At 44.2% G+C, this 63,434-nt stretch overlaps 2 protein-coding genes across 3 annotated transcripts; both read right to left on the minus strand.

Annotated features, from left to right (window-relative positions):
• Nucleotides 1-12,192: 12,192 nt before the first annotated feature.
• On the minus strand, nucleotides 12,193-14,424 carry INS (insulin). Its single transcript, XM_073350616.1, has 2 exons — nucleotides 14,238-14,424; nucleotides 12,193-12,329 (listed from the first exon to the last, which is right to left on the minus strand). Exons 1-2 carry the CDS (start codon nucleotides 14,422-14,424, stop codon nucleotides 12,193-12,195), a joined length of 324 nt encoding a protein of 107 aa, XP_073206717.1.
• A 13,670-nt stretch (nucleotides 14,425-28,094) lies between these two features.
• Nucleotides 28,095-60,268, minus strand: TH (tyrosine hydroxylase). 2 transcript variants are annotated; one of them, XM_073347255.1, is made up of 13 exons: nucleotides 60,179-60,268; nucleotides 52,554-52,763; nucleotides 46,501-46,675; nucleotides 44,941-45,029; nucleotides 43,789-43,856; nucleotides 40,495-40,545; nucleotides 39,101-39,246; nucleotides 37,556-37,691; nucleotides 37,353-37,422; nucleotides 35,810-35,866; nucleotides 34,473-34,568; nucleotides 34,155-34,288; nucleotides 28,095-30,242 (listed from the first exon to the last, which is right to left on the minus strand). In XM_073347255.1, exons 1-13 carry the CDS (start codon nucleotides 60,266-60,268, stop codon nucleotides 30,083-30,085), a joined length of 1,482 nt encoding a protein of 493 aa, XP_073203356.1. In that variant the 3' UTR covers nucleotides 28,095-30,082. The 2 variants fall into 2 exon arrangements, with proteins under 2 accessions (XP_073203356.1, XP_073203357.1); XM_073347256.1 differs by lacking the exon at nucleotides 52,554-52,763.
• Between the last annotated feature and the right edge of the window lie 3,166 nt (nucleotides 60,269-63,434).

The raw sequence follows: 63,434 nt of genomic DNA on the forward strand, positions 1-63,434 counted from the left end.
CGCACCAGCAAAACTGGTAACCGCATGCACAAATAGACACACACGCACCTGCAATTACTCATCCTGAACTTGGAAATGCCAGTCAGAGCAGACAAATATGGAGTATACACACAAAATGGGCGCCTGCAAAAATTTTGGAAGTGCAACTTAGGTGCCAAGTTTTGAAAATTTGGTCCTAAAAGTGCCCCCCAAACATCTTCAGGGGTGAATCAACATTACAATGGCTGAAGGAGCCCCTCAGAGGTGAAAACATTTTTATCTGCTTTCCCATGAACAGCCTGACACTGAAAATGGAACTGCATTGAAATAACTTCTGCAAATTAATTGTACAGCACCTAGCACAATGGGACTGGGACCTTTAGGCACTCCCACAATCCAATTAATTATTATAATAATTCTAGTAAAAACGGTATTTGTCTAGAATCTGGACACACAGTTCTCTCTTGTCGATGTGCACTCATAGCACTGTACATAGGGTAACTAATTATGGCTCCTAAAATCCTTGTGAAGTAAGGAAGAACGTTATCCTCTTATTACAGACAAAGGAAACAGAGGCATGTAGAAATGAACTGATTTGCTCAAGGCCACATGGGGAATCAACAGCAGACTGGGATAAGGACTCAGGCATTCCTAGCTCCCAGTTCTCTGCTTGATTCATTTGACCATAGTCTCTCTCAAGTTAACCCTGTCCATAATGGAATTCGTCCTAGCTGAAGGGAAGCCACATTCCTCAGATCTGAGGATTGGCTCAGTAAAAGGAACTTTTTCTCCCACCTCCTCACAATTCTTAGCCTATCTCCATGTTGTTTTTGTCTTTGACAGTAATGCTCTGACATTGAAACAGCAAGCTATGGCAGATAATCCAGGCAGCAAGGAGAGCAGAAGTAAAGCATCTGCTCTTTAGAAAGGGGCCTTGAGTTTGATGCAGCAGCGATTTTATTTGGATGCTGCACAGAGTATAAACAGGAATGGAAGTTCTAATGAGCACGGTGTCGCTGGCTAGTTGCTTTGCTTACACTTCTATTCAGCGCAACCAGCGCCCTGCACAACGGGGTCCTGGTCCATGACGAGGGCTACTAAGTGCTATAGTCAGACAAATCATTTTCATAATGCGGTCTCAGGCATCTAAAGTAGACCCCTTTCTTAAAATGTGTTAGTTACAAGGATTCATTTCTAGTGTGTTGCTTCCTTTTCAAGCAAGCCATCAAACCAACTGAAAGAGAAACCCCCACCTTTGTCCCACTTTGTCACCTCACTTAGGAAGCAGAAATGAAGCATTGTCCAAAGCCCTGGGGAACAGGACCTCCTCCGTCCTGCTTCAGTTTGGTTATAATTGAGTCCCACCACCTTCCCAGCTTACCTAGCACCTTGACAAGCAGGAGAGAGCGAGAGCGATCTCAATCTCCCTCTCATTGCCTACTTTTCCCTTTTTCACTTCCATCCTGTGCCTATTTGTGGGCTCTGGCTAATGGCTTCATTAGCCTTTCTGCCCTGCCCCACCCACAAATTAGGCACAGGTCTGCCTCATCAGCTCCCATCTGCTACGCCTGACTGGAGCTGCTGTGAACAGAGTTGCCGACTCAGCATTTCACACCTAGCACTCTGTCCTTTTGAGCACTGGGATGCAGGCTAGCAGTAGCTCGCCCACTGCTAAAAGCTCCTCCCCCAGCCTAGGGAGGAGCTACTGAACCCAGAACCCAACCAAGTTCGGGGGACAACAAAGGCTATAAGGGGAACCGGCATGAGGGTCAAAGGGCCAGAACTAGGGAACCAGAAGGGGACACTGAGCAGAGAACCCCAGACAGTGCTCATTGCTCCTCGAAGGCATCAAGGGAGCCGGTGGACGCTGCCCAGAGGAACTCTGCCAGGATATGTGAGTGGATAAAAGAACAAAAGACAGCCCCACAGTCACATGGCCCCCCCCTCTGCCAACCACCTCTCCCTGATATTACAGATGGCCACCTTGGCTATACCTAGGAGGAGGTTGACGAGGCAGTCCTGCAACGTTGTGGGGCCTCAAATCGGGTGTGTGTAAATAAATAAGTGTGGGGAAGAGTGCAGCCAGAACTTCAATAAGAGGTTCTGGAGGAGCCAGAAGAGGGGCTGCAGCCTGGCGCCAGGGTCTCCCTCACGCCACAAAAGGGACAAGTTTTGGGGGCAGAGGCGAACCACGCCAAGTACATGCCCGTGCTCACGGGTCCATGAAGAAGCCGCCAGCTGATATCCCCGGCAGGCCGTGGGACTAAGATGGACTATAAACTGGCCCACCGGGGTTCCCCACCCTCCATTGCTGGTAAAAGTTCCAGCCATTTGGTATCTGGGTGGCACATGAGGGTGGGGAAATGGAGCGTGTGCAGTACGAGCGCATATAGATGGTCTCTTGGCAAGGTTTGAAAATGAACCGGCTGCAAGACACACAGCCTGCTCAGGGTATGAGGAGGGGGAGACCGGGAAGGCTCACGGGTCAGAGGGCTGATGGAAAGATCCGGAGGGCCTGGAGTGAGAGGCAGGTGGGGCGCGCCCTCTTGCAGGACCCACTAGAGGAAAACCCAAGTCGCGGGGGAAGGGCTGCCTCCACCTCCTGAAGTACGCACCGGGGGGTTTTAAGAGTGGAGAGCCCCAGGCGCTGACTGAGCGCCAGGGGATCCACCCAACCCCCCAGGTCGTTATCCAGGAGGTCTCCGATCTTGGTGAGTCCCTCCAGGACCAACCTCCAGAACCCCAAGGGGGACTCCGCCACCTGCGCATGGAGCCGAGGATTGTGTAGCAGGGGCTCCACGAGGAGATCTCCCCCTCGGTGGCCGCCACGGACCTGGTTGCTGAAACTAGCCTCCGGGTCTGGAGGAGGTCCTGGTAGAAGACTGGCAGGTCAGAGAGGTCTCGCGGAAGACCTCTCGGATGGAGAAAAAAGAGCTGCTGGTCATATTGGAGCCCTCGCAGGCAGCGGAGGAAGGCATGCACCAATATACTCCACGCCGAGCCACCTGCACTATAAAGGAGCCTCTGCAGGGCCTGGAGGTGGAAGACATGGACCTGCGTGTTCATGCATGTCAGGCCCTGTCCTCCCTCCTCCAGGGGAAGATGGAGAATCCCTGCAGGTGTAGCACTCTGTCACATGCTGCTTTGAAAGTTTGTGGAGTTTTGAATTGTAGTATCCAGAAGTAATCAGAGTTTCTAAAATTCAGAGGCTTTTAGTCCTTCCTGGGTTCTAGCACATGGAGGTGATTTCCCTGGGATGTAACAGAAAACCCATCCACTATGTCCGAACACAACAGTTTGATTTAGCTCCTGGTAAAATGGAATAAGGACTGTTGGTTGACTACTAGCCATGAGCCATAGTGACATTCAGTCTTGACACTGGAAAGCCTTGTAAAATAAACGGATTCCCACAACTGTTACTACAGTTGAATTACAAATTGTAACAGTTTTAACTAGTTCAATTCGATTTTCATGTCAGCAACTACTAACCTTAATTCTTGAGTTGTGCAAAGTAAATATTGGACCGACCATTGGGAGTATTCCCAGGAACAATAACCCAGATAATTTATTTGAATATAAGTCACTCAGCTCTGAAAATCAAGACTCACCATCACTCCCTGGTTGCTCCAAGAGTAATCGCTGCATTTCTTTTGGGTTCCTTGTATACTGATTTTTGATGCTTACCATTTTGTATTTTCTTTGTCACCTTAGAAAAAACTATTTCTGGAGAGAGAAGGAAAGGGGTCCATTTTTTATTATCACAGGAGGGAAACAATCATTCCCCTTGAACAATTATTTCAAGTTTCCTTCTCCTCCTATCTACATGATAAAATATTAAAGAACACAACTTACTTTCGCATGTTTTCCCCCACCCCTTCCTGCCTTCTGAGACCAAGGTAGCATGGAAAAGCTTGGGTATGTGACATGAGATAATCTTGGTCTTCCTCTGATTTTACCTACCATTTCCATGTCAGCAACCCATTTCAGACCTGAATGAATGTAAAGTGCTGGGAATTTTCCCTTCACAACCCTGAGCAGGATTTTGGAATAACTAAAGTCCGTTAATAAATCCATCTCAGGATTTACACAAGACTTGTCACAGGATGGGATAGGAGGTTTAGTTCTGTGCAGCCTGAAAAAGCTGCTCGTTATTTACATTAATACAAAGCGGGTGTATTAATTAAAAGCTCTCAGAAATATGAGCCCTGGCTCTGATTTTATTAACACGGTGGATGTAGAGTCCATGTTTGGTTCAGAATAGGGAAATATTCAGACTCTTCTGTGAAACTAAGATTTTGTTCAGGTCTATCTGGGAAATTAACAAATTCAGGAGTGGCATGGCATGGCCCACCCTAGTGATGTCTATGCTAGTAGTCCATCCTAGTGACGTCTTTCTTTATGCTGATAACTTAGTTTTGGCTCGTAGGCAAGGTCTGATGAGACGCCTGTGATTCTTCAAAACTACGGCTTGCCTTTCATTTTTCCTGTGTCGTTTACTTTCTTCTTTCGTTTCCCCTTTGTCCCCTTCTCCCTTTCCTGCCCCACTTCCCCGATGTGGTGTCCTTCATTCGAATACATTTCAAACATAAGATAGACCCTCCGCTATCTTCCGACCCTCACTCTCCCCAAGCAGCAGAGGAAAGTATAGGTACTGGGAAAGGTTACAGTATGTGCAAAAAGAAAAGGAGGACTTGTGGCACCTTAGAGACTAACCAATTTATTTATAGTCTCTCAGGTGCCACAAGTCCTCCTTTTCTTTTTGCGGATACAGACTAACACGGCTGCTACTCTGTTAGAGTATGTGTGACTCATAGATCCAATTCCTAGAAAAAACAGTCAAGTGCTTTGTAGACAACTGAGGGCACTTTTGACTTTTTCTGAGCAATTGCTTACATCCCTTTCAGAAAAAGCTGAGGCAATATAGGCAGCTAACTTGCCCTTTCCCCCCATCCTCCGTCTGTGCCCTCCATGCAGCAGAGCTGAAATGAATAGGCCGCACTAGGCGATTTCAATCTGGACAATGTTCAGACACTGTCAAAAGTGACGAAAGGTTATTGATGTTATATGAGCTGAACCAGAGAAAATAGACTTTGGTCCTTGCCCGCTCTCATCCCTCTGGTTACCAGAAATGCTAGCTCTGCATTCTCCCTCCTCCTCCTCCACCCCCACCCCAGCCTCTAGGCAGGTTTGCAAAGCTACGTTATTAATTCTCCCTGAGAATCCAGCAGGATAAACTTTCTCAGTGATGACTCTCCCATGTCTTATCCCACTGACAGTCTCTTGTTTATGTTAATATTGAGGGGGAGGGGGAAACACTCTCTCCCTAATAGGGGAAGCACCTGTTATGCCTCAGGAACTCTCCAGTTGCCTGAGATTAAGATAACAAGGTTGGTTTGTAGCTCTGATGCCAAGCAAGACCTCCATCTTTGCTCTCTTTGAAGCCTGGGGATCAACTGTTCAGTTCAGTTCCCCTAGGCAGACTGGAGTCTGCCATAACATGTCCATAGAGAGCTTTAGAGGTGACCTGCAAAGAAACAAAAATTGCATTTGTGTCGCCCTCTTCACTGTTTTATAAGGTGTGAAGAAGGCCTGAAAATGTTGTTGTTTCTGCTTGGGATTTTTTTTTTCTATTCGAAATATCAGGTCTGAACCACCCTGTTTGTGCTGGAGAATTCCATGGAGGACTGGAGATCTACGGATACTAAGACATTACAAGAGCTGTGCAATCGGGGTGTTCAATCCATAGAAGCCCTGAGAGGATTAACCTGGGCCAGAAGGGGCCCATTAACATTATATGAGGCACCTGGAGGGGAACCAGGGCTTGATAGGGCCTAATGGCAGATGAAACCCACCTGGGGGAGGCACTGGCATAGGAGTATAAAGCCAGGAAGGGGCTGTAGGTGGGAGGTTGGTAGTCATTCTACAGAAGAAAGGGGAGTTGGCTAGGGACAAGAAGGAGACCCAAGGAGAGAGCATTGGGATCCTGCTCTGGACTAGAGAGTCTTACAAGAGACCTAGAGGGGTGAAGTAGCTATGGGGAGTGAAGAAAGCTCTGGTAGCAAATTCACAGATAGGCAAAGAGCTGGGGGAGGAGCCTAGGGAAATAGCAATGGGGACTGGTGCTGAGCAAATCTAGAGGGCTAGTTGTAGGGTTCCTGGGCTGGAACAGGGAATAGTGGTTTCCCTACTATCCCCTTGTAAAGTGGCACCTGGAGCTGGAACAGAGGACTGCCTGAGAAGGCATATGAACAGCTTGTCCAGTGGGACTTTGTTACCCCAGAGTGGGTCACGATCTAGTGACCTGGCCGGAGAGCTGAGTTACAAAGGGGAAGCACCCTGAGTCAGAGAGAGAAAGGGGGGAGCCGCAGCACAAGCAATTGGCAGAAGGGGGTGCCATCTGGGGTGAAAGCTAATTTCAAACCCTGCCAGAAGCGAGGAGACTGAAACTTAAGCAAATGAGACAGGAACTGATATTTTTAGTTGAATTGTCTAAGAGCTTATCAAGTGAAACTCCTAATAAACCGTCAGGAGAAAATCTGAGTTGATTAGTCCTCTAGTAAGAACAGGGAAGACAAGTGTTGATGGGCTTCAGTCAAAATGGGATGTAACTGCACTCACCTTGACATAGTTACATCAGTAAAACCAGAGTACCTATCATCAGTGGTGAATGAAAGTGAGAATTCCTCAATTAAGAAAAAAAAATACCAAAAACCTTTCAGGCCTTTTTTAATATAGCATGAGAAGAACAAAAGGGCTCTGATTTATTTTCCCCAGTTGTGGGTCACCTTTAAACATACAGTTTCTCAGTGTATGAGACCCTTCAAAATACCAACTTTTCCCCCTCTCCCTAGGAGAGGTGGGAGAGCCAGGCCTTTGATAGTCTGAGGCAGACAGATCTGGCTACACCCAATGAGAACGTTCAGTGGATATTGCTCACTGAGGGGAGGGGGACTGAGGCTAAGCCCTTTCTTTAGTGGGGAGTGCCCACTGCTACCAAGCAGAAGAGACACAGCAGAGAGGAAGAGTGTTCTTGTGGTTAAGGTGCTGAACCAGAATTTGAGCAATACACGTTCGGTTCCTGGCTCTGACCCACACTTCCTCTGCTCCCCTGAACTAGTCACTTAATCTGCTGGTGCTTCAATTTCCCCCTCTGTAAAACTAGGATGATGATGATGACTTCCTCTCTCCCAACCTCTGTCTGATTAGACTGTGCGCTCTTTTGGGCAGAGACACTCTTGATGCACATCTGGACACTGCCTAGCACAGAGGGGTCCTGAACTCAGCTGGGGCTTCTAGGTGCTACTGTCATACAAATAGTTAATGATAATGAAGACACTTCTCCTCTAGTTTTGATAAGCACCTGTACAATGGCAGTGATGCAACATACGAAGCTTCCCCTCTGACCCTAACACCTGTCTAGGCGGCCTACATGAGATATATAGCACCCCAGGAATGTTCAGGGATATAAATGTGTGCAGCTGCCTTGATTGTTTTTTCTGGGCAGTCACTGTTCATCTCTGACAGCATGTAAAAATATTGTAAAACCACCTTCTCTCCAGGCACTGATTTCACACTCATTGCTGTGGTATCTGAGTGCTTTAAATACATAGGAATGTAATCCCAGGTGCCTGAGCACTGCTGAGTTTGACTAGGACCTGCCTTTCTCATCCCCTCTCCTCCTCTATATGCAGGCAGACTGTCCAAGGGAAAGGGGAGTGAGGAGGAAAGAGGGCAGTGGAAGCAGGTGAGGAAACCTTTTCTTGGTGCCCATGTGCAAGCACAAGTACGTAAGGGTTGGGAATCTCTTCTGGGAGAAGGAGCAGAGGAGGAAGGAGGAATTCTGGTATCTCTTGGCTCAGGCTCTATGAAGAGGACCAAGAGGGGTGGGGAAGTGCTTTTGTTGGGTGAGCACCCAGGTTGAGCATTCTCATCCACAGGCTGATGTAGGTAAATCTGGGGCTCCCTTCACCTGCAAAGCCCACAAAAGAGTGAGTAACTTTCCTCACCCACTCCGAACTGAGCTTATGCCAGCTGTGGGTGAGGGAGGAGGAAGGAGGTAGAATTTCAGCCCCACAATGGGGTGGGCTCTGGCCAGAGAAGTGGTGTATGTGCTTGGCCAGGAGGAGTTAGGGGGACCTTGCTGAGCAGGAGGAGAAAGAATCTGCATTGTATTCCATCATTGCGGGCCAAGATAAATTGGGAGACATCCTGCTTGCCTGTGGGTGCTGGAGACATCCCCCTTCACCCCCCGAGCTTTATCTCGCGAAGCAGCACTGGAACAAGAGCAGTAAATAATGGTAGAATCTACCTGTATTAGTGGGCCTCACGATCCCAGGGAATCCATTGCTGCAAGTCTGGCAACATTGTCTGACTCTGCCTGTGCTAAGGAGAGTGAATGACCAACTGCACAGCTTTAGGCCTCGTACAAGAGACGGTACATTCAGCAGCAGAGTGACACACGAGGGCACTGGCTCAGTTCTGATTCCAAGGGAAGAGTGCCACCTGCTGAATTACCAATGCCACTTTCTGGAGCAAGTGGGCGTTGCATGAGCGCTTCCCTCTAAAGCACCGCAGATCCTAGAGGTTCACGGTGAAAAGTGACACTGTGTTGTGCTCCAGGTCACAACAGACTGACCTCGGAGAAGACTCACTTAAGCAGGCCTCTTCCTCTGCTATTTCTAAGGGGACCCCAATTTGTGTTTCTCTCCAAGGAAAGAACTACTCTGGCACCTCTAAATCCAGTCACTGAGGAGCGGAACCACAGAGGGATTCATGAGGCTTTCCTCCTTTGCGAGTGGAGTCAGCATCAGAATCCCTCTTCTGTCTCTGTGAATCCCTCTGTGGTTCCATGTAACTCTGCTCCTCTGGCATGATGGAGAGTGTGCGATTGCTGGAACTTAAGCTTAATGCCTGAATTTAATTAAATAACAGCCTTATCATTAGTAATTGCTCTTGGTATTTTTATTGCAATAATCTGAATCCTGGTGATCTCACTCGGCATTAGCGTAGCGATGATAAGTGCTTCTCCGGAGTCTTCCCTAGAAACAAATGAAGTGATACTCACCCTGGCTTGGAGCTAGTTACACTGAAAGCAGCAGCAACAGCCATGCAAACGTCTCGTCCTGTCTTCCCAGCCTGGGGCTTGTGGCCTGAGTCTCCCAAGCACACCCACAAGCACCAGAGCTCTATAGAATAGAGGCCAACGAGATGTGCTTCTAGTCCAGGATGGTGGCAGTTGTAGGAGTGAGATGCTGAGATGAGAATGGTTCTGGGGTTAAGGCACTGGACTAACCCCCCTTCCTACATGGCCTTCGGCAAATCATCGAATGTCTTTGGGTGAAATCCTGTCCTTGTGAAGTCAGTGGGGATTTTCATTAGAACTGGGCTTGAATCCTTTGTGGCTCAGTTCCCCATCTGTAGAATGGGGATAACAACATTGCTTTACCTCCCAGGGCATGGTGAGGATAAATGAATCAATGTCTGAGGCTGTCAGATATAACAGCGATAAGGACCATATAAGTACCTAGCTAGGAAGAGGTCAACTGGACAGCAAGTCTCATGCTGTTTGATTTTTCATTTTGTGCAGGTGTGCTTCCTGCCTGCACTTCTGCCAAGGTGACCCACAAAAGCCCACAGTATTCCAGTCCTTGAACTTGTCACCAGTTTTGCCAGATTGTGTCCTTGGTGGAACAAGGAGCTGTACTCTAGGAACACATTAAAAGATGGCACCTGGGCTACTGTGATCCCTTGGTGGGAGACAGTAGTTCTGGCATCTTTTGGGCCAGGTTCTATGAAGAGGACTTGGGGGCAGGGTGGGGATAGGGCATCTGAATCTCTGTGATGCATGTTCAGGTAAAACCCAAGTAGTGCAAGTTATGCCTGTGAGCCTACAGACCAATGAGGATGCTCTCTAAAACATCTGCTTATCAACAATTTAAAAGTGACCATTGACGGTTTTGTTTCAGGGAAGAGGGGACGTATATGTTCATACTAATACGTCTCAGTAGCTTCCCTCATCTACTGAGCTCCAAGTGAAATTATCAAAATTTGCCTCCAAAAGGAAAGAATTGGGTTTCTTTTCCTGCAAACAAACAAAAGTTCAGTGGAGATACAGGAAGGAATAAAATGGATGCAGCCACCTTGAGGTGCTTGTTTTTCATTCAGTGGACTTAAAAGTCCTTCATAAAGCGTGTCTCTCTCACCAACAGAAGTTGGTCTAATAAAAGAAATTACCTCGCCCACTTGTTTCTCTTGATAAGAGGGTAGTCCCATAACTAGTTTCAGTGATGGAGCAGGGTGTTTAGCACGGAGTACAGGGGGGAATGCAGTGTTGCCCCATGAAAAGGGAAGATAAAGTTAAACACCCTGGGTGCAAAAATAAGATGAGAATGGTCTCCCAAGCATACAACATTTGAATCTCTGTAGGCTTGTTTGTTTTATTGAACCGAGGCAGTTTGGTGTAGGTGCCTTTCAGGGCTGCAGCTGAGATCAGATTAATCAAAAAATGAAATTCATGTTGTGAAGCAACAACTTGTTTTGAGTGGAAGGGGCAGTATGTTAGAAGGGTCAGGGAAATCCCAGCAAGGAACAGAAACAATGCCATGTTCCATATGGAGCACAGCTCAAACTGCAAATTTTGAACACTGAGTAGTCACGACAAATGGCTTGGGAGAAACTCCTTTCACTGAAATTAGCTTTCTATCAACTATTTGTTAAAGACTGTTGAGAAACAAACATTTTTAATAACCATGAACTATTTGTGGGCAAATAGAAAGAGGGCTGGATTCACTTAATCGGTTGTTCATAATGATTAATTTAACCAGTTATAGTTAAAAGATGACTCCACTCTTTGCTTATATCAGCCTGAGCCCTGCTGTCTTCTGCTATCTGAAGGAGTTCCATTTTCCCAGCAATCCTTCTATATTTGGACCACGGACCTACAGAAAGTTGGTCAGTATCAAGTTTTGATGGAGATGGTATGAGAATAAGTTGCTGGCAAGACATGCTTCATCTTAAACCCCCTTTTACCACCCATCATTAAAGTCATCAGTGGTAGTTTCTACTACTAACCCTGACGTGCCCAGTTCAGCATTGCATTCTCTGCTTGTAGGGCTTTTTAGATTCCCAAGAAGTCTTCCGAGTTGGGTAAAGGCATTAGTACATGATGGGTGACTCCACTCCTTTCTGATCCCTTTGATACAGGACTATCAGACTGCAAAGGACCTTTCAGACTCTGGATTCCTGAAACAAACTCAGAGTAGGCTCCTGTCATAAATATAAAGGGAAGGGTAACCACCTTTAAAATCCCTCCTGGCCAGAGTACAAATCCTTTCACCTGTAAAGGGTTAAGAAGCTAAAGGTAACCTCGCTGGCACCTGACCAAAATGACCAATGAGGAGACAAGATACTTTCAAAAGCTGGGAGGAGGGAGAAAAACAAAGGGTCTGTGTCTGTCTGCGTGATGCTTTTGCCAGGGACAGAACAGGAATGGAGTCTTAGAACTTAGTAAGTAATCTAGCTAGGAATGTGTTAAATTATGATTTCTTTAAATGGCTGAGAAAATAGCTATGCTGAATAGAATGAATATTCCTGTCTGTGTGTCTTTTTTGTAACTTAAGGTTTTGCCTAGAGGGATTCTTTATGTTTTGAATCTAATTACCCTGTAGGGTATTTACCATCCTGATTTTACAGAGGTGATTCTTTTTACTGTTTCTTCTATTAAAATGTTTCTTTTCAAGAATGCTTTTTTCATCTAAGATCCAAGGGTTTGGGTCTGTGGTCACCTATGCAAATTGGTGAGGATTTTTACCAAACCTTCCCCAGGAAGTAGGGTGAAAGGGTTGGGAGGATTTCTGGGGGGAAAGACGTTTCCAAACGACGCTTTCCTAATAAAAATAAACCCAGATAAATGTTTGGTGATGGCAGTGGAAGTCCAAGAGCAAAGGGTAAAATAGTTTGTACCTTGGGAAAGTTTTAACCTAAGCTGGTAAAAGTAAGCTTAGGAGGTTTTCATGCAGGTCCCCACATCTGTACCCTAGAGGTCAGGGTGGAGAAGGAACCTTGACAGCTCCAGAGGCAAACACATAATGAATTCCACAGCTCCTGGAGTAGATTCACAGCGTTTTTATTCAATTGCTTTAAAGGTGCAATACCAAAAGTGCCTCTCTCTCACTCACACACACACACACACACTCCCCTCCATCTTTGTCTCTTCTAATTGCAGTAGTTTTCCAGCTGGTACAGGGAGCAGGTGCTATGGCAACATTGCTCAACAATTCCCCTCTTCTCTTGCTGGTATTCCTGTTGTTGGAATGGCAGTTCTTCCACCGCATTCTGCAGATGGCCATTAGCTGCCAGGAAAAAGAAGAAAACCTTGTGGAATTACATACAGAATTACCTTTGGCTGTTTTATCTCCGCTGGGATATCTCTTTATAGTGGTCAGTATTTCCTGTATAGAGCTGGTTGGAAAATAGGGGGAAAACTGAATTTATTTTCCCTTTATTAATATTGTAGCATATAGAGGCCCTGTATTTAGGGTGATCAGATGTCCCAATATTATTAGGACTGTCCCGATATTAGGGGCTTTTTCTTATATACGCAGCTATACCCTGCTCCCCGGAAAAAAATGAAGCATCCCCATTTTTCACACTTGCAATCTGGTCATGCTTCCTGTATTTCATGTTCCAACCAGGTTCTGTAATTCATTAGAGGGGCCACGCTGGATGGGTATTGGTAATACTAAAAGGAAGAGGGTGTAGAATTATTATGGGGGACTTGTAGAGATGGAGAAAGATCTTCTGAGCTAAATGAGGTGTCTGGCTGGTAATAGACTATTGTAAAACATGCTGCTCTGTTACATGGAGGTGAGTTAGGCTGGAATTGCAAATGTCTCAGGGTCCCCATCTTGTGAGTCTGCACTACCCAAGGGATTGTGGGCAAGCGTTAGTTGTGAGGTTGGATGTGCTGCCTCTTGGATCTTGAATAGCCTTTTCCTCTTCAGTGGTTGCATGTAGCCTAAGGATGACTGAAACATGGTACCTGTTTATGTTTGGTGAAAAGTTTGGGGGGGAAATGGAGGACTTTTACAAAAATTTTCAACACATTTTTGATGAACTGAAAATTTCTCAAACTAAATCTTTGGCTTTTCAATGAAAAACATGGAAAACTTCAAATGAAATGAATTTTTTTGCTTGGAAGGGGAAAAAAAAGCAATTGTACAACTACAAAAGTTTAGATGGAAAAATTGTGACCGTTTCCATTATTGCATCACTTTCCCCTGGCTCTTTTGTTTGTCTTTGGTTACAAGTTCTCGGGGGCTCCCTGTTTTATGTTTGAAAAGCTCCTAGCACAAAGGGGCTTCCTGTTCAACTGAAATTTTCCAGCCAGTCCTTTTACTGTCAAACAGAACAGCTTGGATACAAGTCCATTCACTCTGCACCTCAGTCAAGCAGATGATACAGTGTCACTGGCGCCCAAGTGAGCTCCTGATTTCATGACATTTTTACATGGAGAAGCCCCTCTTTCCCTTGGAATGCACCTGAAATCTTGGACTACCATGTAGACAAGCCTTGTCCTTCCTTCAAACGTCCTGTGCTCAGCCAACTGGCTGAGAAGAGCCGTGGTGCCTGTCAATATCACTTCCATGGCAGCCATTTGGCAGCATGAAGTACTTTGTGAGCCCATCAGGGGCTGGGAACGGCACCGTTCCCAGCCCCTGCTTTCCAAGGGAGGAGACAAGTGTGAGCCTTCAGTGATCATTCCTACAGCATGGCAGCATGTTACTTTACTGCAGGACCAGCCAGCCAGCCTTTGCGTTTAAAAAAAGACTTCATTTGAAACATGATTTTTCCAGTGTTTGTACAATGGGGTCCAGGTCCATGACTGGGATTGCTAGGCTTTACCACAGAACAAATTAATAATAGTTAGCATCATTTCTTTGCTTCATACATTGTCTCCCCATTGAAGAGAAGAGGGCTGCTAACATTTCAACAGCTTGCCCTGAAGGACAGATGGCACAATCAAGACATGCTGTGCCCTAGTTTTCTTCCTGCCAACTCTTGCCATACAGACTTCACCTTTCCTCACCGGCCACCCTGTGATGGAGAAGCATCTTCTCGCTATGATTCAGCAATAGACTTCCTACCCATCTATACAGGGCCTGCGAGTTGCTGCGTAAAGAGAAGTGGTTTCCAACAGGGAAGAAGCAGATGTGAGCTGCAGGGGAGGCCAGTGGGATGGCTGGAAAGAACTGACTTACCTAGGGGCTGCTCGAGGTCCCGTCGGGCTTTGGGAGAGTAGAAGAAGCCCCGTTCTCCGCACACCAGATAGAGGGCCTCCACTAGGTGTGAGCCACAGAGGTGCTGGTTGGCAGCAGCATGGCTGATCGTGAGGCCGGAAAGAGCAAGGAGGACCAGGAGAGGCAGTGATTGGATCCAGAGAGCCATGATGAGAGGGGTGAGACCTAGGAAAGCTACAAGAGGGAGGGAGGTGGAGAACAAGGCAGAGACAGGGAGGATGGGTAGGAGAGAGTTTAATAGGAGACTTACATCGTCGTGCATCTTAAACCCTTTAATTCCTTTGGCAAGAGAGTCAATGCAAGATGATGGAAGGGCCCCCTCTAACAATCCCACAGAATCATGGGTGAGAGGGTGCTTTATGAATCCCGGTCTCAGAGAAACTTTGGTACCTCCCATGTGATATTACGTTAATAATAATAAAAATAATACTTGTTAAAAAACAGCTCGTAGCCAGTCCATATGGAACCCAGTCAAGTAGAAAATGGCTCATGTCTAACTTATCGCCCCCTGGCCTCTTCCCCCAAAGAACGTGACTGGACCATAAGTGCCTGAGTATGAAATAACAGAGAACTGCTCTTCACTCCTGCACATCAGCCGCAGCTCGGAACCTCAGGGGGAAGAATGCAAAGGTAGCCTATGATCTCCCCAAATCCTGGGGCAGCAAAGCAGACAGGGCCCAGTGGGACACATGGAAACCCCAGTCATGTTCCCTACACCAGCGCTGGTGGGGAGAGGGGTTGTGCTGTAAGAGCCACAAAAGCATCTCTGCAGCAGCAGAGGACCCTCCTACAGCAGGACGACCCTTCTATGGCCAGTTATGTTAGTCATGTGGTGCTAGTTAGGGGATGGCTACACCACACACCAGGACCTGGGCTATAGTCTTTTGAATGGAATGCTGCAGTCATCTGCCATGTTAATCCCAAGGTGCACACAAAGGGGTGAAACAGACCTGATCAGGCAGCTTCTGCTTGTGCCATAGCAGTGCCAGCTTCCTTACCCATCCTACCAATGCATTTCAGCCATGGCCCGGTAAGGAGGCAGCGCTCAATGCCCAATTATAAGGAGCTGGACTTTTTAAATGTTAGCCTGTGGGTTTCTCCCCCTTCTAGCAGGCTGCTCCTGGCCATAAATATTTTGTGGGGAAAACACTCAAGATGGACGTTCGCTGTTGAGCCTCAGCCATCACCTCTTCCCGCTTGCGGTGCCCACCTGTGCTATGAACATCACAAAACCACCATCGCTGCGGGAACTGACTAGCACCCTTGTCTGCTGTCCTTGCAGAGAGAGCACAAAGACTGACTGGCTGTGGATAGGTAACCCATTCATGCCAAGTCCGAAGCTCTTGGGCAGGGCAGTGTGGGAAATTTTGATTCCCCATGCTGTGCCAAAGCTGCAGATAGCTGACATCATTTGCCAGAGCTGTCAAGCCAGCACCTTTCACTGGTACCACATTCTCCTAAGGAAAGGGATTGAAAAACAAACACAGATAGAGAGGAAAATGGACTTACCTAACTAGGTGGCAGCAGGAGAAGAAGTGAGGTCTGCTTGGAGGGGCAAGAGTTGCTTTCTAGTGACTCCCCCATCCTCCTTTCGCTGTATTTATATCCTTTGATTTGTCCGAACGATACAGGAGTTAATCAGAGCTCCACCTTCTCAGCAACGCCCTGGCCAAAATTTTTGCAGCCTAGGCACATTCAGTCCTCTCTGCACAGTGTCAACAGGTCTTTAGGAGGGTTAAGATAGAAGCAACACTTTGTAGTTTCCATCTCATTTCACCTGTAGCCTGTTTTCACTTGGCAGAAGCTCTGCCTTGAGTTGTGGTGACCCTTTTAGCAGGAGATAATGCTGCCATTAAAACGCTAATGATTACACTAATGCTGGGCAATAGGCACTGCCGGGATTGAGGGGGCCAAGTGGCTGCCAGTCTCAACAGCTGTTTCTGAAGTGTAAAATTAGAGAAAAGCAAACACGTTAATATGTTAGGTTAATTTCAGCCCACCGAGTAACTGACGATAGGCCAAGCTGTTGATGAGACTGTGCTATAGCCAGGTGTTAAAGAGGAAAAAAACACTTCATTAGAGGGAAGGATATCTGTATCTCTCACTCACACATATACATATATATACTAGAAATTGTATCTTGGACCTGGAACACGTTCCTGATGAAAATTTCCTTGAAACTGACATGTTTCCGTGAAACATTTTAGCTTCAATTAAACAGCATTTTCAATGGAGAAAAGATCTGTCAAAAAAAAAAAAATAACATGCAACAAGCTCTATCCTACAGATGGACAAGGAAGGATGGCTTCACGCTCTCACCTCTAGGTCAGAAGGCTGTGGGTTCTAGAACGGCCCTAGGCTTGTATGTGACCTTTACAATGCAGGACTACATAGGGGGTATAGCTGAGACTTTTCTCCTCATTAGAGCTTCATCTTTAAGTCTAGCTTAATTGTTCCCATTAACTCACTCCCCCATCCAGACACAAACCCCCTCAACTGTGTGCTGCTTGTTACAGTAGTCCAGACAACTACCATGCTTGATGGCCTAGAGCGGACTGTTATTTTGCAGTGAGGTCACATTTTCTCATGCTAGCCCAAAGATCTCAAGATCACTATCTGATTTTTTTTTTCTTTTTTAAATGTAAGACTGAGAGGCAGAATGAAATTCCAAGGCCCTTGGTGGATGGTGAACAAGCAGGGCTGTTTAATGAGTCGTGGGGATGGTGGGAATAAACAGAAATGTAAACTGCAGCAGAGTTGAGCAAGGAACTGCCTCTGGCTACAAAAGCATGAGAATAGTCTTAATCTCTCAAATTTTCCTTGCTTATAAGCTCTTTTGTTTGTGAATCATGGTTGAGCTAAGTTTGTAATGTAGACATATCCTTCAAGGTAATTATCTGTGGTGGGCTACTGAAATTCAGGCTCCTGCCATGTGCAGGGGTAGGGGTGGGGTGAAACAGAAAACAGGATATCATTTATTATCCGAGTCCTCACTAATACTGCCCATCCACCTGTCTGAATGAAACAAGTTTTAACCTTCATGGGGTTTGTATACTCCATGATTCTGCTGCCATGTGATTTTCTGCAGAATTCTACTCCATTGCTGGCAATTTTTTAAATCAGGATTGGATGTTTTTCTAAAAGATGCTCTGGGAATTATTTCAGGGAAATTCTATGGCCTGTGTTTTACAGGAGGTTAAACCAGATTATCCCAATTGTCTTTTCTGGTGTTGGAATCTTTTACAAATTAGGTTCCTTGCCCTCAGGGTTCCAATGGAAAGCTTAAAACTGTGACCCGACTGTAAACTGATGCCCTGATGTCTGCAGACAACCAGAAGGAATAGCTTGGAGAGGTGGGCGCTACCCCCATTTATATTATTAGTGTGTTAATTCTGGATCCTAATAATATTTAGCATATTATAATGTGAGGAGAGAGTAAAATAAATAGAATTAAATATCAGAATGAATAACGGAGGGGCTACTGTACTGACTAAATTATTCATAGTCATAAAACCAAAAAAATTAAATTCACCATAAGATGCCACAGAATTTCTACTGGAATGCTTCAGAATGTGGGGAGCTAGCTGCAGAATTCTGTCTCTCTCTCCTCAGAATACATGGGAGGTTGCTGTCATTCCAGTTTTTTAGGAGTTCATATTGAATGCTGAGTGCATAATGCCTGCTACGTTTGCCTGTCCAGATGCTATGTTACTCTGGAAAGCACTTGTAGCATAAAAAGATGCTATATAAAACTACACACTGCAGACAGGGTGTGGGGGTTTTTTTATTATTATTATTTTGCACTTCCGTACTGGTATCCAAATGATACAAAATCAATAGGGGAAATAAAACAGGTGCACATCTCCGCTCCTCTTAAGAGGTTTATTACCTTTGTGTCTCTATTGCACAGCAATAAAGGGAATTATGGAAGATAAAAAGCATGAGGAGTAGTTGTTTGGTTCATGGTAGAATGCAGGCTGGGTGAGAATGAGCAAAAGAGAGACTGAAAGAACATCCTAGGGAAATCTATATGATCCCAGATGGAGTTGTAGGTTCAAGTGCAACCAGCTCACATGCAGGAAAGCAACCAGACATGACCAGAAACTCCCTATGTATTTCCAAAACCACAACTTGGATCATATCTTACTTTTGTCTTCAGTAGCTTCTTCTTCCTCTGGCCCTCCTGAAACTCATCTGACTCCCCTCCACTCGATACAGAATTATGTTGCTAAAATCACCCTTCTTTCTAACTATCTGATCATAGAATCCTAGAATATCAAGGCTGGAAGAGACCTCAGAAGGTCATCTAGTCCAACCTCCTGCTCAAAGCAGGACCAATCCCCAACTAAATCATTCATGATCACAACACGCTCCTTGTCACTGACCACTTTATTGATTTACTCTTGCCCATTGTTTCCCAAAGTGTGGGGTGTGGGTGGAACTCCCTATTGTTCTCCAGTCTCTAGCTGGTATGGTTGAGAAGAAAACCTTCAGAACACGAAGTCAGTGTAACCGCTGTAGAGATGTTTGCACCTGAGTTTGCAGAGAGCCTGAAACAATAACTCTGAGGTGTGAGATGCTCTGTTCATGTCAATGGGTGCTAGCCAGACGCCAACAACGATACTTTAAATGTCAACACATTTAATTATTTCACTGCTCATCAAAGAGAGAAAAGAAAGCACCATATTAAGTAGGTCTACACTGCTGTAATCTATCACACCAGGTTGCAGCTTCTTGACTCCATCTACTGTACATCTCTGAGCTCATTTCCTCCTGCTCCCCTGCCTGCTGCTGCCAATCCACTTGTACCACCCTCTTCAAAACACACTTTTTCTGCAAAGACCCACAGCAAAAGAAATGCATTTAAAAATCTGGACTCCTGGGATTGGACCATCTTCTGGTATCCTGTTCACTGGAGTTACAGGCACTCGGCACCTCTGAAATTCAGGACCTTATATCTCTTAACTCTCTTGCCGGTTTAATCTAGAAATTAAGGGCCCAATTGTCCTCTTATACCTGTATAAATCAGAATTCCTTTGAAATGAGTAGAGTCAGACCAATGTAAAAAATGATGAGAGCTGAATCGGTCTAAATTAATGACCTAAAGTCCTTAGGTAAGGGACCATGTCTTCCTCTGCTATCAGTGCTCCCTAAGTAATAACTCCTGTTTGGCATCTTCATGTTTTTAGGGCATATAGTATCATGTGTTTGCTAAATGACTCTGTGAGCAGAAAGTCTTGTGAAAAGTGGCAAACCTCTGATACATGGATGGAGAGGGGATTTATTTACCCACATAGACCTAAGATAAGGTTATCAGCCATGTCCTCTGCTATATATGCTCTCTCTCTCGCTCTCTTTCTCATGCTAATATATCTAAGCCATGACATTCAAACAAGTTAATAGGATCTCTGCACAATATGTAACATTATCCCCACCAACACCCCTCCCCCAGCCATTACCCCAAAAAAACCTTTTGGTGCACTACTGAGTCTCCTGGCAGCATATTCAGGCATAGGGGCTCAGGTGCCAAGAAGATCTGAGTACAGTGAATTCGATTAATCAGGCCTGCTTTCCACTGGGCTGTGACAGGGCATTACCTGCTTCCTAGAGTAAGTGCTGCCTAAATCACAAAACTGAGATACAATGTTCAGGAGATTTTCAAAGCCGCAAATAGAAACCGGGTGCCTACCACATCTCTGTGTTGTTGGCAATCTTCCCCAATGTACTGATCCAAAGTAATGAATCCCACAGCCTGTTAAGCTTCTGACATTATGGGTGGCATTGGCAAAAACACATACATGACTTAGGAGCACAAGTCCATTACAAGTTACATGTTTTTAGTTCCCCCTCCTGCAATGTGGCTAGGTGTACCCTATCAATATACTGCACATCTTAGGCTCTTGAAGAACAATAGTTTACTAAACTGATTGCCTCAATAATATCCTACAGCAATGAGTTCCACAGGTTAATGACAAGAGCTGCTAAATAGGAAACACGTTTCTAAAATATCTGTTGCCTTAGTGCTCCCTTTTTCTTGTATGACTGGGAATAGGAGTATTCAATGAGTCTCTGCTATGCCATTAAATATTTGTTTAGACTTCTGTTTATATCTCCTATTCCTCTTCTCTTTTCCACACCTTAGAACAGTGTGCCTTGAGCAAAGGCACCCTGAAAGGATGTCTGCTCTCAACCCTGCTCTTTGTCAGTTTAATCACGAGTGACAGCTATTAAGCATCAAAAGCATTATGGTAGAAAGGCCGGACCATAAACTCTCTGGGTGCCCGTGATAGATTGCTGCAGAGAAGAGACCCGGATCTCTTTGTTTAAAGCCTCCATCCTCACATCTATCGCAAACTCTGGAGGTTTTAAAATGAGCTTTGATAAGCAGGACCCTTTCAGCATCCTGAAAAGTCTGAATGCAAGCCCCATTACCTAGGAATCAGTATGTCCCAGCAACTATCCTCGCTCCTATTCACTTATGTGAAGCAACCTTTGCAGCCACTTGAATCATGCATGTCTGCCTATGCAGGGGGCTGCTGCTGCCTGCTGGCTATGCTTTAGAGCTGGAGGGCAGCAAATTTGCCTAACCTAGCAGGCCAAGTGCTATTGGGGCTGCTTCCAAGAGAAGCCTGCTCTAGATCAAGGGCTTGTGACACTTTGTACATTTTGGGAAGCATCCTCAGCTGTTGTAAACTGACATGGCTCCAGGAAAGTCAATACAGCTCTTCTGATTTACACCAGCCAAGGATGTGGCCCATATGACATTGATTCACCTGCTACTCCAGCTGTCCTAGTCTTATCCTTTCATTTATGGGCCTTGCTTAGATGTCTGAAGCACTGCTTCCAATGGCACCCAAAACCAATTTTGTTTTGTGATTAAATGGACTTTGGCCATAGGCCTATCCCTCCCTGTATAGTTCCCATTAATTCTGGATATCCAAATCCCTTAGGCAGGTTTGAAAATCTCATCTGTTTCTGTAGCATGCACGCAGGAGGTCTATTATGGCGTTGATCTTTTCAGGAAAAAAAATAGCAGCTAGCTGTGGAAAAGGAGAACAGCCAAACTGCACCTGTCCAGACAGTAATTCCCATGGGTTTGCCATAGTTTGAGTGGTTGAGAGCACTCACTAGGACTATTGGAGTGTTACCTTTTGTTCAATTCATTTTCCCTTTCTGCAGACAGCTCAGTTTTTAGAGATGGTGGGAAAATGATTAGGGGAAAAATTCAAAATTTTGAAGTTGTTTTGGGGTTCAAAATAGACCCATTTTACACTTCTTGTGAAAACTTTCTATGATTTTTTTTGGGAGGGGGTCCAAAAGTTCATTATCAATTATATTTAATTTCAAACATGGGCTTTCAGTGAATGAAAAATATCAACAATGATTCTGATATAAATTTCAATAAAATATTGATAAAAACATTCTGGGAAATTTTGTGCAAGGAGGACGATGTCAATGAAGACAAATTTTTGCAAAGAGTTGAGCTTTTGAAAGAAGGCCACCTTTCAATGAAAAATGTGTGAAAAATCTCAACCAGCTCAGTCAGTCTCATTGTCACCTACCCCTGGATCGTCACTTGATTAGATGGAAACGGGCCAATGCCCTAAACATGTATTTGATTTTTAGGCCAGATTTGAACAGTGTGTTCAAACCCTTTGCACTGCCCCATCCTCTGGTCATTTGGACAGAAGGACATACTGTGGGGGGTTGAGAAGGGTTGTTGAACTGCTCATGACTTCTGCCCTGTGTGACATAGTTTCAAGTCACGTCCAGAGCTGATATCTTCCAGCAAGACTTGTGCCTCCCCCGACCCTAAGAGCTTATATCAATGGGAACTTGGCTTAGGCAATCCTCAGCGTCGTGTAACCAGGTTTTACAGTCTGTTGCCAGCACAATAAATCCTTTACTACAGTAGTTGTCTAGCATTTTCGAACGCTGTCCTGAAAAATAACAGGACTATTATGGGGGAACTGGTTAACCATTACAAGTTTGTGCAAGTTCTACTGAAACCAAAGGTCAAATTCAGAGATGAACAAGTTCTCGGTGAGTAAACCAATTGGTACCACCAGTCACACCCAGAGCTTTAGCTGCCTCACTTGTATTGTGTTCACTGTTCACTGCTAGGGCTGCCCTGTCCTCGTGCCACTGTCAGCTCTCTCACCAGCCTGATCTTACCACGCTGCTGTTTAACTATGTCCAGCTGTTACCCATCTGCTCTCAGTCTGGATTTAAGTGCTTGTGAAAGGATATGGATCAGCAGTAAAAACTGAAGCCCTTTCTCATCAGACAGGTACAGAAGTTCAGTCCTTGGCAGGCTGATTAGTCAGTTGCTCTGTCAGCTGAGATTATGGTTTTTGTTATATGGACACCTTTCTTATTGGAAATGGGGCAGAGACCATGGACTCATTCCCTCTACGGATCCCTGTTGTTGTCGTCATCTTCTTTCTTTCAATTGTGGGCGAATTCATTGCATATTAAACCAATAGTAGCTGAGCTAGGCATAATGCATGTGAGCACTCTTTGAACTTTCCCCATACCTTTCTGCCAATGCATCATCTTCCTGATCCAGCAGCAACGGGGCCTCTCAAAATGTTCATAAAGATCTGAAGTGTTGTGTAGCAGCTTTTATGCTGTCCACTTAGCAAAGGACATAACAAGGCAACTCATAACGGCGATCTAATCTGGATCTGAAGCCAGGGGTCTGTTTCTCTAGCTGCATTATGCAAGTAAATCCCCTTGCTGTCAGTGGCAGCTGCTTTGTATCTGTGGTGGGAAAACAGAGCTTCCGGGAGCCCAACAGTAAAAAGCCAGTCCATCAATTCACAATGCCACCCAGCACCCATATTCTGTGTCATTCTGCATGTGCTGTTCCCTCGTACTAAATCCTTGTGCTCAGCATAATCAAAAGAGGAGATGAGGATGTAATGTAGTCTAGAGGGTAGGGCACTGGACTAGGAGTCAGGAGACATGGGGTCTGTTCCCAAGGTCACACAACAGAGAGGGGAAGTTGTTTCACCTCTCCCCTCCAATCCTGTGTTCCATTAGACTGGACGCTCCTGGGATGTTTCTCACTATGCCTTTGATTAACTCCCTATTGCTCATATTAAATCCTCAGCACATTGTACAATGGAGCCGCAGTGTGCTACTGCATTACACACAATAACAAAGTGATCAAGGACATGCAGGATCTGCAGTGGAAATGCTGGGTGAGTTGGCAGCAAGAAGGGGATTTAAATCCAGGAATTAAAACCCATGGTATCAGACGAGGGATGTAGCTTCAACCTGCAGGTGTGGCAGGGAATCTCCGCCTGTGTAGGAGAGATGGAGGCCTAGAGCTGGAGAACAGTGGTGGTGAGCAATAAAGGCTCGGAGCCGTACAATGAGAGATATCATTGCATCCAAAGGGACATTGTGCAAGCTAACAAGGACTTCACTCCACTCTTCTCTGGGATAAAAGAAATCCAGTTGGTTTCTAGAAACTAATCCAGGCTGTCAGCTGGGCACACCTCTTATGGGCTGACCTGATCTTCCCTCCAGCTATGAGGCCAAAGGAGCAATGTTGCTACCAGACTGGATTTCACAACTTTCCAAGCTCTTCTGGGTAGGGAACTTTGTCTTGTTCTTTGTTTGGAGGGTGCCATCCAGAGGAATGGTGTAATAGTATAAAATGGAGCGCCTGATTCAAAACCCAGAACAGTGAACTAGACATTTCCCTTGGGTTTTTTATAAGATTCTACCATCAGATCTGATCTGTTACAAGATTGCTAGAGAAAGGAGATATATCTGTATATATGGATCGGTAGCTAATAAATATAAGGAGTACCATATACTGGTACCTAAGAATACATAGCATTGTTCATAAGGCAGAAGGCTTAATAAAGTTGTTGCTATACACAACACATGGCTTCTTGACTCCAGCTCTTACTACAATTCCTTCATCCAGCGGTGACATTGTAACAGGGAGGAATCAATTGGCCCAATTCCTTCATCCCTTTTTACATCCCTGGGTGCTCCGATGATTCTGCTTTCTATCCACACTTCCCTCTTTGGTTAAGCTTCTCAACATGTGCTTCTTTCTAAAGCAATAAAGTGAAGAAGATTGTGTTGTTCGTGATGGAAGACTGGATCATTTAGGAGGTTTGTAGTTTAAGTTAACATCAAAGCTTAACATCAAATTTAGTATTTCTTATTGAAAATAAGTCAGTATGACTTGAAGGCCATTGCGCCAACAGAATTTCTTAATAAAACCTAGTTCTGATCATTTTTCATCAGCAGATCTCAAAGCACGTTATAAAAAAGGGTCAGGGACATTATTTATCCCCATTTTACCTATGGGGAAACTGAGACACAGGAAGGGGTGGCTGCTGTTTTGAGGCTTGTGCCTGGAAGTAGTTTATTTTATCCATAACTTTCTGAATCATCAATTACACTTAACTCTTGAATAGCCCCAGCCCTGTGAAGCATCATGAGGTTACACAAGAGTTAATTCTCTGGTGTGTATACACACAGAGAGAGACCTGGGTCTTTAAGACATTCCCAATTATTCTGGAAATCTATCAAATCCCTTGGGGTTAGATGCCAATAATAATCACTGGATAAGTGGATTGTTTTGAGTACTTAAGGCTTAGAGGCACAGCAGTAACTGGTAGGTAGATTTTGACTACTGGCTTATTAGGTACCTAGACAACGAGGTGTAAATCCCACTGATAAGCCACCCTTAGAATTACAGGGTCCACAGAAACTAAGCCAGTGGTAGGCTGGAGAGTGGTTTGGTTGGAGACAGGTACATGAATCTCTAGGTTCTTAGGGGAGATGATTAGTGGAGAGCTGGTTCTCAGCTGTCCCTCTCAGAGGGGCTGTCAGCTGTGCAGCCTGCATCTGGTGCTTCAGACTCCCTCTTGCTTGCACTGTGATGTGGAAGTGACTGGAGGCATTGGGATATCACTACCAGTGGGGGCTCTCCCAACTTACTCCAGCTGAGGATCTGCTCCCATTAGTTCAAAGTTGCCTCCTCTCAGTTCTTATCAATGTTTAGAAAGAAAGCTCCAATCTGTTCGTTAGTGGTTTGGCCTTAGCTATAAATCGAGGGGCCCGGTACTTTGCTCTGACATTGTTGTCCTTGTTATCTTGTCTGTGCCCCCAAAGGGAGGCAGAAGAGTTATTTAGGGCTGACCTCAGTGGAATAAGAATGAACAACTTGCCTTTCTCACTATTTTTCTCTCTCTCGGGTTATTGTTTGTTACATCAGATCATCAGAAGAGGATATCTAATACTCCCCAGGCCATAAGAATATTTTTGAAATCATTTCATTGCTCAGTTACCAAGCATGTAGACATAGTAAATCATCATAAATAATAAAAGGATAAAAGCGTTTAACAGCAAGGATAAAAATGGATCTTACGTCATTGTTTCTCCAACAAGGTCAATTAAGATGGTTCCTGCTTAACTCTGAGTCACTGATCTGCCATCCCTTTGACTTACATCTCAAAAAGCACCTGTGTTTCACTCCTAATTAGCACTTCCAGCATCCCTCTGGCTGAATCTAGTGTGTTATATAGCAATGTATGTACACATCTCTCTCTTTGTCAATGCGGGGCAAACCTCTAAAGGTTTGGAGGTTGCGTTAGGGTTGGATGAACCAACACTCTAAGATGAATTGGAGCCAGGGTTTGACACTGGAAATTTAGATCTGGATCCAAGCTCTTCAAAATTCTAGGTTGTTCAGTGGCAGGGTTTGGTTTTTTTGGCTGGTGGGGGGAGATGGGTCCATCTCTAGTTAGGTTTTGAAAGCAAAACTCCTCCATTCACAGTAGAGCACAAACATGACTTGTGCATGTACAGTACCCAGCGAGTATATGCAAGCCAGGATTTGTGTGCACATATTGACATGGTCATGCACAGATCCCAATTCGTATCTATGCAAGGCATAGATACAAATATATAAAGGGTGTGCAGGTTGGAACATTCGGCCCCCAAAGCTCATTTTATTAATCTAAGTCTACAAAACAAGCTGTATAATGATTGTCATGTGTTTGCTTAGTTTGTAATGGCAGTTGTATGTTGAGAACTCAGCAATGCTAGCTCAGCATGACTTCTGTTCTGTAGTCAGTGTCCTTATATATTTTAACTATGAATCCTTATGTGATCTCTCTAAACCTAGTTAGTCAGCAAAATGGGGCTGAAAATCTCTCAATCAGGCATTTTCATGAGATATTTGATACTTTCTGCTTTTGGCCAAGCCAGAAATAGCTGCAGACCAGCTTTTCTGTCGGACGTTTGCGCGCAGTCCCAAACATAATAATACCCAGCTGCAAAGGAGCTGGACTATTGAAACCTCATAAAGAAAAGTCCAGAACATTTTTTTAGCCTCTCCAAAAAAAAAAATTTGAGCTTGGTTAGAATTTTGGGTGATGGTTCAGGTCAGTTCTTTTTTTATCCCAATCAGTCCACACGTGCTTATGTGAATACCCACACCAGCAGCGTGACACACACTCGGCAGTGCTTCAGGTCACCGATTGCCATTGTGGAGCAGCAAAGCCAGCTTTCACGATTTATTTTTTTTAAAGATGTCACTGAAGAATAAAAACATGCCATTATTAAAAAAAAAAAGTACTTGGACCATTTTTTGTTTGCTAAAAACAAAGTATTTCCTAGGAAATACTTTAGATATTTTCAGGACAAAATCCTCTTGAATAAAAACTCGAACCACATCATTGCACTGATCTGTGCAGTGATTTGGGCCTGATCCAAAGTTTGTCGTACTCAACAAACTGATTCAGCGAGATACATGCCACTTTTCTCTCTCTATAATTTCCCACTTTTACTTGTGGCTCCTCTGGTGAGTGCACTCATGTACCCGGTGCTGTAGACAGCTGTTGCTGTGTTAGCCACCGGCTTGCCTGTATCTCTGCTCAGAGCAGGTCTAGACAGAGAGAGTGTCAACAGCAGGTGCATTTTTTATTCCCATCAAAATCACTGTGTGTCCCCCAGTTGATAACGTGTCGGTTCCTGTACAAGTGCACATGGAATGACATCCCTCAGCTGTTCATGGTCATCCCTCGATGATCCCGAAGTCAGCTGCAACGGCTGAACCCTGGGCTTCTGGATCTAAAAGTAGGAAGCCACCAACGTTTGAGCCAGAAGACCAATCCCATTCGTGCGGAGGCAGTAACTGACTCACAAACCTGACCTGGGCTCGTGCTAATGTTCTAAAAGTAGCCGGGCAGACGGCATTTTGAAGTTGTGGCTCGGGCTAGCTCTGGAAGCGGGCTGGGCTGCAGAGCCTGAGCTCCGGGGTAAGCCACAACTTCAAAATGCCGTCTGTCTATCCAGCTATTTTTTAGAGCAGGAGCACAAGCCCAAGTCTGTTGACCGGATTGGGAGACTTGCTGCCATTGGCTGCGTAGACGTACCCCATGTGGTTCAACCCCTAGAGATGGACAAAAAGACACATTGGCTAGGCTACCACTCCTACCATTACTGACACCACTGGAACTGAACTTGTGGTAGTAATCGTGGGGCATTTAAGAAGGGGGAAAGGATAGTGAAGGCAAGGCTGAAGCAAACTTCTGTTTGGTGTTACAAGTAAGAAAAAAAGACAAACGCTACACGAGTAACTGTGCAATTAATACCACTTTGTGAAGGCAACAAATAAGCCTGTTCCCTCGGACACAATGGATTGCTAAGTCAATGTTCTGTATAAGGGACAAGTTGGAGACCTTTTGCCTTAGCAGATCCCCATTGTGTTTGCGTCCTGCAGGCAGACATGGGGCCACGTCTGGGTTTGGAGATGAGAAGACACAGAAACCAAACCCAGGATGCTAGACCAGAAATATAATCTTTATTATTCATATGTGAGCAGCAGCATGACTCTGAACTGAAAAATAAATTGTTTTTCTTTACACAGACAGACAGATCCATCCACAGCAGCAGCAACGACAGTGAGAGAACCATTCATTGAGGCATTAGTATACACAAATATCAGTGAATAAACTAAAGGCTGAATCAGATGAATCTTCCTCCTCCTCCCTGCCCCAGGACGACTCCTCCCAGCATGCTTCATTTAAAGGAGAGTTAAAACAGTGACCAGTTGCTCGTTCATTCTCCAGGTCATTCTTATACAAACTGCCTCCACATGTCATGAGGCCTGGGGAAATGGCACTGTAGCTTTCAGACCTGACCCCACAGAGCATTTAGGAACATGCTTCACTTTAAGCACCTGAGCAATCTCATGATGGGTGTGATCCAACACAACTGAAGTCAATACAAAGATTACCACTGGTGGGATTACCTATGTGCTTAACGTTAAGCTTGTTCTTAATTGCTTTGACTGAATCAAAGCGTCAGACACTCCTGCTAAAGCACCTTTGACCACTCGATGTTCCCTTTACTCAGCCTGCTTGCGTGCTGGGAGAGGAGAGAAATGGGACAATGGAGCTACAGTAACTATATATATTTAGTTGTTTCTTGTATTTGAGCAATGTAAAATAATTAAAATCCTCCCTTTTGGAATGAGCGCCCTCACTGGTAGGATGGCAGAATGCAGGCTAGCGTACCCTTTTGAGTTATTATCGCTCTGTGACTGAGCAGGCAGAGCCCGGAGGGCCCCCCCGCCCCCCGAGTAAGTCTGAGAATGGGTTAAATGAGTGATGTGTGGTGTTTGCATTAAAACTCCTTAATAAGTCCCAGTGGGAGGTAGGAAAACAGAGCTCAACTGTAGAGTTGGTTTCTTCTGCCCTCCTTCTAATTATCTTTATCCTAGGGAAAATACAGTTGAGGTATTTATAGCTTGGGCTAACATGTTGGTGGAGTTTTCCTTGGAGCTAGAAAAGGCTGTTTGCTGCTAGCTGTCAGACTCCATTTTGGGTAAGATGGAGGGGGCCGACTGGCCAGACTCCATTGGGGTGGGGGCTAAGGGTCTATAGAACTGGCTACAGGGCCCAGGAAGGTCACTCCACATGAGGAATTCAGTCTAGTCAGAAGGCTGCTCCAGTTCTGGGGTGATGGTTGTGGTTAATATAGCTCAGGAGTTCACTTCTACGCGGGAGGCTGACAGCACTCACAAGCTCATCCCAGCTTGGAAGTTTGGTGTGGCTCAGATGCTTGTTCCAGCCTGGAAGTTTTGTTTAGCTCAGGAGCTTGTTTTAGCTGTTGGAGTTTACTCCAGCCCAGAGAGCCCAGCCCAGTTTTAGAAGATTAATTTGGGTTAGGAGTTCAGCTCAAACTAGGACCTGGAGCTGGTAGGATTCACTTAGAAGCCTTTTTGCCCTCCCAGGGGATTGAATACAGGGCAGCTGCTTCTTCATGAAGCTGCTGTTGGGATTTTTTTTTTTAATTAAATGAACATGTTTCCTGTGGGATCTTAAATGAAAAATCCCTTATGTCCAACATTTGTAATGGTCTCCTGACTTCTTGTGCTCTTAATTCCATTAATTGCACTTGAGTCTGACCCACAGCTCATGTATAATGACTGTAGTGTGACACTGTATTGGGGACTGACCCAAAGCCCATTGTAGGCAATAAGAAGACTCCCAGTGACTTCAGTAGGCTTTGGATCAGGCCCTTAACCCTTCCATCTTCCATTCAAACTGGATCATCTCAAAATACAACCATTCCTCTTTAAATGACTGTGGAGATAAAATGGTGGTGGGCAGCAGTACAAACCCTAAGAGAGAATGGGCTGAAGCTATTGCCCAGGGCCTGGCTGAAAACACAGTGGCAAAGTGCCGGAGCAGCAGCCATCTCTGTGATGGTGGAAGGAGGAAGCACCCAGTGGCAGAAGGGAGGGAAGGAACACAGTTTTCGTATTAACTGATTACATTCAGTGCGTCAATTAAGGAGTGAAGCTCGTCTCGCACATTCTCCAGAGAGTGGTGAATCTTCTGCGAGTTGTCCAGGAGCTCAATGCTGTGGGTGTACGGATCATATTTCACCGAGAAGGGTCGCTTGATGCGTGCCGCATAGCTTCTGTAGGGAGAGGGTAGAAGCCAATGTAATGAGTAGAAAGTGGCTGTGAGTGGGTTGAAAACAATGGGGGGCGGAGCATATGCTGCCATGAAATATCTTCGAAACGGTCTCTCTGCTTTCAATCACTTTCCATTTTAACTTTTGACAACTTCAAAAAAAAAAAAATCTGCGCTTGTCCCAACATCAAGGTTATCCCCAATGACCGTGGCAGCGATGTAGTCTCGGTATATCCCTAGTGTATTTCCATGTATTGGAGTCACTCCTGGGATAATTTGTTCCTGCACATTTCATTGGGCTAAGATAACTCTGAAAACAAGGTTAAAATGTTGCCTTAAGTCAAACGTGAAAGTGAATTTCGTCTGGGAGGATGTTGGTGTAGATGACAAAGCACCATCCATTTTGGCATAGGGCAAAGTGACTAACATCCACAACCTCAAAAGGTATCTAACCAATTATTTTAATGGGAATTAGGTGTTTAAATACTTTTGAGGTGTTAGGGTGTTTGGAGACTGAGCGTTTGTGTTCATGGGGAAGTTTATGCTGGTAGAAGGCAGCATGTGAATAGAAACTGCTTCTCCATGTACCAGCATAACTCCTTGTGTGGACACTCTTATTCCAGAATAAGAGGGTCTTTTTCTAGTCTATCTTAGGTCACTTTGGAAGCAGTTTAAACTAAATCAGAAAAAAAAACCATACTTATTCTGCAATAAGAATGTCCTCATGACAAGATATACCTGTATAACTATAGTGATTTAGCTATAGCTGTATAATTAGACCAGGCTGACATCTCATGTAGAGAAGCCTTAAGTAAAATTTTGAAAAGCACCTTAGTGACTTCAGAACCAAAGTCCCATTGATTTTAATTGGGGCTTAGGCTCCGTAGGTACTTTTGAAAGTCTTGCCCATAGTTTATAGTCTGCTCAGGAATGGAATGGCAGCGAGTGTTGCAGGAGAGAGGTACATCTGGAGATCTGGAACCAAGAGTGGACCATGGGGAAAGAGAGGTTTTGTTGTCAGAGCTCTGCGCATGAAGGGGAAGTTTGCATAGCTTCTCTGTACAGCGTCTTGACTCAAATCAGTACTTCACTCTCAATTAGTAACCCTGCACCTGACTCCACATTAACCCATTGACTTCAGTTGTAGGTGTAAATGCTCAGCACCTCTCAGAAATCAGGTCCATAGCTGTCAACCTTCTAAAACCCAAAATGTGGGACAAAGACCTAATAAAGATCACAGGATAAGTTAACAAACAAAGGCCAAGATTGTCAGAATTGGGTGTCTGAGGTTAGGTTCCTATGCCAATATTTAGGCACCTAAATAAGTGACATGATTTTCCACTACTGAATAAATATGGACTTAGGATCCTGACATTAGACATCCACATTTGAAAAACCGAAAAAAGCTTACAGTGATTGGGGAACAAGTTTGTTCTACTAAAGAGAGTATTTTTGATGAGGCCCAGTTACATGAGTCATTATTGCTGATGGCAGTAATTGACACTAGTAAACAGGTAACAGCAAGTTCATGTGGATAGAGGTGGACAGGGGACTGACTGAGTGGGATGATGAGCACCCAAAGCATAAGAGAACTAGAATAACCAATAGTGTTAAACATTTCACCTTGCTGCCAATATTTGACTGAGATCTGTAATACCTGGTTCACCTGCATCTTTTACTGATAGGCTTTATAGTATCAAGTAATATTTATCTTTCCTTAGGTTCTGGCACCCTCTTGTGGTCTTTAAAATGCCATTCACTTGCAGTTAATTTAGGGAAATGTACTATCTTCTCGACCTGGTTGAAAAATTTTCAACAAATCAGCATTTTCCAACAAGAAATGTCTGCCTGACTCAGAACAGGGACTGCCTTAATCACTAGGCTATTGGCTACACTGACATGGACGGGTCAGTCGGTCTCCCTTGTTTTTTTTCCACAAAAATATTTTTTCCCAAAGAAGTTCTAGTTTTGTTCCAGTGAGGAATGCAACTATATGTCGAAAATTTTCATTAAATGGGGTTCTTGTTTTCTGGCTAGATGTATTACCTTCCTCTCTCTCCTAACTATGCCTCTATTGATCACCATTTTTCATTGTTACTCGGACTAGAATTAATAGCTCTTTGAAGGGTGGCTCAAGAGATAAAAAGAAGCTCTGACAGGGCACTGAAGGAGTTAACATTACTGACAATGGTGGTCTTATTGGAACTGCAGTGGTCTGCTGCAAATTGGGATAGGGAGAATCCTGGGGGAAAATATTAATAATTAGAAATGTGGGCCCTTTGAGGATCCATATCTCAGAACTTCTTGGAGATCTTGCTTCTCTTGGTGCATAGAAACACAACATCCCCTCGGTAGGTAGCTTCATGGATAACTAAATAGCTGCCAGATTGTAAAATCTTTTTGTTCAGCATCTACCATAATGGGGTCCTACTCCATAACTGGTGTGGTGTTGTGGAGTGCATTTCAGGGGCTGAGCTTCCCAGACAGTATGGACAGGGCACTGAAGCTCTTGTTATGCAAGGCTAGTTGGAACCTGCAGAGAATAAAGCAGATCTCTTGCAGACCTGACGCTTAGGCTCCTAAAAACCTTTGTGGACCTGAGCCTGAGTGATCCCTGAGCATCACAAGTGAGGCTCCTAGATGCTAGGGTAATAATAATACTAGTGAAGTAACCTCATGTTCAACTCTTGTGTAATACCTCAATGGCCTTTCAGTAGGATCAGGCCTTAAGGTATCTTCCACCAGTGAGAGACATTCTAAGCAATCCTCTATCCACACATGTGGGTTTCTCAAAACTGCAGATGGATAATTCGTTATCTGGCAGTAAGAAAAGAAACCTCATTTCTTAAAGAAGGCAGCTGAGAGCGCTTAAATCTTGGTTACTGAGTCCTGAAGGCCTGGAAGTGATGCTAGAATATTTTAACGTATTCAGGGGTTCCCTAAAGATTCTGGCTTAAAAATGGCAGGTTCTTAGCACATTATTTAAAATGAAGCATTCCACCTTCAAGATGTCCTGGGCCTTTACATTGTGTAATATTAAAAAAAAACACCTTTTCTTTGCTAATGGCTAAAGGAAATATACATTTCCCCCGACACTAAATAGAAAAATGATTGTGCCCAGGAGAACACACTTACACTCAGTTTTTTGCATGGTCCAATAGACTATTCAGAGCGGCCCCCTACAGAGGAAGGAATACAGTCCTGCAGCACCTTCTAAACTGCAGCCAGATTCTCCTGCCCATCATGGGTGCTCACTACTCACACAGTTGTATGTTAGAGCTACCGGCCAACAGTGTGGTAGGAATAGGGCACATAAGCCTGAAGATCCCGGGGAAAACTGGGCCACAGACGTTGGGATCCCCAACCAGCCATGAGTCTGGTCTCTGCCATACGCTGCAATAACAGCATGGCTGGCAGATGTGCCATATCACCACTTAGTGTGGAGCTGGTCACTCTGTGACCCTTCTGATAGGAGTCAGGTAGTAGAGATAGAAGTATGCATTCCTTTAGCTCATTCAGTCCGCCCTCCATCTCACTGCAATTGACAGGTCTAATGCCTGTGAACGATTAAGGGTTGGACAGGTGGGCGCTGTGGCCTAGTGCTTTGAGCAGAGGTCTGGGAGTGAGAATTCCTGGGGTTTGGTCTTAGCCCTGCTGCGTGAGCTTTGCAGAATTGCTTTAACCTCATTGTGCCTTAGTTTCCCTACCTAAAACTGAGGCAAATATACTTACCTGCCTGTAGGGCCTTGTGAGGCCTAATTAATTATGGTTTCTAACGTGCTTTGAGGTCATAAATGGGGACTTTCAGCTAAAGTACCAAGTATTGTTATGAATGATGCAAGGAGGAAATCAGGCCATGATATAATTAACTGTGTGTACTTAGTTGCCCTGGTAGCATTTCCATTCTGGAGCCTACCTGAGTTTGTCTTTGGCATCACTGAAGCTTTCGGATACAAAATACACTGGCTGGTAGTTCTGATCCTGATAAGGCTGCACAGCAGCAGCATCTGGGTCAAAGTTCCGGACCTCCGGCTCCTCCGACAAGGAGTGCTGAGGAAAGCACGAACAAAAGCCAATACTTAAAGGAGGGGAAGGAAGTTTGTGTACATGAGAGAGAGAGAGAGAGAAATGCGGAAAGTAGATTAGCTAAAGAAACTGGAGGTATGCAGAGGGAAAAGGGGCCCTTTTCTGCAACGTGTCTGAGAAGAGAAGGACAAGGTAGGTTGAGACTTACTATTAGCTCCCCATAGGAGGATAGGAGCCCAGCTCCATAAGCTTTGATTATTCCATTCTGTTTGCAGAGCCCAAACTCCACTGTAAACCAATAGAGCTGCGAAGGCAAGAGAAAAACAAGCAAGGAGTCACTCCTCCTCCCCCTCCTCTTTATTTTCCTTTCACCGCCCCGCAGACAGTTCAGATCAGAGAACAGCCTTCCTGGGGCTGTTAGATGGGTTTGGAAGGAACCAGAGAGGTCACCGGCCACAAACCCCAATCAGATAACTCATACGCTTTGGAACACCTTGCATCTCTCTAGCCTGTCTGCCTACACTGTGCCCATCACTGTCATGTCTGACTTGTGTTGACTAATTGAGACCTTCTCAAGAATAAATCACGCCTTCATAGCTGGTCATGAGCTGCCTGTTCCCTCCCCCCCCTTTGGAAGATCCGAGGGGCATGGTGCCACCCTGTTTGGTTTCACTGCTGGAGGGAGTGAGACAGACAGCGAGTTAATGGTCTTATTGGGGTCCCCAATAGTATGGGGCACCAAGCAGTTGCTTGTGTTACAGGTGTTTAAGGCCAGCTAGTTCCGATGTGGTTCACGCATCTCTCTGGATAATGTACAAAATAATCTGGTTATATCACTGAGCATTCAGCATCAACAAAATACCTTTGTGAATGGGCCTTGAAGCTGAACTTGGTTAGGCAGACTCAAAGGAAAGGGATATAACGTAACCCAGCTCCGGAGATTTCTTTCGATGCTATACAGTAAATCCCACATCTTTGACAGCATGATGCCAGTTGATACAGAACCGTGAGTGCCATTGTCCATGAAACTTAATGTGTGGCCGGGTGAGCTCTGCTCAACCTTGGCCTTTTGTAATTGACCTCTATCACTGCGGGTGAGGTAGACTGTGTTCACAGCATTCACTTCAACAGACGCTGCAGAGCCCCATGACTAGGCCCTGCATGTTTCATGGGTGGTAGGTGACGCTCTGGAGAAGGCCACCTAAGAGGGGAACCAGAACTCTGTGTTCTCCACTCACATGCTCCAGTGGTGTCATGCAGCATGCCGTGTGGGAAACAAGCCAACAGAGGCTCCCCGGTGACACATCTGCCCTTTGGACTGAGCGAACATGAGGGGAGAGACAATGAAGACATCTGGAGACAGGACATTAGTGACTGATCTTAAGGCCTCTACCGAACCTATATGGAACTCAGGAGAAACTGTCCCATTTCCTAACTAAACCACATCCTCCTGAATCATCCCAGCCACTAATACCCAAGGAGGAGAAGGAGCTCACCAGTTCTGCTAAGGGAACAGGGTTCCCTTCAGAGTAAAGGAAAACTTACCGTTGCAAGTTTTTCAATCTCTTCCTCAGTGGCTCCCAATGATGCCAGGCCAATATCCTAGGAAGAGAAGGAAGAGGGTTAAAGAGTAGACATGGTTTGCACCCAGAGCCATTTCAAACCAGTCAGTTTCACTAATGGCTTTGGCTTCTGGCCTACTCAGATGCCACTCATTTGATGGACTTCTCACACCACCCGCTAGTCAGCAGCTCAGAAACCAGCAGCAGGGTGGCACTACACTAATTCTGAGCTCGGCCTGTAGCAGCTGCTTCGGTATCATTTCCTCTAGCACCTCACGCTACAGAGGCTGAGAGTGCAGGGGGAAGAAGCATGATCTCGTGGTTAAATCACCGGGCTGGGATTCAGGAGATCTGGTTCTATTTCTTGGTTTGCCACAGACTCCTTGGGCAAGTCACTTAATCTTTTGGTCCTCTGTCCCCCATCTGCAAAAGAGGGATAATACTTCCTTTCTCTCTGTCTTGTCCATTTAGTTTGTAAGCAGAAATGATACCACACCTCACATTCCGGGCCCTTGATGGCCTGTCTCCACCTCCCTATCCTCTCTCATTCAGTATCAAGATGTCAACTTCCGCCTCCAATCAGCGAATGTCAGGCTGTGTCAGCCATGTGTTACATTTTCAAACAAGGACCTTCATGCTTTCTTCCAAGCTGACCCTCCTGCTTGGGAAGAGCTCCCCATAAACATCTGTAAAGCTGCCTCATTATTTTCCTTGAAATCTGTCTTTAGAACTTTCCTTTTCCACGATGCTGACCAAAAAACGTGAAAACAGTTTGGCTACTGGTGCCCTGAGAACACAATCTATCATGCTGACCAATACTGTCTCATTGTTTCCTTGTACTCCCCCAGCTGTCTACAGCCCTCTGTCATATTTAGACTGTAACCTCTTTGGGGCAGAGCCCTTCTTTTGCTCTGTGTTGGCATAGCAACTAGCACAACAGGGTCCTGGTCCATGACTAGGGCTCCTAGTCAATAGTGATAAAAATATTACTACTACTAATGATTTAGGTGGCCAGTTACCCATCAGAAATGAACAAAGAGTAAAAAGCACAGCCTGAAGTAGAGAGGGTACAAACAACCTGTGGACTGAAATACAGTCACACCATGTCTTTGAGGAACAGTTACCAAGAATGAATATGTTCATAAAATGCAAAGTTTGATTTGTGGATAATTGGGGTGGGGAGGCCTAAATCCATTGGATAAATTGTTTGCTGTGGTCGATATTCTGTCTAGCTCTAGTCCGTGATTCTATAGCATGCCCTACAATAACTCCTGCTAGGGCAATGCTAGGAGTAAGCTCCCACACAGCTACTATTCCCATGCCTTTCCCAACCATACTGCTGGGAAAAATTGGAAGTGAACTGGCTCCCCTATAGCCAACATAACTACACAGATCCCTGAGTAACCCTGGTGGGAGAAATTGGGATTGGAATAGATTTGAGTTCTCACACCATTCCCTAGAATGGCTTCTGAGCATCAGGACCCATTGCTGGGCTTTCAGTGCAAGGAACCACCTGCCCTAATTACCTGGGAGAACTGTGCGAACGTCCTGTCGGCCAGCATCGGTACGTGCCCCAGAAGTTCGTGACAACAGTCCCTTCCATTGGAAAGAAAAGAGGAAGGATGGATTAGTCACTGCTAGAGGGCTGAATCCCATTTCCTGGCTATACACTGTGTCAGGAGCAGTGTGAGGATAGGGAAGATTCTGCATTGTACCCAGCAATACTCACGGCTCTGGGGAATGCATGGGTGAGGATGCATGGCGGATGTACTGCGTACACTGGAATACCCTGAAGGCCAAGCTGGATAGAAAGTCACGTGCAGACAGCAGGCCAGCCACAGGTCGGAGCTGGAACCCAGTTCTCTCTGAAATAATCCAAGCCACCACTTATCTATAGGGCCCTACCAAATTCACGGCCATGAAAAACGTGTCACAGACCGTAAAATCTGGTCTCCCCCTGTGAAATCTGGTCTTTCGTGTGCTTTTACTCTATACTATACAGATTTCATGGGGGGAGCCCAGCGTTTCTCAAAGTGGGGGTTCTGCCCAAAAGGGAGTTGCAGGGGGGTCACAAGGTTATTGGAGGGGGGTTGCGGTATTGCCACCCTTACTTCTGTGCTGCCTTCAGAGCTGCGTGTCTGGAGCGGCAACTGTTGGTTGGGCGCCCAGCTCTGCAGGCAGCAGCGCAGAAGTAAGGGTGGCAATACCATACCAGGCCCTCCTTACCTCTACTCTGCTGCCTTCAGAGCTGGGATCCCGGCCAGCAGCCGCCGCTCTCCAGCTGCCCAGCTCGGAAGACGATGCCACCGCCTGCAGCATTGCAGAAGTAATGGTAGCAGTACTGTAACCCCCTCCCCTACAATATCTTTGTGACCCCCTCCCTGCCCCCCCCACACCCCCACACACCTACACACAACTCCTTTTTGGGTCAGGACCCCTACAATTACAATGCCATGAAATTTCAGATTTAAATGGCTGAAATCATGAAATTTACTATTTTTAAAATCCTATGACCGTGAAATTGACCAAAATGGACCCTGAATGTGGTAGGGCCCTACTTATATAGTGAAAGTCCTTTGAGCCGAGTCTCAGGGTGGGGTGTTCATTAGTCATGATAGTATTATCAGCACTTACAGAAAAAGCGATGGTACTGTAAGTGAATGTCTTCAGTTTTACCTTGGCAGACCTAGCATATGTACTTGCAATAGGCAGCAAATTCCCTGCAAGCCAAGAGGACATGGTGACTGGGCAAATGCTGGAATTCACCACTGGGTACAATGGAGTCCATATACGAAGAGTTCAGTGCTTGGGCTCTCAGTCCCAGCCCACACTTGCCCCTACATTCCTTGAGTTGATTTTCACTCCTGTGCTGGGAACACACATTTCCACTCTAGACCTCCCCACAAATCCTTCTTTGCACTTCTGACCTAGAAGCCCATGCCTCAATGCACTGACTCCTGCCACCATCCTGAATTCTCAGACTGGGGCCCAGAATGCTCGCTGGCTCCCTCCCTCCAGAGGAGTACACATTCTTGCATGAACCCCTTCCCCCCCACTCCTGGAGCACACTAGACCTCTCCCTCATTTGTACTACCCTACAATCCAGTTCAGGCTGTTGGCCCCCATAGCAAGCACTTCTTTATCCTAACCTCCAGTTCCCTCCTCCAGACTCACACTCTGCCTTGCAACGCACCCCAGCCATTCCATGGATTTACATGCTGATACCCACGACACTGTGATCCCACTCCTGGCCCTGGAATGCGCCCACACCCACCTTTCAGGAAGCGTGAGACATCCTCCAGTTGAGGAATGTTGTTCTCGCTGTAGCCACAGAATCTCTCTAGCAGGTGAAAGGCTTCCAGGTGCTCTTTGCAGGCATGAGTCGGGTACAGACTCTTCAGTGTGGTGTAAACCTCCCTCCTTCAGAGTGACAGATGGGAGAGAGGGTGTGAATTCAGGATCTAGCCCTACCGGCCTTTGTTGCTCCTCTCATCAGGACAGACAAGACCCAGGACACATTCTGCTGGAGTTCCTCTCCCTGTTTTTGTTTGTGTTTTTGTTTTTAACCCTTGAGTTTGTATCTGTTTACACACACATGCTCGAGCACATGTGCACACGTACACTCTCCACCCAAATGCTTCTTGCTGACTGTGTGAGTGGAGAATTCAGAGGGCACCTTCACAGGGACAATTCCTGTATCTGAAGATAACTAACTCAAGGCCAAGGGTGCATCAAGAGAGTTCATTCTATCTGGGAACAAAAATCCAGTCCCAGGGGCTTTATCTGTTTAAAAAAGTCACACTAATGATAGACAGTTAAGAGAGACAGCAGAGGGACAATCCAGAAAATACACATCAGCAGCTCCCCCTATCAGTCATCTTCTCATTAGTGGTCCTTCCCACCATGGGTAAGTCTACATGGCAAACAGAAACCTGCAGTAGTGAGTCTCAGAGCCCAGGTCTACAGACTCAGGCTCATGGGGCTCACGCTGGGGCTCTAAAAGCAGCAGTGTAGACGTCGTGGCTCTGGCTTTGAAGCCCGACCCTGTCCCTAGGCTTGGAGGCTCACTGCTGTAGGTTTTAAAACAATTTAGACATACCCTAAGTGGAGCCTCTGGAAAGAATAAGAAGTGGACCTGTAATGGACTTTATGTACAGCCCTTAGAGAGGAGGAGCCGCAGAAATTGATTTATTTCAGAGTAACAGCCGTGTTAGTCTGTATTCACAAAAAGAAAAGGAGTACTTGTGGCACCTTAGAGACTAACAGGGTCAGGTTTTCTCACACGCTGCACCACTTTCTCTGAGTTACGAACATTAGCAACATCTGATGTTCTTGTTCTTTAGGGATGGGCCTCCTGGACCCTCCCACTTAGAATTCCCTTAGCTCCCAAGGAGTCCCTTGCAGACAGTCAGAGCTCTTTACAGAGAGGCAATTAGGCAACATCCACACCTTCATGATATATTTTTTAAGACACTCCACCACAACCATTCTGTTCTCAACTTCCAGTACTGGCCCCAGTATAAACGCACTACTGTTTTCTGATTTCTCTATTTGCCCAAGGCACACTCCCCCACAGCTGGTCAATGGGACAAAATCTTTTATTTCTTTCATGGTTCCTAATTCAGCCGGATGGAGTCAGAAAGGATTTTACATTAAATCAACACTCACCAGGTAGCTATCTCATCTGCCCTGTACTCCACTCTAGGGATTGGCTCCCCGCTGCAAGGCAAACATGGGGTTAGGGGCGATGGGAGATGGGGAAACACAGTAACAACATGCTATACACTCTGGGGCCCCAACCTTAAGAAAGCTTCCCCTCCCTTTGAGAAAAGAGCGCTAAGTTTACGATGCACAATATCTCCACACAGTATAATATGGATTAGACAACTTTAAACCTAACACATGTCTAGCATATGGGGCATAGGGTTAGCACAAGTCTAGTAGGAAACATATGGGTCATAAGTAGAGTTGGGCCAAACTTTTTGATCAAAACTTCTTTTCAGCCAAAAATGCAGATTCAGTGACACCAAAACTTTTAGTGAATTTCTGTCAAGCTTGTTCCGTTGTTTTGATCAAAATGAAAGCTAAAAAAATTCTAGAAAAATGGAAACTTTGTTTCAAAGGTGCCTTTCATTTTATTTATAATTTTTTAAAAATATATTATAAATGCTCAAAATCAAAACAAAATGTTTTATGGTGGGCCAAACAAAACAACATTTTACAAGTATTTTGATTTACTGAACCTGTCAAAAAAACTTCATTTTTGTGCCCCCCAGAAATTATTTTTTTCTTCAATTTTTCAGACTTGCCAGCGAAAACTGGAAACGCTATTAGTTGCTCAGCTCTGGTCATAAGGCTAATTAGAGCCACAGCTAGTATATGAATGTAGGGCTAGCATGGGTCGACCTGGGGCTTAGAACTGAACATAGGGCTAGGGGGGCTTTAAACTAGCAGCCACTGCGGGAGCTGCTAAAGAGTGAAAGCCTGCACGTATGCTCCAAACATATGAGCCTCAACGTAGCTTGAAGGTAAAGAATCAAGGCAGCAAGGGCCGTAAGGAGAAGCAATTCTTCTATTGCCTTTACACCAATGCTAGAAAGCTGGGAAATAAACAGGAGGAATTAGGCTCATTTGGTAGGAAAAAACTGACGACTGGTATGACTGAAACCTGGCGGGAGGAGTCACGTGACCAGAATGTTAAAATCACTGGACAGCCTATATTTCCTTGACAGGGTAAAATGTCTACACTTGGCGCTCGGGGTGCGATTCCCAGCTTGCGCACACAGATTCACACTGGCTTGATGAGAGCTAGAGTGTAACTAGCATTGTAGCTGTGGGAGCATGGGCAATGGCAGCATGGCTAAGTGGTGCTGAGAACATGCCCACAGGGCTCAGGCCGGTTTGGTCTTGGCACAGCTAGGCAGTGCCACTGCCCATGCTACCACAGCCATGTTGCTGTTTGGACTCGTGCTAACGCTCATCAAGCTAGTGTGAGTCTGTGTATGCGCACTGGGAATCGCAGCCCTTGCTCATAGGGTAGGCTTCGCATGAAGGGGAGGGAGCGACACGCAGCATTAAAGATACTATTGGCTACTTCAGTTACTGACAATTCAGAAGGACGGGAACAGGAATGATTATGGATCAATGTTCTAAGTGATAAATCACAAGAATTGTATAAATAGACACAGACACACACACACACACACTTGGTGCTTTAAGATGGACAATTCCCCAAAGCTGACAATTATGAGTAAAACTGAGTGGGAGGGGAGGAAAATTTTAAATATCAAAATGTGACTGCCCACAATACCACAAGAAGTCTTTTTTTGTTAAAAAAACATCCTGGAGAAAAGGAAAAAGAAAAGTAGCAATATATATAGAATAGAATAGAATTACTACTTTTCTTTTATATATATATATATACACACACACACACACACACACACACACTCACACACAACACACACACAGACAATGGGGAAGTTGATAGCAATGAATACAAATGGACAGTTAGAAAATGCAGATGATTGATAAGGGAAGCTCAAGGTATCAATGGAAAATGTGTGGCCAGTAGAGGTAAAGATTTCCTTCTTATTGCCCTTAAATATACTAAAACAAACAAAATCCTAACATTGGGATAGACCTGGTGATAGATAAGGATGATAAAATTGTCAATTATGATGTAGAAAAGGCAGAAGTATTCCATAAATAATTTTGCTCTGTATTTGGAAAGAAGCAAGATGATGCATTCATGCCTTATAGTGATAATGAAATAATTTCTATTCCATCAGTAACTAGGGAGGGTGTTAAACAGCAATTATTAAAGTTAAATGGTTAACCGATGGTTAAAAGGTAATTGTAAATGGGGAATCATCATCTTGTTAGGGGAAGTGTGGCCCCCAAGGGATCTGTTCTTTGCCCCATGGTATTCAATATTGTTGTCAATGATTTGGAAGAAAATACAAAATTATTGCTGATAAAATTTGTAGATGACACAAAAATTGGAGGAGTGATAAAAAATAATGATGTGGTCAAGTCGGTTATAAAGACCAGTCTGGATTGCTTGGTAAGATGAGCTCCAAGTGCAATGCTGTAACTAAGTGGGTGGGCTGAGGTGGGGTGGGGAATGCATTCCTTGGATGCATAAACAGAGGAATATTAAGTAGGGACAGGGAAGGTACATTTGTATCCAGCATTAGTGAAACCATTGCTGGACTACTGTGTCTAATCCTGGTATCCATGCTTCAGAAAGAATGTTGAAAAATTGGAAAAGGTTTAGAAAAGAACTACAAGAGTGATTTGAAGTCTGGAAAACATACCTTATAATGACCTAATTAAGAAGCTCAATCTATTTAGCTTATCCAAGAGAAAGTTTAGAGGTGACCTGTTTGCAGTTTATAAGTACCTTTATGGGGACGGGAGTTCTGATAGTAGGTGGTTCTTTAATCTAGCAGAAAAAGATATAAAAAGATCCAGTGGTTGAAAGCTAAAGCTAGACAAATTCCATCTAGAAATAAAACACACATTTTTAACAGTGAGAGTAATTAACCATTGGATCAATTTACCTAGGGATGTGGTGGTTTCTCTATTACTTTAAGTCTTTAAATCAAGACTGGATATCTTTCTAAAAGAGATGCTCTAGCTTGGACTAAAGTTATGGGCTTGATGCAGAAATTACTGCATGAAGTTCTATGGCCTGTGTTATGCAGCAAGTCTGTTCTGGCCTCAACATCTATGAATTAATGAACATGCAGATTTTTAAACATGGGAGGAAGCTGAAATGAGTGCAGAAAGCAGAGGAACTGAGAAAAGAAATTGGAAAGGGAGAATGGAAGGGCAAAATAATGGACAGAGAAGATAAGTTGACAGAAGACAGATTTATGGAAGTAGCTTAATGAGTTCCCAGCAGGTGGCACTGTGCGATGAAATTGCTCCTACACATACGTTTGGAAAGTGTCTTACTGCTTATAGTGGAAGGCAATTTCTGCTATCATTTTCCTTCGCTGCCGGTATGCTTGGTCAGAGAATCCCTGTGGCAAAAGGGAACAGAGAAGAAGCATTTAAGTTAGTTAACATTTCATACAGGAAAGTTCTCTCATTTCCCACACTACCACACACACACTTAATATAGGCCCTACGGTGTGGGAGATATACACACCCGCACATTAACAGTTAGCAACTGCCCCTCATTACAACAGAGGCCCCTCCTTTCATACCCATAGGGAACTCCATTCCCCATCTCAAAGTGAGAGCTCTGTATTCTCCTTCTAGGGAGAATTGGGCCCTGCCCCAATCCAGTGTATGTCCTGTCTGTTCATTTTCTGAGAAGCCAGGTCCTTCAAGCCAAACACAAAGTATCTTTACTCCGTCTCTGGGAAATGGATTCTGAAACAGAACCAGTTAAAATTTAGGCTGGATAGCCATGACAATTTCCTCAGAAGTGAGATCTTTTGGACTGGGGAATAATCTCCTTAGGAATGTAGTAGAAGCCCCATCTCTTGATCAAACTAGACTAGACAAAGCACTGAGGAATACAGTATCCTGCAGGAACTAAACCTGTACTGGCTACAGGGAGATAGACAAGGTGGGATTACAGGTAGTGCTAGGCCAGAAATGGTTTTCCCATCCTAGGAAAATGTTTGACACTTTGAAAATCTTTTTCCTTTCCCAATTTGGATGAAAAGTCAGAATCTCAAAAATATTCATGTGCTGACTATCCCACAAAAGTTTTGGTTCAAGTCTATCAAAACAGTCCCTTTTTGATTTTTATCTTTTTGTATTTTAAGCCCCGCTATAATTAGCTTAAATTTCAAAATGAAAAGTCCTTTTGAACAAACAAACAAGCACCCCTGCCCCAAATTTCTTATCTTCAAAATGGGACATTTCAACAATTTTGAAACTTTTTTCAAACATTTTTTTTAAAATTAAAGATGACTCCAAATGGACCTTTTCCTGAAAACAGTTTTTTGGTTTTGCAGAATCAACATTTTCTGATGGAAAAATATTTTGTCAAAAAATTCCCAACTAGTTCTAATCACAGGTGCTTTCCATTTCTCTGCTTCTGTTGGAAGACACATGGCTGGAAATTGAGGATGTCTGAATGCACCAACTCACTGGGTGATCCAAATCCAAGTCTGGGTCAAACTTGGTGACCAAGTGGTGACACTTGTCCAGTTCAGAGATTTTTCTTGGAAACCAGTAAACTGTAAAGAGAAATAAGACCATAGAAGTGAACGTTAAGCTAAGTATATCTCATGCCAAGTGGAGGAGATAGTCATAGCACACACATGACCTGATGTGGCACATGCATAAACACATGATCACGTCAATTCCAAATGATTTAATTGCTCATGACACCGCTGTGCTTCAATGACTATGCTCCATGACTGCCCATGAGCCCGTCGTATGGTACACCTATCTCACAGCCAGATATAATAAACTGACCTCCATCACATGAGCAAACATGACTTCCCTTTCAACCTCCCAGCACAATGACAGTTTCTGACACAAGGAAACTACTTGGAAAAAAACTGGCTTTCACTCTTAGCAGCTTCACCCTCCCAAGGGTAAAATAATACATGGTCACTGTAAGACACCTAGGATCCTGCATTACCCCCACACACCTCTCACTGCTTCTGTTGATGAAGCTCAGGTACATCAAGGATTAGGTGATAAGGGAACAAATCCATTTTACCAGCCTTCCCAGGCTTGAATGTACATAGGGAACAATCATCCAATGACTTGGACCAGGCTATTCACCTGCATTGCTAGGTCAGAGAGAGATCATGCATCACTGATCAGCTAACACTGAAGAGACGGAATTACAAGGAATGCAGGGAGATAATAATGGCCCCAGATTAGCAGAGTGATACCCAGGACCCAAGGCATATGATCTTCTGACGCCAGGTATAGTAAGGAAAGCCCCCATGACTGATCACTTTTCCATCATCCCATCTTCTGCTCTCCTTTCTCTTTGTGTCTGTTGGGCACACTTAGCCAGAGTTGTTCCCTATCTAGTCCAAATATAAAGGCTGAGCCAATATCCTGTTTAAATCACTTACCAATTCTTGGAGTGCTGGCATCTCACCAGGAAAAAAATTAAAGCTCTTAGTGACTTTTCCTGATGAACCTCCAGGGCTAACTTACCCTTACCACCCACCTAATGGCTGCTCCTGGAATGAAAGCTGAGAGAAAGAGAGAAATCCTCTGATCTTAGTGCTGTATCAAAGTAGAATTCTTGCTCAACTAGAAAGGATTCATTTTACTAGCCCTTAGAGACAATCAATTGGTCACTAGTGTCTCTCTAGTGTAGAAAGAGCACCCTCCAAACACATGTGGGGTTACTGACACATGGATAGAAAGGTCAGAAATGTAAAACAGACATCTGGCTAGAATATGCAGGGTGGAAGCTGTACAGTGCTAGGTGTTGGGTATTACATTTCTAATCCTGATGCTCTTCAGACCTGGAAGAAGGAATCAGACACCTCTTGAAAGGGGTGAAGGTGAGAGAGAAAAGATGGGATCTGAGGAGCTTGCTGGGAGGAGTATTCTGGTCTAGTCTAGTCTATTCAGACCCCTGGCATGTGAGTGCTGAAATCCCTGGGCCATGGTTGCTAAATTTCAATCTTCATGTTTGACTTGGGGGAAAAAATAAAACAGCTGCAAGTTCCTTACATTTGTCTTCCTTAGTGCTCCTCACATCTTCTGACACCCTTTTGATGGAGCTCATGAGAGTGCTGACATCAGAGCTATGGACTTCACACCGTACAAAATATTCCAGCTCAGTGGTCCCGGCCCGAGGCTTCCTGCTGGGCCTTGTCTCCAAGTGGTGAATTTTAGCTTCGAATGTCTTTAGAGGGTGGAAGAGGGGAAAGATATAATGTAAAAATACAGGTGCTGATAACATTGCATTGCAAACATTCCAGCGGGTGAAATTAAAGTGGAGAAGAAAGTCCAGAAACACAAGCTCTTTTCAGGATGCCTGTGGGGTAGGAGCATGGGTATTTCTGATCCTGAGCTGGGAACTCCTGAAACTAGAACAGGACACTTTCCTGTTAATTCCATCCCTTTTGTATACTGTAATGTGAGTAGGTTGAAATTCTATGACTGAAACATTTTCCCATTACAAAATGCCATTACATCATAATGGACATTTTCTGCAAGATTAAACCGCATTTTGTAATGTCAAAAATTTTGCGCAATAAAATGTGAACCATGGTGACGTATTTTTCAATTCTCCAAATTGGGAGAATCAAAATGAGAAAAATTATTTTGAAACAAAATGTCTCATTTTGAAATGGTGATTTGAAACAAAAATTTTGCTTCAATTTAAAATGTCAAAAATTAGCCTTTCCTATTTGAAATTTTTAGAATTTTTTTAATGAACTTTTTCAGTATTTTGGCTTTCACTCTGATTCGGGTAAAAAGTAATTTCTAAATGGCGGCATTTCCTGTAGATGGAATATTGCCCTCCTCAGACTGTTCTAATTGTTTCCAAAGTGGCGAGGCACCAAAGTCAGTCAAGAAGCACAAGTTCTCGGCTCAGAGTGCGCAAACAAATGGCTGCAATTTGTTGTAGTTGCAGAACCTTATTACTTATGTTGAACAGCTGCAGTACACATAAGGAAGTGACATTCCACCAGTACACTTCCTATCTCTCAAATGCCTATAATGGGCATGGAAGTCAGCCAGTGTTACTCAAAAGGAAGCAAAACGCGAAGTGAGGATATAGCTTTCATTTACCAGGCAGTGTCTGTCCTGTGCACTGGCCAAGGTGCTGAAATAAAGACAGTGAAGACACTGACAATGCTATACATCATTTATGAGTTGTCTTTTCTCTCTGAAAGAGCTACAGGGTCAAACGCACTGAGTGGCTCTCTTTCCAAAACACAGTCAGTTTTTCATATGTTACACCCAACTCCTCTGAATTCCTTAAGGATCTTATACCACAGCTACGAAATCTCAGTCAAGGAAATTCCTTCACAGACTCTTGTCAAAAAAGCTACCGGGATCTCTCAAGAGTAATATGAAGAACCACCACCTCTGTCCTTTCTCACCACCCACACGAGCCAGCAGGTCTGCATGCTACTTCCACTGTCTTCCCATCCCCTCTGAGCCTGGAAGCAATATTCTCACTCTAATCTCCAGCATGTTAACAGGTTGTGATACTGGTTGGCCATTGGGCTGGCTCACAGAGCATTGTGATTGGTTTAGCTTCCCTTCCAATACCTTGACTCCTGATACATGGAAGATCTAATAATTAACTTCCTTCAGCTCCATTTGGAGTTAATTACTAGATACTTATGAAATCATAAATAATGGGAAAGATTCCTCCTTTGGCTCCTGTTATCTTTGTTACCCAACAAAGGGAAGGCAGCAGCATCAAAGGAGATCAGCCAGTGGTCATGCTGCCATTGGAACATCTTGCTTCTTGAGAAGAATTGGAGCTTGGCCTCATGCCCTACCCTCCAATCTCAGTGACAGAGCTAGGTGTGCTGCTGGGTGCTTTGGGTACTGGAGAATCCCAAAGCACCCGCTACGAGATCCCCAACAACAGGTACGAACTGGCATAACTCCATTGAAGCTAAATGGACCTAAGATGAGTTACACTAGGTGCAGATCTGTCCCATCATTCTAATTCTTTTATTAAACATGAAAGAGAGAGCCCCAAAAGTCAGATATCTTAACAGAGTTTAACTAGCTTATAAATTAGTCTGTTTCTCACTAGCAGCACTCAAGTGGCTCATTTTCTCTGCTGTCTCCAGACTAACTGAATGCAGGTGCAAGCTAGAGTTTTAACTCAAGCTATCACATCTTTTGCTTATTCCCCAGGCATTTGGATATAGGAAAACAGACTTCATTTTAGTGCATGTGCTGAAATGATTAATTTAGATGGAATAAAGGAGCCCAAAGAGTTAAAAGTGTTAACATGACCCTGGAACGCTCCAACATTAAACAGTTTTAAACAGTTTGGTATACAGAGACCTCACCATGACGAACACTTTATTAATTTTAAAAAAACATTTTATTAAAGATATAGAAAAGAAAGAGAGGCAAAGTATCAGAAATGTAAAGTATTAAGTAAGGCTTTTATTGTAACATCCATTGTTCCCTTTCCCTTTAGAAGTAGTGAGTCTTTGGAAGGAAAAAACAACACTTCATTGACAGTCATTTAGATGCTATTATTGGTGGCAATGTCTGTCCTTCTGAGGAAAAGAGCAGAAGTTAGTTGTTATTGCTTTGGTTGTCAAAGTCTGATCCTGCTTCCTTTCAGACAAAACAAAATGAACACAAATAAAAGGGGGGGGAAAAACAGCAAAGATAGAAAATGCAGTTTCTGTCTCTGGTGTTTAATCTTACTTGTGTCCTTACCGAGGGGGAAAAAACAAGCACCGCACATGGTCTTATTAGCCACTTCAAGACCTGGGAAACTTGTACCAACATCTGGCTGTCTGGGGCATTGCTTTTAGCTGCCTTTCTGATCTCAAAAAGAACAGGAGGACTTGTGGCACCTTAGAGACTAACAAATGTATTAGAGCATAAGCTTTCATGGGCTACAGCCCACTTCATTGGATGCATAGAATGGAACATACAGTAAGTGTTCTCCTACTGGTTTTTGAATGTTATGATTCCTGATGTCAGATTTGTGTCCATTTATTCTTTTGCATAGAGACTGTCCGGTTTGGCCAATGTACATGACAGAAGGGCATTGCTGGCACATGATGGCATATATCACATTGGTAGATGTGCAGGTGAATGAGAGCCCCTGATGGCGTGGCTAATGTGATTAGGTCCTATGATGGTGCCACTTGAATAAATATGTGGACAGAGTTGGCATCGGGCTTACAACAATGGGGCAAAAAAGACAAGTTTGACCAACTAAACCAGACTCTGATTAGACAGAAGGAAAAAGGAGAGATAGATAGATATGCCTATGTCCCACTCCATGGCAAAAGCTGGAAGCAGATGGGTTGGCTCTGGGGAGGCTGGTGCCATGAGCAAGAGGATTTCACTTCTAGGTCACAGGATTGAGGCAGGCCTCAGGTTGGTAACAACTGAGAGTTAATCTGATTGCTGTTGAATGACCTATGTGAAATGAGTTTGGTGGCCTCAGTCCTGCGGACAGATGTTGATGTCATCAAGCTCACTCCTACAACTGGCATCTCAGTGGGGAATGACTACTGAAATGATATCAGTCTGAGAGGTGGTCCCTCCAGTTAGGGCGAAGGTCCTTTGGGGGTAGAGGGATGCGATGGGAAGCTTGCTCTGCAGCTGCCCATGCTGTACCTCTGAGCATTGCTTGGTCTCCAGGGATATCCATTTGGCATCTTTCACCAGCACTTAATTCACTCAGAGATAAAGAGCGGAGAAGGGGGATTGGCCCTTTGCATCCACAGGAAGGTTCTGACAGCTTCCTGGATGTTTTCCCTGGTGCAGGGAAATCTGGCCCTTGCAAACCCACTTCTCTGGATGATGACCCAGCCCTTTCTGAATCTCTGAGCTCTTCAGTAGAGGAAGAGCTGTGATTTTTAGTTAATCAGAGGCAGAATGAGGAGAAGGAACGGAGGCAATGTCACCGATAAATTCAATTTAGGACCATGTTTTTGAATGTACCTACCCACCTCTCTATTACATTGTCCCCCAATAATCAATACCTTAGCATTAATCTGACAGCTCTGATTGCATTACCTATGCGTTGGCTGCATGTAATGCATACAGCAGAGTGAAACCAGCCTCCCTGCAGCCTGTTTCATGATGAGGCAAATGTCATTACACCCGTCTGTTTTCATATCTTGTACCTGCATTGCCAGAGGGATCTGAGAAATGAATCTTCCCCAGTTGTAACTTGACACGCTTGTGGCTTTTAAAAAAAAAACTTTCTCTGTGTCAAGCTGAGAGAGCACTTCTGCTGAGAGAGCTTCTCATGCAATGAGTAAATTGCCCCAAGAGGAAGCAGGTGCCGTTTGAATAAAAGCCACCCTGAGCTCTTGCCTGACTTTTTAAATTGTTCTCTGCTGCTTTGGAATATATTTTACACACACACACACACACACACACACACACACACACACATACACACAGACAGTGTAAAATAAATACCACCCACATCTACTAAGTGCAGGACACTATAAAATTCACAGGATGAGAATCACACGGCATCTCATGCCAGAGAAGTTGTAAATTGCATTTGAAATCTGTTGTTGATGCGCTTCTGAGCCTTTTCTGGCAGCCGCAAACTTCCTAGAAAGAGACAGCAACTGTGACCAAGACCAACAGGGCTCTCAAATGCTTGCCTTATGGACACTTCTGGTCCACAGATCCCACTGCAAAGGCAATATGCTACAGGAACCCAGGGTTAAATACTGTTAGTTGATACATTTCTATCCTGCATCCATCCATCCTTCCACAAGAGATACAAGGCTGCTTGTGGTCATTAAAGATCCCAAGATGCTTTCCATAAGATTAGAAGAGGTGTCCTGATCAAATTTTAGTTTGGGTAATTACTAACTAAACTCCCCCCCACACACACGCAATTTCAACTGAATATTTTTTCTTTTCTACCTGTCCTCAACTGTTTTGTAGTGTTGCTGTGTATTGTTAATGATGGTCAGGTTTCACCCCCAGAAGTGGCTGCATTTCACCGGGGACTAAGGTGTTACGCACACACATACATGCATATACAACCTAATTCTTGTCTCATTCACACCACGGAAGACAATGGAATTAAACCTATATAAATGAAGAGACTCAGGCTCATGATTTGTAATCTGCTTTTTAAAATTTCTGCATGAAAGGTTCTATATAAATTCCAATCATTATCTTTGACAACTGGCTAAATAAGCAGAATTTACCTGTGTGAGTTTCCATCCCTGGTACCAATGTCATAGATAATGCTACTTTTAACTGGGAAAGCCCAATTAATTACCATCTCCCTGTGCAATTGTATACATTGGTAAGAAATGCTTCTTGTCATGGGCATATTCAGAATGCAGTAATGAAAGAAATCAATGCAATATTTGAAAGTTTATGGACCAAATTCATCCCTGAGGTAAGTAGGTATCATTGACATCAATGGGCACTATGTTGATTTATGCTCATGCTGAAGTTGGTCCAGTCACTTTGACTGAAGTTTAGTGAGGATATGATTCAGAGATGGGCAGAGCCTTGAACGAGGGGGTGACTGAGGCTATGTGAGGGAGCTGCATGATTCATTTACAATCTCTGTCCAAACTCTGCAATCTCTGAAGTGTTCCAGGTTTGCTATAAAGGTGGACAACAGTGCAGAGTGTGGGTCATTAGAGGGCCCCATGAGAATCAGAGGTGAATACAAATCCACAGTTGTTTATATTTTAGTTGTGCTGGGTACTGGCCTACTCTGGGCAATGTTCAGTCAAAGGCAAGCCCAGAGCCTGGAATTACAATCACAGCATTGTCAGGCAAGGGGTCTGTCTCATTTGTATTGGTCTCCCTGGGGAAGAGTGTGATAGAGACACCAGTAAATGAATAGAGTGTACTGCTTAAGTTAATGCGACCATTGATATTTGAATTCATCCAGTTAAGCCCTGAAGAATTAAATCAATAATTCATACTAGGGAGATCTTAAACTAGACCCTTACCTAGTTGAATTCCTGTGAGTTGGCAGTGTTCCCCCATACTACAGCAACAGACCTTCCACCCACATCAAATGCAGTGTTCACTGAGTGCAGTACAGGAGGTTAGCCGCTCACCTCAAACACTTTAAGTGCGTGGGAAAGCGATGAAGTCTTCGCTCCCTTAAGCATGAAGAAAAGGTTCAACATGGCCTTCCCATCCTTCTCCTCAAAGACAATCGTTTCTGTGGCCTCTGCAGCATCTGTGGCAGCGGCGGCAGCTGCCGCTTCTCTCTCCTTCCTGGCATCCTCGATGAGGCTCTGCCGTCTACCGATGAACCGTGGAGACTGGAAGGAGAGCAGAGTTAAAAAGCAGCAATCTTGTCCTTACGACCACCAAGGAACAATGGGACTCCCATCACTGGATCCCCATTGTAACACTCCTTCAAGGACGAGCAGAACCGCTCTTATTGGAGACAACTAGAGCAATCTGGCTCTGCAAACCTCAGTCTAGGTCCAGCCTCTTTTCAAGGTTCTGAATTTGGCAGTAAGTGTAGTCAGGCACTGGAGCTGTTCCACTGCAAAACAGGATCCAAATAATTCGGGTGGCAGAGCAGTCATAGACATTGTTGTAAGTAGGGCCTGATCTCTTGCCCATTGATGTCAATGGAAAGATCTCCCATTGACTTCAGCTGGGGTTGGATCAAGCCCCAAGTGACTCACGCCTTTTCTTCTGGATGCCGATTGAGGCACGTTGCCTTTGCAGTTGAGGTTCCCCCAGTTTAGACTCCCTACTATAGCTAACCAAAAGAGTGTATTTCTTGTATTACTAAGGTTGAGCCTGGGTTTTTGCTCTGGGCATTATGAATTCTATTGTTTTCGTGTGTTGTTTCATAATAAAGAAGCTTCTTCTAGAGCCTTGAGACACCCTGAAACCCTGGCCTCTACTGGAGGCAGAAGTCCAGATCTCACAAATGCCTACTGCAAGGAGCTGAGTATCTTCAACTCTCATTGGTTTCAATGGGAGTCACAGGTTCCCAATGCCTTACAGGGTTAGTCCTCTCATGCTGTGGTAGGTTCCAGTGTAGAGGGAATATGCCAACCCACCCATTTTTTACTTGTGATCCTTTTATTCACTGCCACCGAAAACAGATCTTGGACCCCATTCTCTGTTGATGTAATTGGGCTAGATCCATTTACACCAGTAGAGAAACTGATCCATCCCTTTTTCGCATGTGTCTTATGTGCATTCCCAAACATTGAGGCAGGGGTATGTCTGTGGAGGTTTATGGACTGCAAATAGCATCTTTTATAGGCTCCCTGGGTTGTCTTTTTTTTTTACCACTTTTATCAGAGAGAATAGTTTCAAATCCATCTGAAACGGCCCTAACTGGATTATAAGAGAGCAAGATGGTCCATCTAGAAACTCCCACCAGGCTTGTGTCTACTGCTCATTATGGGATCATACATTCATGATGTTTTGTTAGGTCTGACTGGAAAAGCTGTAAGTCCATCCCAGCCACGACCAGTCAACCTGGCCTCAGCACACTGCTGGTAATATACCTCCTTCCCAGGGCATGACTTAGCAACAGAGTAAGAATGGGTTAAGCAATAAAACTGAATCTTTACCCCAAATTTGAAATGCTATTTATTTCTGTGCTCCCTGATTGCAGGGAAGAGTGGAAGGAGAAAAGCTGTTTCAGCTATTTCTGGCCAGGCCGGAAACAGGAAGCATTGTGAGCACCTAAGAAAACCTGTTCCCAACCCAAGTTTGCAGGCATAAGAGATTTGTCTAGTTCAGATAAGATGTTGACAATATCCCAAACTTTTGGGTGCTTTTCCAAAGGGAACTCTTATTTGTATGACAGTAGCACATAGAGACCCCAGTTCAGCTCAGGACCCAATTGTGCTAGACATTTTACAGGCACAGTAAGAAAGTCCCTACCCTAAAAATGCTTCCAGTCTAGAGGACAAGGCAGAGAAAGACTGGGAGAAGTGAAATATTATCCCCATTTTAGAGATACGGAATTGAGGCACAGAGAGCTTAAGTAGCTTGCCCAATTTTGCACAGGAAATCTGTTACACAGCAGGAACTGAAGCCAGTTCTGAGTCCCAACTCAGGACCTCAAACATAAGCCCTTCTTTCCTCTTGTATTGCAAAATCTCTGAACTTTTTGAGGTTTACCCACTCATAGTTCTTCAGATGTGTTGAATATGCCAACAGGAGGACTAATAAAGATTAGTCCTGCATACAATAAACAGTCACTGAATATTTTGCTCCTTACAGCTGGGTATATGTGAGCTTCCTTAGGTGGGTAGTAATACTAAAGCCTGGTTTTAAAGCTTTATAAAATCTCTCACTTCCTTTTTCTCCCCACCTGCTCAAGTGCCTTTATTTAATTAGTAGAGCCAGGTGCAAACCTCACTCACCTGTTGAAAAAAGAGTTCTTAACAGTTTTGAAAGCATTTGTTTTCATAATAGAGAAATTTTCTTTCTCACTGATCGTTTGTTTTCTTTTTTCTTTTTCTTCAAAAAATTGAACATTTTCTACGTCACAATCGGAAGTTTTCAAAATTCAAAATAATAAAAAAAAACCTTAAAACTGTCAGAAGAATCCTACCACATAACTCATCCTATCTACTCCCCGAAACCTGATGATGAATGATGATAACTCAGCATGACAGAAAGAAGACATGACTTATGAAGAAACACAAAGAAGACTAATACCAAGAGACTAAAACCCAGATGGCTACATTTTTCAGTTAGTTTCCATTGAAAATATTTCAAAAATGTCCATAAGTCTCCCAAAAGGCTTTTGGGGGGAAAATTTAAAAAAATCTTGCAAAATTTAAACCAGCTCTACCATTCAGCCTTCTTTTTTTTTCTTTTGTATTTTTAATTTCCTCCACTGACCCAGTGTATTTTCTTTTAAAATCATTCACGCATCTTATATGCAGCCAGTCTCAAAGCTTTCCTCACATTTTAAACACAGGCACTTATCTAGTTTTCTGTTTTATACCATATTTTTATACATCAACCCATGCACCAGCCCCCAGAACTTTTTTTATTAAAGATTCGCTTATATGATGCTATTTGAAGCTTGTCACACGTTTGTTCCTTGCAGTATAAAAGACACACATCTGAACAAATAATCACAGGTTATCTGCATGATCAGGTCCACAATGGGGTATAGAGGACTGGGTATGTGTTCATGTCAAAACAGAAAACTCATCTAACAAATATATTAGGTCCCAATTCAAGAAAGCATCCCCATTTAGGAAGCAGTTAAGCATGGGTTTAAATCCCACTGGAAGTGCTTAAAGTTAATCAAATTAATTTAAACTTCCCACGATAGAAAGAACAAACACCCCTGTGCAAAACCAGCCATCTGTAACAAATCAATTCCTCAACGTTCCAAGCCAAGCAATGCTTTAACAAAAAGACACATCTTGCCCTGTGCCCTGAAGTTCAACAAACTTTAGCTTTGGCTGGGTAGAGGAAAAGAGAAAGAAGGAAAGAACCATGCGTGACAGATGTAAATCACAGCATCTAATGGACAACTGGAAAGGGCTCTGAAAGCATGATCTTGTGTTGTATGAAAATCAGAATAGAATCAGCAGATCAGATCATTGATAAACATCCACTTGACACAAGTTGCTTCCATTCGGTGAGTTATGCTGGCATTCAGTCCCCAACATAATCAGACATTGACACTGCAGCTTTGCTAAAATTTACTATGTGACACCTCCTCCTCTGCATGATTAAGGCTGGCTTCACGGATGTGCAGCAGACTGCATTGGATCTAAAGGGAATCAGTTTTGTTTCCTCTACAGCTGGTTACTAGAAAGAACTGTAGAATCATCCTAGCAGCTGGCAGGCAGTCACCTGAACATTCACTTAGTATGTCTGGGTAAGTTAACAAGATACTAGATTTTGTTTGGGAGGGTCTGTGGTTGCGGGGAGGAGGAGATGATATTTGCCTGCCATCTCCACGGCTTATTCTATTCCGTCTGCTTGCTTGCTTTCCATCACACTGGTCTCTCTTCCTTTACCCTCCTCTTTGCTATTTTTTTAGAATGTTATTAACCCCTTTGGGAGTAAAGTTGTAACTCAGTACAGTTGCACAGGGTTTTCATTACCAGTTGCAAATTAGATACACACAAACAAAATTGATTCCTCTTTCCACACTGACTCTTCTCCCAGTAATGCTTGTTTTTATTAGGAGTCGTTATTGAAAGGTATGTTTTGAATCAGCTTGCAGATTAGTTCATCTCATGTGTATTTTAGAATTCTTACTACAGTAAAAAACATTACTTTTGTTCTGTTAAGCATCAGGTTGCTTATTCTGGACTAGATTCTGAATCCATGATTGACATTTTGTGGTACTTTACTCCTCCAACAGCCCCCTTGAAATTGTGGCAACTCAGCGGGACGACTCAGTGTGAATAAGGATTCCAGAGTATGGCCTTCTGAGTTTGAGTAACCAGAGCAACTTGGCTTTTCCCCTGCTTATAATTTTCAAGAATCTAGGAAACAGAGAGGATTTTACTTGTTAAGAACATTTACTGTAGCCTGGCATACTGATCAATACTGAGTCATTATTTCCTTTTGCCAGTATAGCTTATTTGGTTCAGGAACTGATATAAACAATACTAGCAAAAGCACTTTTTTGCTGATATAAGCTGCATCTCCAGTAAGGGGGTTTGACGGTCCAGTTATACTGTCAAACCCTTTTTAGTGTAGACAAGGCTTAGATCCTCAATGCTTTGAGACAAGCGCTGTCTTTTCGTTCTGTTTTTGTACAGCGCCAAGCACAGCAGGGTCCTGCTCCATGATCATCATCATAATAAAGGAAATGCAACAGCTCCTTTAGAACAGGGTGAGTCTGTGGGGCAGGGGTCAGATCACTGACAGGATGTTAAAACACTGAAGCAAGATGACCGCTTGTCCCAGACATAGAGGTCCAGATTTCTAAAACGATATAGACTTTGCTGCGGTCAGCATCACAACAAGTAAATGATTCAGGAATCTAAATCTCACTTTCAAAAGGGATTTAGGCACTTAGGAGTCTAAATCCATCAGTTGGCTGTGAGATTTAGACTCTAAAGTACCTAAATCCCTTTTGAAAAAGAGATTTAGATTCCTAAATCAGTTAAATGTGATGCTAAGCATATCAACATTGAAATAGGTTTAAAAATCTGGGCCAAACTCAATAAATAGCAGAAATGCAGGGGCAGAGCCTCAGTTGATTTAAATCTGATTAATGAATAATGGGAATGTGGAAACCTTCTGCTAAAGGTGCAGTAAAAAGGATAAACTAAAAAAGAAAAGACAGAGTCTTAAATGTGCATTTCAGATTTGTCATCTGTTATTAAAGCCTAACAATTTTGTTCTGAGCTTTTCCAGGTCCCCTTCCCTACGAAGGCAATGGTTTTTGAAATAACTTGAAGTCTGATATAAGCTTGTCAGTGCTGAAAGCAAAGTGAGAAAGGTGGGGGGATGGGAGGAAGGGGTCTATCATAATTCAGGAGCAGCAGCTTTGGTAAAACAGTACTTAAAGCCTTGCATAATGACAGGTTTCAGAGTAGCAGCCGTGTTAGTCTGTATCCGCAAAAAGAAAAGGAGTACTTGTGGCACCTTAGAGACTAACCAATTTATTTGAGCATAAGCTTTCATGAGCTACAGCTCACTCTCTAAGGTGCCACAAGTCCTCCTTTTCTTTTTGCAGTACTTAAAGTGCTCCCCTCAGCAGCCCAGCTTAATTTTTAAATTAGCCCTTTGGGCGGAGGGAGAGAATCACTAAAAGGGACAAAAGGAGACAACACAATTTCATTCTGAGCTTTTCTAAACACCCTTCCCAGGGTGCCATGAAGGAGACAGTATTGCTAAACAAGACCATTCAAGGTCACGTTTGTCATTTAAAGACTAAATACCCACATGAATTGTATTACAGCACCAATTAAATGCCCCTTCATTGTCAGCTCCTGCTGTTACCATAGACAGAGGGATGTTCTTCTGAGCATTAATATGGCAATCTGGAAAGTGCCAGTGTTCTAAGAGTTCACTACTACGCCAGCCAAAGTATTCTTTTGCTGGTCTAAGTTGCATCTCCACTAAGAGGGTTCTAAGAATTAACTACCTTGTAGTTCACTATGTGCTAGTTGGAAAATGCCAAAGTGAGATATGGAAACGCCCGTGGTTTTCAATGATTGTGTACTACAGAAATCCTGCTTACCTCTTCATTTCCTAGCTCTCCTTCCCTTCTTTCCTAGCATGCTACAGTGTCTAGGAAACTTTTCTGTTGTTTGCACAGTAGCTGATTTTACAAAACACACAGCATTGCACAGAACGGAGGCAAGGGTGGGTCAGCAAAATACAGAGAGTAGAGAATGGAAAGCTCCATTCCCTGCAAATAACATATCAGAAGTCAAACCCAGTTTTACACACAATATTAAATAACAATTATGTATTGGATTAGATGACCTCGGCTATCTTTTCTTTCCAGGTCAAATATCTGTGGTTCTGGAAAGTGGTAGGAAAGAGGGGAACTTTAATTTGGGGGGTGAAGGTTATGTGGGGCAGCTCTCATCTGACTCTGCTAGGGAAAAGGTTGTACGGTCACTGCTAGGAAAAGCAGAGGGATATTTAAAACAAATATATACTTTACAGCATAGACAAACTCTAAACTTATCTTAAATCCAGATTTTCAATACATGCTCTTTGCACACAGTAAGATCCATTTAAAAAAAAAACTTTACAATCTCCTACCTACTGATAACTGGGAAAAACCATAGAAGGCACTAAACTGAGTTCGCCAAATGCAGGTGCTAATCAAAGCAATCACTTGAGATCCTATAGTGCCCTAACTGTGGGGCATTAGGAAGTTGTTCCATAGGTTGGCTGCCCACTGTAATAGACATCTAGAAGAGAGGGAGACTGCCACAACAAGGGACAAACTATGCATTAAAGGTTTGATCCGACAGAATGCTGCGTGCCTTATCGTCTCATTGACTTTAATGTCTCCTAGGGACATCAGTTGATGCTAGATGACAAAACTGTTTTTAACTAAAACGCCCTGCATGTCCCTAGTGCCAGGACAACTGAATCAGTGTATCTGAAACTCACCTGGATTCAGATTTTAAAGGTAGTTTAAGACTCAGCATGAAGTGTTATCTTCCCCTCACTTATAGTTATATTGCATGCGGGATTGTTCCACACACTGAGCCGATGGTCCTAAATCTCTGTGGGTGGAAGCAGACCCTGCAGTAATTACATAGTAACAGTTAGCAAGTTTGCCTGAATTCCCACCACCTTGTAGCTTCACTGGAAAAAAGAAAGACGTGTTTTCTTTCAATTGGCAAAGAAGAACACTCTTTGGCTTAGTGCTGTGAAATTAATAAAACCTAGAGAGTGTTTAGATTTTCAAAGTGCATTTTTACCCTAGGGATTCCTTGTTATTCTTGTTTTCGCTCTATTGGTTATTCTAGTTTAAGAGGGCAGTTTTATTATATTATTAGTTAAGGTTATTTGTTTTCCAATATTTATATGTATTGTGTATTAGTTTGTGTGTATGAATTATTGAGGCTGGATTTGATTTCTGATTTGCCAACCCTGAGTGCCTAGATGCATGTGTGCAGTGATGCTTTCAAAATAAAGTGATCATTCTGTTAGTCCATCTAGCTATAGTTGCAGTCCCTTGTGCAGCTTTAGTCATTCTGGAGACTACTGGGTATTAGTGGTGGTGGGGTTGGGGGGTTCTTACCATGATGGCCTCGGCTTGCTTGGAGTCCAACTCTGACACCGCCCTGCGGAAGCCTTTGGCTGAAGAAGTGGAGGAGTTGGGGGTTGGCATCCTTGCTGTCGTACTGGCTCTGCTCTCAGCTTTGCCTCTCCTTGCCAGGCTTTTATAGGGCAGGTCTGACGTCAAAGACCCTTTCACATCCCCCCCCTTCCCCACCTCCCTCCCTTTAGCCTGAGGGGGAGAGAAGAGAGGGGGGGATGTGGACGAGAAAAACGCTTCTGTCCCATTAAATCTAATTGCTACAAAGATTGCAGACACCCTGCCTCTGCAAACCAGCCATCAGCCTTTCTCCTCCTGCACCCAAAAGCTTTCGCTCTGTTTCTCTTTCTCTCCTTCCCTGCAATGGAGTTCACTCCTTGGTCCTGTGCGTTTTATTCTCCCCCACTTTCTTCTCCAGTTTGGGCTACGCTGAGCTGAAGTGCTTTAATGCTGCAAAAGAATAAAACCAAGGGAGAAAAAGAGTCAGACCATTCTATCCTTTTTAGTCTGCAGCCCTACAATAATGTAGACAAAATAATAATTAATAATAGAAATGAAATAGGACATGGCATGCTGACTTTGGACCTGATTCTGAGCTCACATACACCCCCGCTGGTGTAAATCAGGAAAAACTCTGCTGAAGTCAAAAGGGTCAGATCTCCAGATGCAGTAAATTGGCACCGCTCTCTTGACTTCAGCACTGATTAAGACCAGCTGAAGATCTGGCCCAAAGGGGTCAGACTGGTGTAAAACCAGCGTAAATAAGACTAGAATCCTTGGTAGGAGAGGGGGAAGGTTTTTTTAAATTAAGAAATCTAATTGGAACAATAGGAGAAGGATTCAGGGTTTTGCTCCGTTTGCTGTAATTACTCCAAACCCAATGACTCGAAGATCCATGGAGCTATGACGATTCACACCAGCTGAGGGGCTGCCTCGGGGATTTGGTGTTGCTACAACTTCCTTTTTGGACTTATTGGAAACAACTTTTGATCATTTTTAAAAATGGCGTTAATGCATTTTGCTGGCTTGCAAGCCTTAAGACTGAGAGCCAGCCAGCGTGAAGGGTCATTGCACCATTGAAGTCAATGCCATTATGTCAATTTGCATTAGCTAAGGAGGTGTCCCAGAAACATTCTCTTGTTAATTACATGGGCCGCAGCATTGTAAGACTCATGTTATCTCCCTAATGGGCTCCCAACTCTGGCTGGGAGGAACCATCATCAGTGGAGAGTTGATAGGCTAGTCTTGATGGCCTATCCGGACCTTAGCCTCTCTACTAAGACTACCAAGTTGGTACCAATGGTACTGGTGGTTGCCATGTTGTGTCATGGGTACTCCCCCATTGAGATCTAGACTTACTAAGCCCCATTTATAAAATGCTTGATGTCTCTTGATTGTTGCAGTTTTGTTGTTTGTCATCTACTATAGTTAAATTGGAAAGTACAAGGAGCATGACAAAACTGTATCAGTGCACAGGGATATTTTTGACCAGCACATTGGTGGGTGTACAGCAGCTTAGCTTTCTTGACATCAGAGTTATACCAATTTACACCAGCTGAGGATCTGTCCCAATACTGCATACAAATACATTTCAACTGAATTTGGTCATTTTGGATTCCAGTTGCCAGCACTAAACACGTGCAAATACCATTGTCAGAGGGTGAATTGGCCCATTTATGGGGGAGCAGGGTCTAGTGCACCTGTGACTCGATAGCTGCCTCTCAACTGGGTTTAAATGTACACATCTGTGCCAGAGAAGTGGGGAAGTCAGGAAGGGATAGATGACAGCTGCCTGGGGGCAGAGGAGAGAGAGAAGGAGACGAATAGTTGAGGGGAAAGAGTACCAGGAAACCAGGAGGAGAGCAACGAGATAGGAGGAAAGATGAGATAACTGGCTCTGTGGATATGGGGAAAGCAGTGGATGTGATATATCTTGACTTTAGCAAAGCTTTTGATACAGTCTCCCACAGTATTCTTGCCAGCAAGTTAAAGAAGTATGGATTGGATGAATGGACTATAAGGTGGATAGAAAGCTGGCTAGATTGTCGGGCTCAATGGGTAGTGATCAATGGCTTGATGTCTATTTGGCAGCCGGTATCAAGCGGAGTGCTCCAGGGGTCAGTCCTGGGGCCAGTTTTGTTCAACATCTTTATTAATTATCTGGATGATGGGGTGGATTGCACCTTCAGCAAGTTTACGGATGACACTTAAGCTGGGGGGAGAGGTAGATATGCTGGAGGGTTGGGATAGGGTCCAGCGTGACCTAGACAAATTGGAGGATGGGGCCAAAAAAAATCTGATGTGGTTCAACAAGGACAAGTGCGGAGCTCTGCAGTTAGGAAGGAAGAATTTCATGGACCACTACAGGCTGGGGACCAACTGGCTAAGCAGCAGTTCTGCAGAAAAGGACCTGGGAATTACAGTGGATGAGAAGCTGGGTATGAGTCAGCAGTGTGCCCTTGTTGCCAAGAAGGCCAGTGGCATATTGGGCTGTATTTGTAGGAGCATTGCCAGCAGATCAAGGGAAGTGATTATTCCCCTCTATTTGGCACTGGTGAAGCCACACCTGGAGTGTTGCATCCAGTTTTGGTCTCCCCCCTGCCCCCACTACAAAAGGGATGTGGACAAATTGAAGAGAGTCCAGCAGAGACCAACAAAAATGATTAGGGGGCTGGAGCACATGACTTACGAGGAGAGGCTGAGGGAACTGGGGTTATTTAGTCTGCAGAAGAGAAGAGTGAGGGGGGATTTGATAGCAGCCTTCAATTACCTGAAGGGGTGTTCCAAAGAGGATGGAGCTAGGCTGTTCTCAGTGGTGGCAGATGACAGAACAAGAAGCAATGGTTTCAAGTTGCAGTGAGGAAGGTCTAGGTTGGATATTAGGAAACACTACTTCACTAGGAGGGTGGTGAAGCACTGGAATGGGTTACCTAGGGAGGTAGTGGAATCTCCATCCTTAGAAGTTTTTAAGTCTCAGCTTGACAAAGCCCTGGCTGGGATGATTTAGTTGGTGTTGGTCCTGCTTTGAGCAGGTGATTGGACTAGATGACCTCCTGAGGTTTCTTCCAACCCTAATCTTCTATGATTCTATGAACCAAGAGCTGATCATGATGAGTGCAAAGGAAAACAGTTGGGAGGCTTGTGAAGTGGTCCCAAGGAAGAGTGAAAGAACCAGCATTGTCAATGTAAGCTGGCCGCAGAAGCAAGCAGTTGATCCTAGAGGGAGGTCCCAAGGAGC

Source organism: Lepidochelys kempii, chromosome 6 (genome assembly GCF_965140265.1).
Source record: "Lepidochelys kempii isolate rLepKem1 chromosome 6, rLepKem1.hap2, whole genome shotgun sequence".
NCBI classification, from domain to species: Eukaryota; Metazoa; Chordata; order Testudines; family Cheloniidae; genus Lepidochelys; species Lepidochelys kempii.

Coding starts and splice junctions, on each gene's coding strand:
- INS (XM_073350616.1), bottom strand. CDS start 14,424: ATGGCTCTCTGGATCCAATCACTGCCTCTCCTGGTCCTCCTTGCTCTT. Junction 12,330..14,237: donor GGACCTCGAGCAGCCCCTAG/GTAAGTCAGTTC, acceptor TTTTCCTGGCAG/CTAATGGCCATCTGCAGAAT.
- TH (XM_073347255.1), bottom strand. CDS start 60,268: ATGCCAACCCCCAACTCCTCCACTTCTTCAGCCAAAGGCTTCCGCAGG. Junction 46,676..52,553: donor ACGCACTTAAAGTGTTTGAG/GTGAGCGGCTAA, acceptor CACCCTCTAAAG/ACATTCGAAGCTAAAATTCA. Junction 34,569..35,809: donor AGATTGAAAAACTTGCAACG/GTAAGTTTTCCT, acceptor TTGCCTTCGCAG/CTCTATTGGTTTACAGTGGA.